The 72,089-nt window shown below is 47.8% G+C and overlaps 1 protein-coding gene across 1 annotated transcript; it reads left to right on the top strand.

Annotated features, from left to right (window-relative positions):
• Nucleotides 1-36,111: 36,111 nt before the first annotated feature.
• On the top strand, nucleotides 36,112-38,569 carry LOC149338396 (uncharacterized). The gene has a single exon (XM_089547636.1). The coding sequence runs from the start codon at nucleotides 36,197-36,199 to the stop codon at nucleotides 38,408-38,410; it is 2,214 nt and encodes a 737-aa protein (XP_089403762.1). The 5' UTR covers nucleotides 36,112-36,196; the 3' UTR covers nucleotides 38,411-38,569.
• Nucleotides 38,570-72,089: the final 33,520 nt, after the last annotated feature.

The raw sequence follows: 72,089 nt of genomic DNA, 5'->3' as shown, positions 1-72,089 counted from the left end.
TGCGCAAATGCTTCGATGTGCCAACTTTGTCGCACCGTCTCGTTCAACCAACGTTCGACAAGTGCCTTGGAACACGTGGATTTCAAGGCTTCGCAATTCACCACCCAACCAACTCCGTGACCAGTTGGGTGCGCTCCTTATCCGACATCGACCGCCTCCGCGAACTGAAGACTTTACCATACTTATCCGCTTCTTCACACAATGCCTTTGGAACCTCCTCCTTGGCAGCATCCCCAGGTCGCCGACAACCGACCCCCTACGTGTCACGCGCACTGCTCATCGTTCAGTGAGAGAAATAGAGCCTCCTCTCCCAGCAGACTCCATAGGCGCCCTTCAAGCTTACGTGGACGCAGGCTCAAAAGATCCCATATTGCACACCAGTATCCTCTGTCCAGCTGTACTAATGCATGCCAGACATGTTCCTACATCACAGAGGCGCCGCTTCCCACTGTGATAGCAGAACTTGTTGCCATTCGTGATGGCGTGTCCGCTTTAAAGGACCTCCTCCCTACCCCGCCGAGCTGTCTTCTCCTATATACCAACTCACCACAAACATTAGGGGCTCTACGGCACGTAGCCTGTCCCCTGGGCATTGTTGTCGATGTGTGCACCATCATGCAATCATATCCATGCCCAGTCCGAGTTGTGTGGGCTCGATGCAATACACACTGTCTTGGGTAAGCGTACAGTACGTCCCGTCCACTGCGAGTGCCTTACGCACTTCCTGTAGAGAAACTATCAGCAGGAGACATGTCCTGCCTAACAACGAATTTCTCCATTGCTCCACGTGCGCTTTAATACCACCGCGTAGATCAAACCTTCCCGGCGATTTAACTTGCTGTGAGGAGGTGGTACTGACGAGAGTCCTGGTGGATGTTGCGCTGACGCCTGCCGTCAGGGCCTGCCGGACATCACAGAGCCCGCTTCAGAACTGCCCTTTCTGCCCCGCTTCTGCTACAGACACAACGTTAGACCAGTTTCTCCTAACTTGCCGCGGACTTCGGTAGGCACACATGCATGTCTCGGAATTGAAGGCTTCCACCTTGGCCAACCACCACACACTCGAATCTGGACCCATGGGCCCCAGTACCGGGCTTTGCTAGCATTTATAGCTGCCACTGGTCTGCACATGTGCATATAACTTCCTTATGCCGCAGGGCACATTTGTGCAATTAAAGAAAGAAGATACAAGCCTGAGACGATGTGCGTGGTGAATTTGGGGCCATAATATGTGCAGCCTTCAATGATTGTAGTCTTCAAGTATTGGAGAATGATGAGTCTGTGTGACGTAAGAGCAAGTCATCCTCTGTGTATTTAATCTCATATAAGGCCAACATGCCTGTAGTCCTTCTGGCTCATCATTTTGTTGGTTGGCCGCTGGTTTTTCTCATACTGTAGCATGGTAGCCATGTCTTCGTCCTCGCATACTGCCTTTCGATGCATTTGCAAGGTCTCGTCTATGATTGCAGATCACTCCACAACGTTGACTTCAAAGCTCTTATTATTCTTCCTCTGATGGGTTCCCCAACGGTGTGTCAGCGATGTACGACTCTTTGCCTGTAACAATCTCATTCCAAGGTCGTATGTCTTAACAGCGAATCTCATTCTCTGCAACCTTACAGGGCAATGGTCAAGGGCTTTGCTGATTATGGTCTCCAGGGGCTATGGTCCCACTGCACTGTGACATTTCTCCCACACATACTAGTGAATGTACTGTATGTAATGACAATGGCTCCTACTTCGTGAAAGACGCTTACCACATCTTGCATAATGCAAGTTATGCTGAGCACAACTGTTTATCGTGTTCATACCACTTATACAGTTCCTCATGGAAGCTACATATGTTATGGACATGCAGAGTGTGGCGATAAATTGAAAGGCATACGGAAATCCTGTGTTTTGCTGATGCCTAAGGGACTAGGACAGATCCAGAGTATGAAGCATGTGCTGTGCAAAATGTCTGCAATTCACAGGTTTCAAGTTTCACTGTCACATAGCTTGATATGCGATGGCTGTAAATTGTAAGAGTGATAACATTACCATGCCACGGGAGGAGGAGGAACAACTTTTATTATAAAGCTATAACCGTGCTTGTCTCCTTGAGTGGAGCCCTCAGCCCAGGGCGCCATGTGCTGATGTGACCCTTAGGGCTGCTAGGGCAGCGGTCTTGTGCGTTCGTGCCAGTCAGAGCGGACTCAAGAAGAAGGGCTCTAATTTCACTGCCCTGTTGGCCACCGCTATCTCCTCGGCACGCTTGAGGAGCGGGTCTGGTCGGTCGGCTCCGTGCTAAACAGGGCATCCTCCCAAGAGGAAGGAGTGGGGAAGGTTATGGGTGGGATGCCACCGGGTGGTGTTGTGTAGGCCCAAATGGAAGGATACAGTGTAGGTCGGTATTCTTGACAGCTCGGGCATTTTTTCAGGCAGAGGGTGGGGAAGAACAAGTGCTTGTGATATGGGTTAGCATAAGTGTGAGTCTGATGTTGGAACCATGCCACAGATTTTGCCTTGGTCAGTGTTGGGTATGGTGGTGGTGTTGTTCTTGTTTGTGTGCGGTAATATTCTGTGATGTGCATGTAAGTGTGCACAGCCACGGAGGCATCCTTTGTGTCTGCTTCCTCGTCTGCTTCCATCGTAGAGTGCTCGCTCTCGTTGCCAGGATGGGAGGCATGACCAGTGGTCGAAACGATGCACACAGTGGGGAATATATCGGCATTGATTGGTGAGAGCGCACATGCAGCCTGCAGAGAGAAAGTAATATTTGCGAAGGCGCGGCGCGCAGTTTTTGAGTTCATAATCATTGTATATATCGGACTGGCGTCCTTTCGTTATGTGTGGCCATGTGGTGTGTGGAAGTGAGTGCTACCGCTATGGAGGTCTCTTCAGCCGTCACGCTCGAGCTCATGCCCCGAATGGAGCCCATAATCTGATTGGAGCCAGTTGCATTTGTCACCGGTAGTTCATTAGTGTGTGTGCTAAAAAGGAATTTCACTGCATCGACATATAGGGCATTTTGGTCAGAGCCGGATTGGCACTGCCTTGACTCTGGCTGTCGTACAGTCAGTGTGGAGCTTGGGGTGTACCTTTTTTGAGACTGGCGCGATTCTGATCTTAGCTGCGAATTTGGACAGGGTGGCGTAGTACTGTTGCTGCAACAGATTGGCCAGGTCCGGATACCCTAGTCGGCACACACGGTCCGGTCTATTTTCGTGTCACGAGGTCATGTGAGCTGGCCGGTTCTTCAGGCTTCCACCAGCTCTTCTGCCATGTTGTGTAGGCCCAGCTGGAGAAGGCAATGTGTTGAGGTGTATGGGGGCAGTCCGAGGGCTGTCTTGACCGCCGATCACTGGACGACATTCAGCCGATTCAGCTTGCTTCGACTGACTCCTTGTTAAGGTGCATGGAATGTCACGTGGCTGATTAGCAACGCCTGCATGATTCATGTGGTGTCACTTTCCTTGAGCCCCCCATGTCTGTTGGAGGTGCAGCGGATCAAGTGTGCCACCTGCACAGATTGCTTCTGGAGAAGCTGTACAGTGTAGGTCACTTGTCCGTTTAATTGTACGAGGGGGTACCCAAAAGAAACCGGACTTATTTTTGTTCGAACTTATTTGTTCACATTTTCAGCACAGACCTTCAATATCCTTCAAAGTACTCTCCACTTACAATGATACGTTTGTCGAATCTTTCATTCCATTTTTCAAAACATTGTTTAAATTCATCTTTTGTGATGCTTGACAGTCCCTCCGTCGTTTTTTTCTTCACCTCGGCAACATCAGCGAAACGCTTTCCATTCACCTGTCTTTTCATTCTACGAAACAAAGTAGCACGTGACAAGGTCGGGCGAGTATGAGGATTGAGGAACAGAGGTCATGCCATTTTTGGTCCGAATTTTTCGTAGAGACAGGGCTGTGTGACCAAGGGCATTGCCATGGTGGAAAAACCAGTCACCCGTCTGCCACAAATCCGGCCGCTTCCACCGAACACTGTTGCCCAATCTTTTCAAAACATCCAAGCAGAAAGCCTGGTTAACTGTGTGACCCTGCGGAACAAATTCTTAATGGACGACTCCTCTCACGTCAAAAAAACAAGTCAACATTGTTTTGAGGTTTGGTTTCACCTGACGAGCTTTCTTGAGGCGAGGTGAATTTGAAGTTTTCCATTGGCATGACTGTTGCTTTGATTCAGGATTTAATTCAGGAACACTTGAGTTGTCCCCATAGCATCGTCCTTGAACGTCTTTCTGAATATTTCAAGAGTTTCCGTTCCACTTTTTCCGAGAAAAAATCAGAATTTCACCGGCGCACGCTGTTCACGAAAATCAGCCATTGCAAAAACGACACTCACACAAAACAGTCGTCACTCTAAAACTCTGCCTAAACTACTCTGACCTCCGTCAGCGACGGCACTCGGCTTACTGACTCTGGAATGTCCGTTCTATGCACTCCTAGCGGCAAAACGCGGTACCGCAGAAGCTGTGCCGATTCAAAAAATTAGTCCGGTTTCTTTTGGGTACCCCCTCGTAGGTACAGGCCCAGCATTCGCAGTCTGTCTACACTAGGGATGGAAGTGCCTTCAAGGTGGAGGTCGATATCGAGGTTGACTACTTGGGTATTCGAATGCGCACGGATAACGAGCAGTTCCAAATTCTGAGGACCGCCCGTAAGTTCCCTCTCAGCCACATAGTTCTACCTTACTTCTATGGCTTTTTAAAGGCTATCCTGGATGTGGGCATCCGAGCCTGCCATCGTCCATAGCCTTAGGACTAGCCATAGCAGCATGGCCCGCCTTACATGATCTCATTGTATCACTGCGACTACCAAGGGACATTTTCTTCTCTGTCTCTCTCAATCTTGAAGGTATTGGTGAGTGCTATCAAAATACAGAAAAGGGACAAACGCACAGCACGAAACGCTTTCTAAGAAATGTTTTATCTCTGAAGAAATGACTATATACACATATTGGCGTCATATCATACACAGAAGAGGAAGGAGAGCTCACCAACACCTTCAAGAATGTATTTCCAACTAGCCCCAGTAGTAGCTCGTCTCACTCAAAATTTGCAGCTGTGTATGAGCCTCACCTCATGGGCCTCCAGCATTCTCGCGGGGCGCCTGGTTGCGGCTCTGCGCTGAAGCAAGCTGTGCCTGCTGTGTCCTCACCAGGGCCTCTGCAGCATCGGCTTGGCGCGCCATATGGCCTTCCATCTGTATTGCAAAGACAACAGAAGCATCCATAAGCAGTCAGTACTTCAAGAGACAGCGGTGAAGAAATTGTTGAATACTTACCCTTTCTATTTGGCCTTCCATCTGTATTGCAAAGACAATAGAACCATCCATAAACAGTCAGTACTTCAAGAGACAGCGGTGTAGAAATTGTTGAATACTTACCCTTTCCATATGGCCTCCCATCTGTATTGCAAAGACAACAGAACCATCCATAAACAGTCAGTACTTCAAGAGACAGCGGTGAAGAAATTGTTACTTACCCTTTCCATATGGCCTCCCATCTGTATTGCAGAGACAACATAATCATCCATAAACAGTCAGTACTTCAAGAGACAGTGGTGAAGAAATTGTTGAATACTTACCCTTTCCATATGTCCTCCCATCTGTATTGCAAAGACAACAGAACCATCCATAAACAGTCAGTACTTCAAGATACAGCGGTGAAGAAATTGTTGAATACTTACCCTTTCCATATGGCCTTCCATCTGTATTGCAAAGACAACAGAACCATCCATAAGCAGTCAGTACTTCAAGAGACAGCGGTGAAGAAATTGTTGAATACTTACCCTTGCCATATGGGCCCTTATGTGCGCTGAGTCGTGACCGGTTTGTGGAAGCTGCTGCTGCGGAGTGGTCACCAGGCGCCCGTGCTGGTCCTGTGAATGGCCTTGTCGCACAGGCCTACGCAGAAGCCTGTGCAGCGGCCTGCGCACCGATGGTAGTGCTTTGGGGGCGCCGGGCGGTGGTGCTGCTGAGCTGCCGGCCTGGGCCTCGATATCTGCATGCGTGTCATTGCAGTGTGTTGTGAGCACCTTTCTGAAATACTGGAGTAATTACTCATTGGTATTCACTCAAGCGCCGCCATATGGTTAGAAAAGAAAGGTACAGAGTTGATTAGAAAATCATCGTGCTCTGGGTATTGAACCTAGGACCGCCCCCTATCTAATGCAGTTACCCTGCCAAGCAAACCGCGGTGGCTAACAGATGGTAGGCTGGCAGCGAATTGACCAGCAACTCGAAGCAGGAATGGTGCAAGTCCAATTAGTTTAGCAGACACTTTGGACTGAGTGCCCGTGCAGATGTTGGCACATTTCGCATTCACAGCATATCTTTTTTAACCTTTCACTTTACTTGATTTTACAGCATCTTTGGTACACATACTTAAAAGTGTTTAGCTCAGCTTGCCCTCACTAAAGTGTACCTACCAACCACGTCGCAACTTGGCCACTAATTCATGTCAGCGCTGTGGTGACAAAAGCGGACTTGTCGTTCCGAATTTAGCGTGTTCCTTCAGAATAAATCTGTGCCTAAAAGGAACAACTGCTGCAGTGATGGTAATTGGTGATTTCCTGTGAAGTGGTGTGTCACAAACCTTGATCTGCGTAATCGTGCTCTGCGGCGGGTGGAGGCAGCGTCACTGGTGGTGGCCTGGCTGCGTGGGAGTGCACATAAATTACATTACCTCTTGCATCATGTTTCGGTTGCAACACGTTGCCTATTGAGGCTTTCAGCAGTGTATTGCCATGTCAGTTTGTGCAGGAATCTTTTGACATTAAGCACCTTCGCCCCAAGGAACACCAAGCAAAGGTTTTGGGGTTTTTTAATATTAACCTGTGCGCAACACTGTTTACACAGCATGCTAACAAACCCTACAAGTCTGAAGCAATCTTTGTGATGCTTGTTTATGTGTATGCACACCTGATTAGTGCATACTATTTGCAGTCGAAAGCTAGAAATTGTTCCATGATTTTCACACAGTAGGACACACTGAAAGTGTTTGGGACATTTCAGAAAGTGCACTACACACCTTGACAGCATAGCTCTGTGCATTTGTGTGTCGTGAAAATGTGCGCTCTCTTGCTGTCAGTTATGTGAATAAAAAAATTATATGTTTCAAACGTGTTCATTTCTGTCGGGCATCGTGTGCTGCACCACGTTGTCACACGACTGTTATGACAGTGGCAGAAAACCTGTGTAACCCTGTGCATGCTTCATGTGCAACCTTGCACTCCTTATCATGTAATCGACATCTAAAACTGCCTCACAGTTTCACAGTTCCTGCCTGCCAGCAAGTGCTGTTTTCTATGTAAAGCTTAAGACATTTGTGATTGCATTCGGACATGGGACACTGCAGCAAGGTTCCTCACCTGCGACCTCGGCCGTGCGCCGAAAACGGCGGGGGCTCTGCAGTCGCCGGACCAATCCTGGCCGACGATGGTTAGAATCCAAGCCTCTATCTCGCTCAGAACTGCTCCAGGGTTCGGCAGCCCTCCGCCCGTTCTCCTGCAGTAATAATATGATAACTGACTTTTACACAGCTGAACTTCAGTGGACGGACGGACGACACTGAACATGTAACCATGTTATGCATTTCATGTATTTTAAGGCGAAAGCCCTTAATGGCTCATGCTCGCGGTGTCCGACAATGCGCACGATGTCCATGCCTCTCCTCCGCGCAGCGGCGCAACCTCCTCCCTTCTTTAGCAACCGGCGCGCCGGTGGGGGGCGCAGCTGTAACGTCACACAGTAGCGGTAGAACGAGCGCGCGCGCGGTGGCAGCTGCACCGCCGCTCCTTCGCCAGACGTCTCGTTGCAGTCGCATGGCTCCGAAGCGGCACAGTGATTCCGCGCCAAGCTGTTCGGGGAAGCGCCAGTGGGTTGACCACAAGGCTTTCGCCAAGCGCACTTTAGAATTTCCGAAGTGTCTTCTGTATTTTTAATAATGCAAGTCAAGCCTCCGTGACGGCTACCACGCTCCGTAAGGACGTCAGCTTACCTTTGGTCGGCAGCGGCTAGCGCTCCTGCTCTTTGGGCCGCTCTCACGCGCTCCTGCCACAGCCGCTTCCACCCTTCCGGCGAGCGATTAGCTGGGCCTAACGCATTGAGTTCTGCTGCCAGCTGCAGCCATAGCGCCCGCCTTTCATCTTGGCTTATGCTATCACTGGCCGCATGGGCGAGTGGGCGGTGGTGGTGCATGAAATTCACCAGCGCCTCGAGCTGGATACTGCTGAAACGCGGTGCTTAAGGCCCCGCGCTGCTGGCTACTGTCGGTACTACCGTCATCGAAATCCATTTTGATTCTGGCGCTACATTGCGTGATTCGTGGTACCGATAAGTCCCTACATCAGCTTTAATTTAGGTAGCGTCTCCCCTATGTTCGTAGCGACGTCCATGAATGGGCAAATGCACAAATTTCTCATTCAACTTCATAGGTTTCTTTATTACAAGACACTATTACTTTCCCTCTTTGCGCCGCTTCATGTAGCAATAATTTGAGGCGACACGTCGCGCGATAGGCTGAGGGACCACCGAAACCTTCCCCCAACGAAGCGACAGTCAGGGTCCGTCGAATCGTTCTCAGTCATAGCTTTGTTCACACTTTGCCGCCAAGTTTCCTCAGTTCTTGTGAGTATAGCAGCGGCAGCGTCGCGAAGAACATCGCTTCAAGCAGTTACCGCTAACTACCTTCACTATTCCTGCGAGTTTTCGTGTCGCGTTGAGAACCAACGCCAGAGCCATATTCCTTTCTGCCCAACGCATATGTATGGACTGATACACTGAGACCGCAACGCATTTCACTGTTTCGCTCAGTGGCTGTAATGCGCGACGCATACGTGCACCTACGCGCCGCAGCTGCTCGGCTTCAGGCACGGCTTCAGAGCACAAGTGCTTTTTGTACTTGGCGCCAAATAGCAGACGACAGCATTCACTTTTTTTTCTCACCTTTTCCTTTTTCCGTTTGTCGTCATCCTATTCTACGTTTACGTAACTTGGCGCCGCCCCGATTCACACGTCACGGGTACGCCCCGCTCATGGCGGATTGGCGAATATCGAGAATCGGACCCTTGGTCTTGGTTCTTCGTCACCCATTCTTCCTGGCTCAGCGGCAACGACGTTACATAGGCTAGATACAGCTTCGTAGCGTCCAATTTAAGATAATACCGAAGAATACGTCGTGCGCACTACGACCACTGCCTGTTCGCAGAACCAAAAAAAAAAAGAAACTTATAGGCCTGCAGGGAGTGACGGCTGCTGAAGGAATAGCAAAAAGAGTGCGGGAAGCTGGCCTGTTACCTCCCTCGCCTCAGCAGAGAATTCTGGGCCATGGCGCTGTTCATGTTCCCGGTCGACGCTCGCACGATAACCTTCAAATCGCGCTCGACTACCTTTATGTTGCAACCCGTCGCCTCGACGAGTTTGTGCTGCGCATTAGGAACTGTCGCGATCAGTAGGTGCACCTTTCGCGAGGAAGTGCGCCGTGCGCGACATTGCGGCGGAGGAAGGCTGTCCGCATGGCAGATTTGGTGGCCGGTATTAAGCCTAATTAGAGTGCATAACAATGGGCAGCCCTTGTCCTCCACCTAGGCTCAACTTTCAGGAGCGTCCACATTGCAGCAGCAGCTACGCAGAGGTAAGTTCGTTTACTGCAGCCCCCGATTACGTTCCGCCAAAGCAGTGTATTCGAAATGTGGTTACTGAACGTAGAGTGGGCAAGGTTCGCAGTAGCTGCGTGCAGTTATCACCGATAGGCTCGCTGCTACTGCATCGCTCGCCTCAGCAAATACGCGTGTGCTTCCTTTACCGCACTTTGTTCTTGGTGGCGCGTTTTACCAGGTGTCCGTTCATTTTGTCGCATCATGTTTTCGAGGATCTGTGCGTTTCAGTGAATGTTGCACGCCGCGGACCTGTCCGGCACTAGTGCATTGCGGCCTTTGTGCGCTTTTTTGTTCGGTTTCAAGTGCAACGCCGATATACCATTGTTTTATTTTGTAAATAAGGTAAAGCATTCAACCAAGGTTCCTTTCGACAGCTGTGTCTCACTGTAGCGGCCCTAATAGCTGTGTGAAGGTTTTTTCCGCAATAAGTAAAAATGCATACCAAAAATAGAAGTCCGGGTAAAACAGACAGCTGAAGCATGTAGAGCCCCCGTCAAAAGCATACAGCCCAAGAGGTTCGTTTCTAAGCTGTTTAGCGGCGTTCCCTAACACATCTAGCAGTCGAACGCCAGGGAGGATTCAGAACGCAAACCTATTCCTCTTTCGATAAATTACGGTCGCTCAGGACGCATAACGAGACATGCTGCAGGCCTCGCAAGGACCCCCCGTGTGCTGAGTACTTTTGACGGGGGCTGTACATTTGATCTTGATGTAGAAGATAATTTTTCCGTATGGAACTTACGTAGCACTCTGGATTAAAAAGCCAGTTCAGTGCATTTTCTTAAGGCCAACTACTGTAAAAAGCTCACCCCACTACATAAGCTGCTGAAAAGTTTGTTCAATTTCCATGAACTTAAATACTGTGGCTTTGCAGCTTTCTGCACCAATGGCTCTAAAACACACGACCGTGTTAGTGCAGCTGTTGTACGGAAGGGTCAAGCTGTCATGACTTTATATTTAATCCAAACGCAAGCGTGTACTCCGCCGAATTATATCGCTTACGAACGGTGCTTGATAAAATAACCGGCCGCCACGGAGGCTCAGTGGTTATGGACTTCTGCTGCTGACCCGAAAGACGAGGGTTCGATCCTGGCCGCGGCGATCGAGTTTCGATATTGGCGAAATTCTAGAGGCCCGTGTACTGTGCGATGTCAGTCCACGTTAAAGAACCCCAGGTGGTCGAAAGTTCCGAAGCCCTTCACTACGGCGTCCCTCACAGCCTGAGTCCATTTGGGACGTTAAATCCCAGCAAACCTAGACGATAAAATAGCCAATGAAAACATTAGAAATGCCGTAATTTGCACAGACCGGAAAGTGCCATCACTGCAATTATATCTAAACAAAAAACGCCTTTTTAATGCATATCCTCCGACAGCTGTATCGTTCGTTGCGTCGATAGATTCACAGCCGGGATCAGTTCTGAGCAACGAAGATGCCCCGGCGTTTATTCGCGCCAGTTTTATACACGTTGCGGGAAAGGGAACAAGTGACGAGCATGCGCCGATGATCAGGCCCGCGTCGCATTCCGCTTATCTACACGATACGTCTTCCTTTTATGGCAGGAAAAACAATAAAAAGCCATAACACTGAAATTTGGCAGAGAACAATCACACTCGATGGTGCTTTACAGTACTGATCGCCGATCCAAAGTTTGTTTCAGTGTTCTTGAGATTTCTTCACGGAACACAATTGTCGCCATATCCCAATCGCTGTGGCTGCCTCCTCTCCCGCTGGGATCTTCTTGGTATTGGTGTCGGTGGGGAGGGCGTAGTGATGGGTACGCTGTCCTCGTTTGGTTGGACCTGGCAGGTGGATCCGTTTTCTTGGCTTTCATCTGGCATGCCATCATTGGACAAAAAGCTGAAAGGCTCAGCCGTCGCCATGAGGTGTTGTCGGTTACGACGCAACACTCTACCATCTACGGTGGCAACCTGGTAGGACTTTGGATTAGCATGTGCATTAAGAACGTTGGCTTTCGGGGACCAAGAGACTCCGCGTACTCTGACCACCTGGCCTTTTTGTAGTGGTGGGAGACTACGTCTTGGGGCCCGGCATTGTCTGTTTCCTTACCGATTTGCTTGGAGCTTCGCTGAATTCTGGGAGAGGTGTCCGAAGAATTCTGCCCTGAAGTAGCTCTGCAGGTGACTGACCGTCTTCCAGCGGACTGCTTCTGTAAGTGCGCAATCCCAGCCAAAAATCCTCTTTCATCTCAGACGTCTTTAAAATTCTCTTTACGATTTGGACGCCTTTCTCCGCGAGCCCGCTCGAGCGGAGAAACCGCGGGATGGACGTATTGTGTTTCAAATCGTACTTCTTCGCAAACAATGCAAACCCATGACTCGCAAACTGGGCACCATTGTCTGCGCAGACTTCAATAGGTTAATCCATACCGCGCGAACTCTGGGCTGAGTTTCATCACAACTGTAGCCGCCGTTGTGTCACGTAACAATTCAACCTCAGGAAAGTTGGATAGTGCACCAAAAACACAAAGGTAAGATTTTCCAGCCCACTGAAAAATATCGACACCCACCCGGTACCAGGCATGTTCAGGAACTGGGCGGTCCAAGAGCGGTTCACTCTGTTGTCCGTGGGTGTACTTCTGACAAACTACGCATCTCTTGATGACTGCTTCAATGTCAGCATTAATACCAGGCCAAAACAGCAGCTTGCGCGCTCGTGATTTGCATTTATTTATTCCCAAGTGGCCTTCGTGAATTCTTCGAAGTAGCTCATGGCGCATGCTTGACGGTATCACAGCTTTGCATCCCTTAAGCAACACACCACTCACGACAACTAGTTCACTTTCGAAGGGCTTTAGTGTTCCCGGGACTGGTCGATTGCTTTCCAAGCAATGAATGGCGTGACTCAAGTAGTCGTCCCTGCTGGTTTCATCTGACATTGCCTCGCTGACGAGTGATTAAAGAACACTTATGGCGTAAACTTCCACATCATCGTCGGTGCTTTCTTTCTCTGGGTGTTCGACGGATGCTGGAGACAGCATGTCGGCGACCCCCAAGCATTTCCCTGGAACAAATTGGAGCTTGTAGTCGTATCTAAGCAAACGAAAAAAAAAATCTCTCTAGTCTGGGCGGCATTTCTCCAATCTGCTTTTCCGAGATTGCTATCATGGGGCGGTGGTCTGTCTCGAGGATAACGTTACGTCCGTACACAAAATGATGAAACTTTTCGACAACAGCCATAGCCTCTTTTTCTACCTGGGAGTATCTCCGTTGCGATTCGGTTAGGACCCGTGAGGCATAAGCAATGGGCTTCCAAAGACCATGGTAACGCTGCCAGAGAGCCGAGCTTATTTCATTTTGCGACGTATCGGATATTACCTTCGTAATCTTCTTAGGATCGAAGATCGCCAGCACAGGATCTTTGGTCAGACTATCACAAATCAGATTCCATTCTGTAGCGTGGTTTTCCATCCACTCAAAGATACGATCCTTATTTATCAAGTCGCGAAGCAGCGTCGTTCGATCTGTAAGTGATGGTAGGAACTTCGACAAGTAGTTTACAACACCGAGCATGCGCTGCACTCCTTGCTTGTCGGCCGGTGGTGGCATATTTAGCAGAGAGCTAACCAAGGTAGGATTTGGGCGTATGCCGTCTTCCGAAATTAAATCACCAAGAAAAAGAATCTTCCGCACGCCAATGCTGCATTTTTCTGCATTGAATGTTAGGCCAGCTTTGACGCTTCCAGTACAGCTTGTAACCTCTCATGATGTTCTTTTCTTGCGGCACCCCACACGATGACGCCATCAACATACACTCGCACTCCTAGCAATCCCTCAAAGATTTCGCTAAGAGCCTTTTGAAACACTTCTGGGGCGGAGGCTACACCGAAGGGCAGCCTCAAGAAGAGGTAACGGCCAAAGGGAGTCGCGAACGTACATATCCTTGACGTTTCATCATGCAGCGTTATATGGTGAAATCCACAGTTCGCGTCAAGGCGCGAAACAATGCGTGCTCCAGGTAGTTTAGATTCAATATCTTCTCGACGCGGCATCTCGTAGTGCTCGCGCTTTAGACTCTTGTTAATTTTCCTCGGATCCATGCACAGTCGTAGTTTGCCGTCCTTTTTTCTGACAATCACCAGAGGACTTACCCAGTCTGTAAGCTGGTCTTGCTTGGTTGAGAGGACATAGTAGTAGCGCTAAAAAAAACAAGGACGACAGGGTAGAGAAAGACAACACAGGCGCTAGACATCAACTGACTTTATTCTCGAGAACAACGAATTTATAGGCGACAATCAGGAGCATAAAAAATCAACATTTGAATCGCATGCGTGATGGCACTTCCCGATACAAGAACCTCCAATCTTTAGTGCACAGATAAACATTTGGTTTACTCACGCACGTTTGCCTTTCCAAGTGAATGAGAAAGGCTTCCAATACTTCCCGCTCTTTCTGATCTGCACTGACATAAATCACACGTGTCTGCTCAAACAAAGGGGTACATTTTTTGTCATCATGCTTACATCGTTTGCAATGTGCAGCCATGTGTCCAGGGCCTGATATAGCAGCTGCCAAATTGTTATGCTCCATGAGGCGAACGTAGGACGGCTTCTAGTAAAGGGTATCCGCGGCTGGAGCTTCTTAAAGATTGAGAATGGCAGGAGGTTGGCTTGCGATCCTGTGTCAACTTTCAAGGCTAGTGCTGTGTCCGTAATGTGCGCCCGGACCACCCAGTCACGGTCACGCGCTCTTCCAACGCTGTTGACAGATACGTCAAGGATGTCAAATTCCGCATCGGTGTCGCCAGTGCTCTTCACTTCCTGCACTTTTCCATTAACCTTGCAACGTGCAGCAAAATGATTCTGCCCTTTTCATTTCTTGCAATGTTTGCCAAATGCAGAACAGCTTCGTGGTCCATGTGTATGCCACCACCTGCGGCACTTGAAGTCGCAGGCTGTTCGTTACGCAGCTGCTGCTGCTCCCGTCGTTTGACAGCGTTAATCTGTCTGTATTCTCGGGACCAGATTTCGTTTTGCGCGGCAGTCATTTCCGCTGCCCTGCAGACTTGTTCAGATTTAACCAAGGTCAGCTTCTTGTCCTGCAGGAGCTTTTGCCTTACATTGTCATCCTTCGTTCCAAAAACTATTTGGTCACGTATGAACGAATCTGCCATCGTGTCAAACTTGCTGGAGCGAGACATCTTCCTGAGATCTCTGACAAACTGTTCTACGGGCTCACTTTGATCTTGGATGCGTTGCTGAAAAAGGCAGCGCTCATGAACTTCATTTAGGTGCTCTTCGCAGTAGGTGTCGAACTTCGCAATCACAGTTGCATAACTTTCCCGGCTCTCTTCTGCACTGAAGGTAAAGTTGTTGTAAATTTCCAGTGCTTCATCTCCTGCCAAAGTTAGCAGTAAAGCAATCTTGGCGGCATCCTTTCGAGGCTGCTTTTTGGGCTCTGAAGTAACCACTAAAACTTCAAACTTTTGTTTCAAGTTTTCACTGCTTACTGACTTCGGCGGTGAAGTGTAGCGGCTCCGGTGGCGTGACGAGTCCTATGCTGCTGTTTTTACCGCGCACGAGCACCGTAGCCGTGGCTTCCGAGCACTTCTGACACCATGTATCGTTCGTTGCGTCGATAGATTCACAGCCGGGACCAGCTCCGACCAACGAAGACGCCCCGGCGTTTAATCGCGCTAGTTTTATACATGTTACGGGAAAGGGAACAAGTGACGAGCATGCGCCGATGATCAGGCCCGCATCGCATTCCGCTTATCCACACGCACCCTTGCGATACACGGGTGCAACGTGCACTTCTGCTGCGTTCCTAGCCGTGTTGGAATTGCAAGGAACGAGCTTGCCAACTGCGTAGCCGGAAATGCGATCGAACGCGATCCGAAAAAAGCGATAATTCCCTACCAAGAATACGAAGCGACAATTAAGCGAGAGCTGATGTCCAAATGGCCTACGGAATGGAACCGTGACCAAAATAATAAATTGCGCCTGATCGATCCAAACATAAAACAACAGAAAGATTGGCAACTAAAAAATCGATTTTGTGGAGTAACACACGCATGGTTACCTATTGAGCACACGCACCTAACACGCAAATACTTGCTTTTAGGAGCAGAGCCACCTGAATATGAGGATTGTAGCGCACCGCTTTCAGTGAGTCATGTCCTCTTTAAGAGTCCACTTTATGAAACTCATCGCCGCACTTACTTTCAAATGTTTTACAAATACCACATACAGTTTCATCCTTCTCTTTTTTAGGAGATGCCCCTATTATACCATTCATTATTTTAACACCTTTGGTATTTTAATGCGTATATACAGTTTGATATTTTTGGTGAGGGTAACTCGTAAAATGGGTACCCTGCCACCGACAACAGGGCCCCGTAGCCAAGCACGGTGGGAGGAAACTCCTCGCCCTCTTGTTTCTGGCAAGACCCAGTTTTTAGCTTCCTTATAGACCCCTTCTTTTGAATTCAAATTTTAGACCGTATTTATCGCGTTGGGAGGCTGATATATTCCAGCCGTTTACCCCGGACTTAATGTATTTTAATGCACAGCAATTTACGATCTCTCCCAGTTCATTTAGTAATATACAGACATTAACAAAACATTGTTCTGGCGCTTTTGACCTTAGCTGCCCTTGCGACATTAAACTCCCAATTAAGCAACTGCTAGAATGAATTTATAACTTCATGCATACGATCCCTGAGCAAGGTGTTTGCTATCCTCGCGTAAAAGTGACTCACATACTGGCCACACTTTAATCACGCTCTCTGTGTAGAGCACAACACTCTCCGTTTCATGTTGAATAAGCGTCTAAGTGCCTGCTTTTGGCTGAGGCGTGAACAATGCTGCCATGCATGGTTACATGCCACCTTATGAATTCCAATCGCAGTCACATAGCGCCTGAATCCGACGGAGGGCGAGCGACCTGAAACTGCGATTGCAGTACACTTGCCCTAGCCAGAGCATGTAGGTGGCGCTCACGAACTGCTTGAGGAAGTACCCGTCATACCTTGCGCTTGCCCGCGCTTTCCGCGTGCGCGTTGTCTGCTTTTCAAGCGTAGCTGCAAGAGGTGAAGATTACTCCCGCTGCCTTTTGCGATGGAAGTGACGCCTGAAGATCATGCTGTGCTGTCAGCCACGTTCGCACATCCGAGCGCGTACACGCACGGTAAGAGTTCCTTGACACCTTTATTGTACAAAACAATCGCGGTTCACCATTTTCAGTCTTCCTGAGCCGAGCTTTAACTGCACGACTTTGAGTTTATGATAAGATCGATGCACATTACATGTTTTAACGTTTAGTTTACACGTCGTCATTCAGTCCACTACATCATTTGTATCAGGAAGTCGTACTACTGATTCATTAAAATCGCTTCGAACATTTCAGCTCGCGCAAGCAGCTGTAGTAAGGGCGACAAAGGAGAAGGGCTTACCAGTCAAGGTAATTTTGGTGCGCTTTTTTAATCAATACAACAATATACGCAATTAAGTTAGCAAGTACTCTTCCTTTGCATGCGCAATATACGTGTATTGAATTCTTTACAGAAGCGGCTGGCGGAAGCCAAAACAAAACAGTAATCGCGGTGAGTATAAACATTATCTCGCATGAAAAGAAAAGGCTACAAAGCTTTTCCTAATTACCCTTGGAATCCGTCCTTCGTAGCCGACCCGACTCTTTTAGTAAAGGCTTAAAACATGTATATCCTGGTGCCGCTGTTCCTTTATTTCTTTCTTTTTTATTGGCTAACTTGCATTGTTTTCTATGTTCTTGCAGTTAAGCCGCGCTATTTCCGTGCAGTGTTCGTTTAAAGGTGATTCGTTCGTGTCGGGTAGATGAAAATATGCGCACAAACTTTACCAACTAATTTAATCAGCGTATTTAGACCTAACAAAACTGTAGAGATTAAACCGTAAAAAAAATAACTGGCAGGTGCAATATCCAGGCCTGAAGCGACACATAGGCTATATAACTGGCAGGTGCAATATCCAGGCCTGAAGCGACACATAGGCTATGACGGACGCGTAGTGAATGGGTCCGGATTAATTTAAACCACTTGGGGTTCTGTAACGCGCGCTGACACCGCACTGCACGCAGGCGTTTTTGCATTTCGCCTCCATCGGAATGCGAGGCTGATATAGAGCTTGCGACCTTGGGATCAGTAGCACACCGTCAAAGGCGCTCGGTCACTGCTAGGGGTGACAGAGCGAAATGGCAAGCAAGACAGCTCGTTAAGCCGCCGTCGAGCAGGCGAGAAGTGGGGATACATCCCCTTCTTTTTTTCTGGTAACTGTTTCTTGGAGGGAGTTTCCTCGCTCCCTTGCAGGGCGATCCGGACGGTTCAGATGGGGAGCCCCGGGCACATTGTCAAAGAAAGCGGAAACTCTTGACCGGGGTGCACCGAGAGCGCTTTTCGGACGAGAGTGCGCTCTTCTCGCGCCCTCTGCATGGCGTGGATGTCCGCATTTTTATTTTGTTTGTTATTCCCCTCTTGGTGACCGTATACTAGATTGCAGAGCCTTCAAGGAACCGTCGCGCAAATGTCCTCTCTTTCCGCTTCTGCCTGTTTCCATGCCTCCTATATTTCGCAGTTTTTCATGCATACATTTCGTATTTTCCCCGCAGGGGGGCGTCTGCAGCATGCAGACGTTGGTGAGTGGCGACACCACGGGGTTAACCCGAGCATCCGCAGGGACATCCCCGCAGGGGGATGATGGTGAACAATGCGTCACCACAGACCCGAGAATCCGCGCTTAGCCGTGCGTGGCATCGCCGTGTCCGGGGAAAAGGGGATCCTGGTGGTTGAGCCAATGCCGAGCGTTTGGACCCTTAAGGCCCCTCGGCGGAGGCAACACACCACTTTGGCCCCAGCTTCCTTCTCTTCTTGTTTTTTTTCTCACTTTTCATAAGCGGCTAGGGTTAACCTTGTGTGGCCAACTACCCGGAGTTTTGTCATATTTGGTTATATTTGAGGTGTACAGCTGGCGTGGGCAGGACTTGCTTTCAAGTTCCTGTCCCGTCCCCTTGTTGGGCTCCATGGTGGGTGGCTGGCATCATGACTGAAAAACTTGAATTTTTTAAGGCTCCCCCACTTTCCAAACCTGATCGGTCTCTCAAGAGAGGGCGGAACGAAGCAGATGTTTTTTTTTCCAAAAAAGAAAAGTGAGTTTTCCTAAATACCATGTCATCCATAGTGAAGTACAAAATAAGCAAGCAAGAATCCTGTCTCCCTTCCTAGTATCAAAGTGTTTGACAGAAGCCTTGTGCATTGGCTACAAGGTATCAAAAATGGCCAGCGGTGACTTACTGCTCGAACTGCGAGACAACATCCAGCACTCAAAACTCGTAAACATTGTGTCTGTTGGAGATATTCCTGTATCCGTGACTTCACACCGATCTTTGAACACCGTCCGGGGCGTGATATCCGAAAATGATTTTGTCCACATCACAGAAAAAGAGATGCTCGAAGGTCTGAGTGACCAAGACGTGATAGACGTTCACAGAATCAAGATCCGGAAGGATAATAAGGAAATAGACACAAAACACATGATCCTGACGTTCAACACTAGCGCACTGCCCGACACAGTCGAAATAGGATATCTGAAAGTTAACGTAAGACCATACATTCCCAACCCTCGCCGATGTTTCAACTGCCAAAGGTTCGGCCAAGGCTCACAAAGTTGCCGCGGTCGGAAAATGTGCGCGAAGTGCGCCTCGAAGGATCATTGTGATCAATGTGACGCAGCCCCGCACTGCGCAAACTGTGAAGGATGCAGCGTACTCCAGGACGTGTCCGTCCTGGAAAAAAGAAAAGGAGATAATCACCATAAAGACAAAGGAAAACATTTCATTTCAAGAAGCGAGAAGGCGTTTTGCACTCACCAACTCATTCTCCTTCCCTGCAAAATCAAACTTCGCCGATGTGGTGCGTGGGCGCGGCGTACCGCACCAAGCTTCGGCACCCGTCCAGGTCACACGCAGTGAGCCTGTGGCGAGGCTGCGCAGACCCCCGGGTCGGCGGGCCTCAAGACCTTGTCCCGCAGGTCGAGGTCAAACTCGAAAGTGAACGTGCCTTCTACACGTTCGCCCAGCGCCTCCGAAGAGGCGATGGACACGACCCCGGACAGCCCCGCGCCGTCCACTTCGGACGGTCGGCGGAGCTCCCTGGATCGGTCAAAAAAAGAGAGGCTCCGAGTCACGGGACCATGAACCACTTCATCTAGTTTTTCACTCGATACAAACGCAAAAATAAGATGGCTTTCATAATACAATGGAATTGTAGAGGAATTTTAGACAATTACAGTGACATAAAAGACATACTAGGAGCACACTCCGGTCGCCTTATGTCTACAAGAAACAAATTTAGGTCCCCAAAAAAATAACTTTCTTAAGAATTACTGTTTTCCGCCACGATCGGGAACAGGCGAGCCGACTATCGGGAGGCGTAGCCATCATAGTGAAAAGCGGCGTCCCTGCTCAAGAGATCAGACTCAAAACAAAACTTGAGGCAGTTGCAGTCAGCATTGTCAGCTACAAAACAATTACAATCTGCTCTGTATATATTCCTCCACATCTCACACTAACAGTCCACGATCTACAAGGCCTCATTGATGAACTTCCAGAACCATATCTAGTAGTCGGGGATTTTAACGCTCACTCCCCTTTTTGGGGAAGTGAGCGCTGTGACTCTAGGGGTCAAATAATCGAAGATTTTATCCTCACAAATAGTGTATGCCTTTTAAATACAGAAAAAGCCACATACTGCTCCCCTGCCTCGGGGAAAATGACCTGTTTAGATTTGTCGTTTAGCTCAACTTCTGTTTTTAACGATTTTAACTGGGACGTCATTGACAATCCATATGGCAGCGATCGCCTCCCTGTACTAATCACTTTAACATCCCCATCGGAAATAATCCCCACAAGGCCACGGCGCTGGAAGCTTCACCTCGCCGACTGGTCACTTTTAGCGCAAAGGCAACTTCAGAAGATATAGTTTTAGAAAAACTCACCATCGACCAGATAAACGAAAAGTTCACTAATTGTATCATAAATGCCGCACTCACAGCTATTCCTCAGTCGTCAGGAGTGGCGCGACAAAACCATAAAGTATGGTGGACAAAAGACTGTAAAGAAGCGAAAAAACAACAAAACAGAGCTTGGGGTAAATTCCGTAGGTATCAGACACATGAAAATCTCCTAAATTTTAAAAAGGCAAAAGCTAAAGCTCGGTATGTCCGTCGCAGTGCCGAAAAAGCTTCATGGCAGAATGATGTTTCTACTATCAACAGTCACATCCCATCTAAAAATGTGTGGGAGCAGGTTCGAAAAATAAACGGCAAGTTTTGACCATTCACAATTCCTTTTTTAACAACACCCGGAACACAAACAAATATAGAGGAACAGGCAGACATATTGGGGGAACATTTCACTGCAGTTTCAAGTTCATCACACTACACGCAGTCCTTTTTAAAATACAAAAATACAGCTGAAAAACAGGCTCCCAACAACTGGAGCTGCAAATGAAAAATACAATGGTCTAATTACCCTCCAAGAAATCAACAGAGTACTGACTGCCGGAAAAAAAACTGCTCCAGGATCCGACCATATACATTACGAAATGCTTGCACATCTTTCTGAGCCTGCCATAGAAGCACTTTTAAGATTCTTCAGCACAGTTTGGATGTCAGGGAAAATACCTGAAGCCTGGAAGAAAGCTATTTTTGTACCGTTTCTTAAACCTAGTAAACCCCCAACCTCTCCTAACAGTTATAGACCCATAGCCTTAAACAGTTGCCTCGCCAAATCCTTCGAAAGTGTCCTGAATATAAGACTAACCTTTGTTCTTCAATCCTGTGAACTGCTTGATATCCATCAGTGTGGATTTAAAAAAGGATGCTCCACTACAGATCACCTAGTCCGTCTCGAAAATACTGTCAGAGAAGCTTTTATACACAAGCAACACTCTCTTAGCGTCTTTTTTGATTTAGAAAAAGCATATGATACAACGTGGAGGTTCGGGATCCTCCAGGACTTAGCTGAGCTCCGCATCCGTGGCAGAATGCTGAACTTCATTAAAGACTTTTTGTCTAACCGCTCATTTAATGTCCGCCTAGGCTCGACCCTTTCGAGGGACTTCATTCAGGAAAATGGAGTTCCTCAAGGGTGCATTTTAAGCACAACTCTCCTCGTTGTAAAAATGATTTCTATTAGAAAAATAATCCCAAGGTCCATTATGTATTCAATGTATGTTGATGATCTTTAGATAGCGTGCACATCTTCCAATATATCCACTTGCGAACGACAAGTACAGCTTACAATCAACAAAATGCAAACATGGGCAGACAAGAATGGTTTCCAGTTCTCACCACAGAAAACAGTGGCCGTACTTTTTTCACTCAAACGAGGCTTGCACACAAATCCAACATTACACCTAAACCAAACCGAGCTGCCTTTAAAAAAGGAAAAAAAATTTCTAGGCATCACCTTCGATAAAAACCTTACTTTCCTGCCTCACATAAACGCACTGAAAAAGAAAGTGTCGCTAGCACTGAACATACTCAAAGTCCTTTCACGCAAACACTGGGGTTCTGATCGGGTTTGCCTTCTACAGATTTATCGCTCTGTACTACGTTCCATCTAGATTATGGTTGCATAGTGTATGGATCAGCAAGGCCATCGTACTTGAAGCGACTGGATCCTGTGCACAATATGGGTTTGCGTCTTTCAACTGGTGCATACAGGACGTCACCCATAAAAAGCCTTTACGTGGAAACCAATGAACCACCACTTGCAGACAGACGAACAACGCTCACATGCTCATACATTTTAAAGATCCGTTCCCAGCCTAAACACATCTGTTACCCACTCGCTACAAAGTGCCCATCCCGAACACTATTTACCAACAGACCCCTCGCAATCAGGCCACTTCTCCGCTTTGAAGAGAAATGCCAAGAACTAGATATAATGGACACATTGCCTAATATTGCCCGCAAACGTGATCCACTCTCGCCTTGGTACTGCCTACCATCTGTGTGCGACTTCACATTAACACAATATCGGAAGAAACATACACCGCATGAAAAGATATTACAAGAGTATTTAACACTAAACGAAAAATACGGAGAATACGAAGCATTTTATACTGATGGATCAAAATCAGCACAATATGTCGGAAGTGTTGTGGTTCAGACTAATTGGGAAAAAATAGTTCGCCTGCCTGTGTGCGCATCTATTTTCACCGCCGAGTGTTACGCACTCTCGGTGGCTGTAGAAAAAATAATAAATGATAACATTCAAAACAGTATCATTTCCACTGATTCTCTGAGCATACTAACCTCACTTCACCATAGAAATGCAGTGACACCACTAATTGGTGACATCATACACAACATAACAAGCGCCACAATACAGGGACAAGACATAAAATTTTGCTGGGCTCCCAGTCACACTGGAATCACTGGCAATGAGGAGGCAGATGAATGTGCTGGAAAAGCTCGGAACAAAGAAATAAAGTGTACATTCCCTACAAAGATGGTATGAAGTTGGTGCAGTGCAAATAAATTGCACTCGCAGTGGAATATCGAAAGAAATAATAAGCTACATTTAGTAAAACCCACTCTAGACGAATGGAAATCATGCTCAGACCAAAAACGATTCATCGAAGTTATCTTATGCCGTCTCCGTATTGGACACACACATCTCACCCACAACTTCCTGCTAACAAACAAAGACAAACCTGTTTGCGAGGAATGCGGACATGAACTTACCGTTAACCGCATACTACTATCATGCACAAAACTTGAATCATTAAGGAAAAAATATTTTGCTACATTTTACAAAGAACATATCCCATTTCATCCAGCGTTGATTTTAGCTGAATATGCACCCGTTAGTATGCTTGATGTTTTTAGCTTTTTAAGGGAAGCCGGTGTTCTTCAAAACCTGTAATGTTCTGACCCTGTGCTTCTCTACTTAGAACGATACACCTCAGCCACTTTCTCAGTCCTGGGAAGCAGGCTGAGGTTTTTATGAGTAGTTGGGGGCCTCGAGATCCTTGGCAAGCCAAGGATGTCCACGGAGGTTAACCAACTTTTAAAAGCTTCTGCAAACAGCCATTTCTGAAAAGTTTGCATTTAATCAGCCAGGTAATAAAAATAACTTTTAGGCCCTTTACACCACTGTTTTCATCAACTTTGTTTTCACACTCTGCTCAAGCCAATTTTTCCATGCCTTGTTCTTGGCGCATGATAGCCTTAGCTGCTTATACGCCAATAAACCCAACACAACACAACGCATTTCGTATTTTCTTTCCATCTCAAGGTCGCGAGTGGACAAGCGGCGAGACAAGACTGATGCTGGACTATTATGAACAGTACTTCCCTCAGATCGGAGCTGTGAAAAAATTCAAAAACAAACAAACGTTTGGTGCCATCAGAAAAAACGATTTCAGAAATATTAGGCACACCTCGGACGGGAGAACAGTGCTGCAGCCGATACAAGACCATCCTGAAAAGAAAAAGTGCGACCAGCCAGCAGAACCGCAAATCCGGAAACTCTCCCTGCGACGTTCCTTTCGAGGATGAACTCGCGAAAATTAGATTGATGGATGACAGCTTAGACAGAAGAAATTAGATACAGGTGCGGAATTATCTACAAAAAATCTAAACCAAGCGACACAGAAAGCATCCAAGGTAGTAGCACCCAAGGTAGTAGCACCCAAGGTAGTAGCACCCAAGGTAGTAGCACCCAAGGTAGTAGCACCCAAGAGGCACTCCCTAACACTGATCAATATGATGCTTGCTCCGCAACAGGCGCAACTACAGCCGAAGGAAGAGAAGAAAAAAACTGCTGCACCAAGTGCAAACAGTGCCAGGATGCGAGAGATGAAAGCACGTTTCGAGCAAATGGAAACTTTAATCGAGAAAAAGGAGCAGAAAAAGAGAACCGGAAAGAAGGCGACAGCAGGAAGAGAAAAAAGCCTTCAAAGAACTAGCGCGCAAGGAGCGAGCGCGGCGCCATGAAGAAAAAGTGGCATTGCTGAAACGCGTGCTTGGTGTTCAGGATCAAGACAAGTAGTGAAGGAAAATAAAGTTTTTATAAAAAGAAACAGTGTTTCGGTACATGATGCTCAGGTCAATTGCAGCCTTTGATCAAATTTAAAATCGAAGACGGCTATGTACGAATCAAAAACTTTGAATGGGCGTCTAAAATGCTGTTACACACAAAAAAAATTGAAAAACTGCAATAGCTGCACTTCTATACAGAGACGTCCACTTCTTCGTAGGACATCTTGTTCTCGGCATGCAGAGCATCACTTTCTGCCTCTCTTCATTTCTTCGGAGACTTTCTCGCGCTCAAGTTCTCCTAACTTTCGTAAGGCAGTTCCTTCAGCAGTTTCCTCTTCGCTGTTAGCATCCTCTGCTCAGCGCATCCACTGCGCATCTGCGGGCAAGTCATCTGGCTCATCTGGCAGTATGTCTCCCGAGTCAATGCACAAGTTATCGAGGATGCAGCATACCGTAATAAATTTGTTCAGCCAGCTGACAGTGCGAAGATGAAGAAAAAATAATTACGGGAACAGTTTTTTGAGAATTCCGATAGCGTTTTCACTTAGAACCCTGGTTGCTGAAAATGTGGCGTTCAAATCCTTGAGCTGTTTCGAAAGTACCCCATAATCCCGGAATGGTGTCAGCAAGTACTGACGTACCGGGTATGCTCCGTCCCCCAAAACATAGATGCCCGCTTGGCATACTGGCGGCAGCTAACTTGAAGAGCGAAGATTTTCTGAACACCCTCGAGTCATGTATCTTGCTTTAACAACCTACGTAAGCGTGAACAAACCGACGCTTGTTGTCGCAGACCGTCTGCAGCGTCAGTGATAAGTGATGGTGCCTGTTCCAGTAGGTTGATGCTTCTTTGTTATTGGGGCACTAGATTGCGACGTGCGACCCAGCCAGGCAGCCGCCGACTACGCCTGGAACTCCAGAAACCTGCGCGAAAGAAAGTAAATGACACAAAATTCGACTGAAACCAAAGGCACACAAAAATGCAAAAAGGGTTGCATGACTATCATGTAGCGCCTTTTATATAATAGCGCACAAGAAAGCACACAAGAAATGCCGTACCAAACAAATAACAGCTGCAGATAACAATGCAGCTGCTATCCATGGTTATTCCCCCATTCCCATTTTATCCTATAAACAGGCCTCCGTGCCAGCCCCATTTTGTGATAATGAATTAATCCAGTTCATGCAGTACAAGTGTGTGTGTGTGTGTGTGTGTGTGTGTGTGTGTGTGTGTGTGTGTGTGTGTGTGTGTGTGTGTGTGTGTGTGTGTGTGTGTGTGTGTGTGTGTGTGTGTGTGTGTGTGTGTGTGTGTGTGTGAGAGAGAGAAAGAGAGATGTAAGATGGGTACTGGGATGGTTAGGGGTACTGAGCGCCGGCGGTCCGTAGACACAGAGGTCAAGCACCGAGAGCACACACACAAAGCGATGACAATGCCGCTCAATACAACGGTCAGAAGTTCGTCGTCGTCTTCGCCTCAATAGGAACTTAGTAGTTACAACTGCCCCCGGGGGAGGAGAGGAGCCATCCTGGCGACTTACGGCGTAATGAGATGGCTGGGTCATAATACAGCTTAAGGCACTGGACGTGAACAGTCTCGCGTCGTCGCCGGCAAAGATCAGGAGACGGCATCAGCGGCTCCACCACGTAATGAACAGGCGAGGTGCGTTCCACAACTCGGTAGGGGCCGTGAAACTTTGCAAGAAGTTTCGAGGAGAGGCCCGGAGTACTGGATGGAATACAGAGCCACACGAGGCTACCAGAGGAAACGTGCGGGGACGTTTGATGGCTGCCGTGGCGGGATTTTCGACGGTATTGGGTTTCAGTTGTGAGAGAACGGGCGATTTGGCGACACTCTTTTGCGCGTCGTGCAGCTTGCGAAATAGGAGTACTCAGATGCGTCAGGCTGGTATGGGAGAATGGTATGGAGTGGAGCAGAAGTATGACGGCCGTAATGAAGATAGAAAGGGGAGAAACCGGTAGTCGACTGCGTTGCGCTGTTGTAGGCGTACGTCACATACGGAAGGACGAGATCCCAATTTGATTGCTCTGATCAATTCGCGCTACAAGGAACATACACACGAAAACACAAACGGACGAAGCGCGTAAATGGTCTGATGAGACGTATATAGAGAGCATGTCGCCGAGGGCACGGTTATATCTTCCTGTAAGGCCGTTAGTTTGCGGATGATAGGCGGAGCTTGTTCGGTGAATGATGTTGCACTTGCAGAGCAAGGCTTTGACAACTTACGATAAGAAAACGCGTCCTCTGTCACTCAGCACTTCGCGAGGTGCGCCGTGGCGAAGAATGAACCGTCGCAAGATGAAAGAGGCTACGTCAGACTCTGAGGCGGATGGAAGGGCAGCGGATTCTGCATACCTCGTCAAGCGGTCACCTGCGACGATAGCCCAACGGTTACCGGCTGTGTAGGGAAGAGGTCCTTATAAATCAATGCCTACGCGGTCGAAGGGGCGCGGTGGGCAAGGTAGCGGGTGCAACTCGCCTGCATGCAGAACGGTGAGCAGGGGGCTTGTGACGTTGGCAGGGCAGGCATGAGCGGATGTACTTGAGTATGTACTTGAGTATATGCCGCGCCAGTAGTAACGCAGCCGGATCCGATTGTACGTTTTGAAGACTCCTGCGTGTCCGCATGGTGGGTCAGCGTGGAAATAATCAGACTTGCGAGCGCAGGTGGCGAGGAACAACTAATAACCACTTGCGACCATCTACGGTGTAGTTGCGGCGGTAAAGGAGATTGTCACGAATGGCGAAGTGAGGAGCTTGGCGACGGAGAGCGCGTGATGGAGAAGCCGCCGTAGGGTTAGACAAGAAATCAAGCAGAGACGCAATCCAAGGGTCCATGCGCTGCGCTGAAGGCATGTCGTTGATGTGAAGGAACGGAGGGGAGTCTTCGAGCGTTGAGAGGCCGGCGAGCTCAACCGGAAGGGGGCAGCGAGAAAGGGCGTCGGCATCTTGGTGCTTGCATCCAGTGCGATAAACTACGCGGGCGTCGTATTCCCGCATACGAAGAGCTCATCTTGCAAGGCGGCCGGAGGGGTCTTTCAGGGAGGATAACCAGCAAAGCCCGTGGTGGTCCGTCACGAAGTCAAAGGGCCGACCATAGAGATAAGGGCGGAATTTGGTAAGAGCCCAAACGACAGCCAGACACTCTTTTTTCGTTACCGAGTAATTGGACTCTGCTTTGGTCAGGGTGCGGCTTGCATAGGCGACAACGTACTCAGCAAAGCCAGGCTTGCGCTGCGCGAGTACAGCTCTGAGACCAACACCACTGGCATCGGTGTGGACCTCGGTAGGGGCCGTCGGGTCGAAATGGCGCAGGATAGGTGGTGCGGTGAGGATGCGGCGTAAGGTATAAAATGCGTTGCCGCATGCGGGTGACCACTGTGAAAAGTCGGAGCTGCTGGATAAGAGTTGTGTTAAAGGGGCAGTAATCGATGCAAAGTTTCGAATAAACTTACGAAAGTAGGAACACAGGCCAAGAAAGCTGCACAGTTCTTTGACAGATGTAGGCTTAGGAAAAGCAGTGACCGCACGAAGTTTGGCTGGGTCTAGAGAAACGCCTTCCTTGGAGACGACGTGCCCTAAGATAGTGAGTTTGCGAGCGGAAAAACGGCATTTCTTTAAGTTTAGCTGCAAACCGGCATCAGAAAGGCAGTTCAAGACGTGCCTCAGGCGGTGGAGGTGGGTGTCAAAATCCGCAGAAAAGACGACGATGTCGTCGAGGTAGCAGAGGCATACATTCCATTTTAATCCCCGCAAAATTGTGGCCATCATCCTCTCAAATGTTGCCGGCGCATTACAAAGGCGAATGGCATAACTGTAAATTCGTATAAGCCGTCTGGGATTACAAAAGCGGTTTTGGAGCGATCGGCTGCTTCCATGGGCACCTGCCAATATCCGGAACGAAGATCGAGGGAAGAAAATAGTTCGGCCCTTGCAAACAGTTCAAAGCGACATCGATGCGTGGAAGAGGGTAGACATCCTTCCGTGTAATCTTATTAAGGCGGCGGTAGTCGACACAAAATCGGATGGAGCCGTCTTTGTTCTTGACCAGCCCAACAGGCGAAGCCCAAGGGCTACTGGAGGGCTTGATCACGCCGTCTTGGAGCATTTTATCAACTTGATCTTTGATAGCATGGCGCTCGGTGGCAGATACACGATAGGCCGCCTACGCCCCCATAAGGCCGTCTACGCCCCCACCGCAAGAACTACCGCTCATTCTAGATCTTTTTTGTCACGTCATCCCGGGACTGGAATGATCTACCACAGAACGCCGTGCATCACATCAACGCCACCCATTTTAAGAACGCCATCAAGACCATTATTGTTTAACTGTCATGCCCATCCCTCATGTAATGCCCCATACCAGGGGCCTTTGAGGTATCAAATAAAAAAAAAGAAGCGCTGCCGCAATGGTGCGTGGTTGCCGCTGTCGACACGATGGGTGACCGCGGAAGTTTGAACCAAGGAACGCCGATGACACTCAGAAGGAGGAGCGGAACTGGAGAAGGAGGTTAAGAGGCTGCGTCCGTTGCGGGGAAGGAAGATCGGTGTCGATGGAGCGAAGGAAGAGGTCTGTAGAGGAGGAATCAGGCGCAGATGATGGAGGGCTAAGCGCAGTTATGGCTAGATGAGGAGAATCGGCGGGGTCTTCACAGGTGAGAATGGACGCAGTAGATTGTATACTGCCGAGACATTCGCCATGGCGCAAAGCAGTAGGGAAGGAAAACGGGTTAGAGACCCATAGCACGGAAAGGACAGCAGCAATAGTGAGCACAGCGTAGGGCAGCGGAAGGGACTTGCGGCGCAGGAAAGTGCCGGCCGGCGTGAAGAGAACAACGTCATCACAGAGTCACAAGAAATGCTTACAAGCGCAGCGGAGCTGGGAGGAAGGAAGATGTCTTCGGTGACGACGGCTTTAGCGCAGGGAACAGAAGGAGCAGCGTCTAGCGAGACATCGGGCAAAGCGGAGAACCCAACTTCTGCGCGAGCGCAGTCGATGACAGCTTCATGACGCGACAGTAAATCCTACCCTAAAATTAAAGAATGTGAGCAAGAAGGCAGCACGACGAACTCGATGGAGTATAGTGTGTCATGGATTCGAACTCGAGCGGTGCATGCTGATAACGGCGTAATCGGCTGCGCGCTGGCCGCGCGCAGTGTGAGTCCAGAAACTGGCGTCTTGACTTTCTTTAAAGAAGTACATAACTTTGAGTCCATTACCGAAATCGCTGCACCGGTGTCTATCAGAGCCATCGCAGACACGTCCTCAACAAAAACACCGATAAGGTTCGCAGGTGATCGATGAGGTCTTCGGAATTTCGACGGGGGCGCAGTTCTTGCCTCCGGAACTGCGACGCCTAGTTTTCCTGCTGAGGAGATTTGTGGCGACGTCGCATGAGGGAGATAGAGCGGCGTCGTGGCGAAGGGGAGCGGCGGCTGGAGAGGGCTGAATGATCAGGGGAGAAAGGACGACTTGGCGTTCGGTCGACAGGCTAAGAATATTGACGGGTTGGAGGCCAGTACCCCGAAGATTGCGCAGGTGGTGCTGGCGCTTGGAGATGGCGACGGCAAAGCGCGACGTGGCCAGGCAGTCCGCAAGTGTAGCATACAAAACCGTTGTCACTCGTGCCCCACGGATTGCTTGCTGTTCGAGCTGGTCGCAGGGAAGGTGCCGACGCTTGCACAGGCACGTACATTGTAGGATATGACGACGGTCGGGGCTGTACTAGAACGTCGGCGTAAGTCTGGGGACCGGCGACAGGTCTTGGGGCGACGTCGGCGCAAGGCACGAGACTGGTGACAGGCCTTGGAGCAGCACCGGCGTAAATCAAGGGTGCGGCGACAGGTGGCGGAGGATGGACGGATGGAAGTGCCTCAGTAACCTGCTCTTGACGAAGACAAGTCCCCTTGTCGAAACGTTGGCTCAAGCAACCTGAGGTTTTCCCCTCCCTTGTTCATTTTTGTGACTGCTCTTGTATAGCCTGTCGAAGAGCCGGTGCCAAATGAGGCGGCGCCTGTTGAGGGCTAGGCAGAAGAGAGAGTTGCCGAGCTACCTCTTCACGGACGAAATCTCTGATTTGCTGCAGCAAAGAGGTGTTTTCAGCGGCAGGCGCCAGACCAGAAAGCGATTCAACGTGGGCTTGGTGTTGCCGAGTCAATAACCGCTGTTTGCGTAGCTCCTCGAAGCTCTGTCAGAGCGTCAACACCCCCGTAACGGTGCGCAAGTCGCAGGCTATTAGCATCTGAAAGGCATCATCGTCGATACCTTTCAAGACGTGTTTTATCTTGTCGGCTTCGGACATGTTTGCACTGACACGTTTGCATAAGTAAGTGACTTCTTCTTTATAGCTGGTGAAGCTCTCGCCGACGTGCTGCGAGCGTTCACGCAACCGTTGTTCAGCCCGAAGTTTCCGGACAGTGGGGCGACCAAAGACTTCGGCAAGCTTTGTTTTGAAGGCTGCCCAAGTTACGATGTCTCCATCATGGTTCCGATACCAGAGGTTAGCGACCCCCGTCAGATAAAAAATTGCGTTGTTCAGCTTCGTATCGTCGTCCCATCTATTGTACAGGCTCACCCGTTCGTATGACGCGAGCCAGTCTTCCACGTAATTCTCATCGGCTCCGCTGAAGATAGCCGGATCTCGCTAGCGAAGGGAGCCGGTGCACCACCTCCACCAACTGTAATATGGGTACTGGGATGGTTAGGGGTACTGAGCGCCGGCGGTCCGTAGACACAGAGGTCGAGCACCGAGAGCACACACACACAAAGCGATGGCAATGCCGCTCAATACAACGGTCAGAAGTTCATCTTCGCCTTCGCCTGAATAGGAACTTCTTCGTCGTTACAATATATATATATGTACATTGCAAATTAAAAAGAAATAAAAATATTCCCCTATGCACCTTGGTTTCGGTGACTGTTGGCTTCATAAGTTTGTCAAACGAGCCTCTTATTTCCCTTACTCTGTTTGCTACCTATATATATATATATACACACGCTTGGAGATTAATATTTCAATGAATCTGTTGTAAAGGAAATTAATTATAACGCAGCTGAAATATACGTAAACATTATATATATATATATATATATATATATATATATATATATATATATATATATATATATATATATATATTGCAACGGATATTCACAGAAGACGATGAGAAGGAAGTGCCTGACTGGTGCGCGCGCTATTGTTCGGTGCTTCCTGTGTTGTTCTTTCTGCGCTCCGGTCGCCCTTGCTTGTGACTAGCCTTTCGGGCAACGTAACATCTTTGGTGGAGGTGCGGGGAATCGTTCCCAGCACCACGGAGCTCCGAAGCGGTCGTCAAACCGGCGCTACTACCATCATGGCCCCACCCAGCGAGTCGCCGACCACTTCTGCTGCTCCTTTCGTGGTCATGGCTTCGTCCCGTGACCCCGGTACATTTTCGGGAAACGACGGCACCGATGTCGACGACTGGTTAAGCCTTTACGAAAGAGTAAGCGCATATAACCGGTGGGACCAAACGTTAATGCTTGCTAACGTAATTTTCTATCTGAATGGAACGGCGAGGGTGTGGTTTGAAACCAACGAAGAAGAACTTACAAGTTGGGATCATCTATTCAAAGAGAAATTGCGAGCACTCTTCGGAAGACCTGACGATAGGCAGATCACTGCGAAAAAACAGCTTGCTTCTCGTGCGCAGTCGTCGACGGAAAGTTACGTGGCCTATATACAGGACGTATTGGCACTTTGCCACAAAGTCGATGCCACCATGAGCGAGTCCGACAAGGTGGGCCACGTGCTGAAAGGCATTGCTGACGATGCCTTTCATCTGCTCGTTTGCAAAGACTGCACAACTGTTGACAGCATTATCAAGGAGTGCCGTCGCTTCGAACAAGTGAAAAGCCGTCGCATTTCTCAGCACTTTTCCCGACTTCCAAACACAGACGCTACATCTTCTTGCCAGGACCAACGACTTCAAGCTCAAGTGCCCTCAGAGTCTCCACCTGTCACCGACACTGTGACAAGAATTGTTCGCCGTGAACTCGAAGCCCTAGCACCTGTGGTAACATCATCGACCACACCTAATGACACACTGCCCTCCGTGTCGCTTATTCAGGCTGTCGTGCGGCAAGAACTCGCCCATCTCAACCTCCCTCCGGCCTTGTGCGCCATCGGAAACTCGTCCCCACAGCCACCACCTCCAGTCCCTTTCCGTCCCACCTATTATTCACCACGGCGTTACCGCGATCCGAATGAGTGGCGCACGCCAGACGACCGCCCAATCTGTTTTCAATGCTCTCGGGTCGGCCACATTGCCCGCCACTGCCGCAGCCCCTGGTCGTCACCCCCGCGAGACATCTCCTAATACCGTCCAAACTACACACGCCGCTTTTCACCCCGCCGCCCATCCGAGACGTCTGAGGCCGCCGATCAACCTCCACGACAGTCCTCCCGTTCGCCTTCGCCGCTAGCCCGCCGCTCACGCTCACCGCAGTCGCCTCGTGTTTCGACTGCTGCGTCCTACCGCCCCTCTCATCGGGAAAACTAAGTGATGCAGCTCCCGGAGGTGACGCTGCATCAACGACCCGGACCTCAAACCCTCTACTGACGACTGGACCCAATCTGCTAGACGTTACAGTTGACGGTGTTCCTGTGCGCGCCCTTAGTGACACCGGTGCCCATATTTCCGTGATGAGTGCTGACCTCCGCCGTCGCCTACGCAAAGTCCTTACGCCTGCAACGTCCTGTGTGCGCGTCGCGGATGGTGCCATGCCTGCTGTCGAGGGACTGTGCACCGCTCGCGTGACAATCGGTGACCACAGTACGCCGGTTCAGTTCACCGTCCTTACCACATGCGCCCATGACCTCATTCTCGGTTTAGACTTTTTGTCGGATCATTCTGCCCTCATTGACTGCTCGGAGGGTGTCCTTCACCTTGAGCTTCCCGAACTCAATCCTGACCCCATCGACTCGTCGCTCCGGTTGACCTGCCCCGACTATGCCCACCTGCCCCCTCAAGCCTTATCTTTCGTTGCCCTCACACCTTCTCGCCCTGTTCCCGATGGTGACTACATCGTTGCGCCAGTCCTTGACCTCGCACTGACCCGCAGTGTTGTCCTGCCCCATACCATCGCCACCGTCACCGCCAACAACCTGTCTCTACCTTTCTTGAACTTCGGCTTCTCCTCACAGCTGCTTCCAGCCGGCATGTGCGTCGCTACGTTGTCCCCACTCGCCCAGTGCCATGTGGCTCCATTAGATGCATCTCCTAATCGCGACCCACCAGACCCACCGCGGTCAACTCCGCTATCCTCGGACGCATTCACGACCATGATGCCCACCGATCTCCGCCCCGCCCAAACTTCTCAGCTTGGTGACCTTCTCCAGTCGTTCTAGGACATTTTTGACGTCTACAACACCTCACTGGGCCAAACTCTCGCTGTGACGCACCGCATTGACACCGGCGATTCCGCTCCCATTCGCCGCAGGCCCTATCGTGTCTCCCACGCCGAGCGCAAGGTCATAAACAACGAGGTCTCAAAAATGCTTTCCAAGAACATAATCGAACCATCCCACAGTCCCTGGGCCTCTCCAGTGGTACTAGTGAAGAAAAAGGACGGCTCATGGCGGTTTTGCATAGATTATCGACACCTCAATAAGATCACTAAAAAGGACGTCTATCCCCTGCCGCGTATTGACGACGCCCTTGACTGCCTACACGGAGCCAAATTCTTCTCCTCCATAGATCTTCGTTCCGGCTACTGGCAAATTGCCGTCGATGAGAAGGACCGTGAGAAAACCGCTTTTGTGACCCCTGATGGGCTATATCAGTTCAAAGTAATGCCTTTTGGCCTATGCAACGCGCCAGCCACATTTGAGCGCATGATGGACGCCCTTTTGCAGGGATTTAAGTGGACCACTTGCCTGTGTTATCTGGACGACGTCGTTGTATTTTCGCCTACATTTTCATCCCACCTCGAAGACCTTTCCCAGATTCTTTCCCTCTTTCGTCGTGCCGGCCTACAGCTTAACTCCTCGAAGTGCCGTTTCGCGAGACGCCAGATCACTATTTTGGGCCACATCGTTGATTTCCAGGGGGTTCACCCTGATCCCGATAAGATCCGGGCCGTGAAAGACTTTCCCCTTCCCCGATCTTGCCACGACGTCCGAAGCTTCCTGGGGCTCTGCTCGTACTTCCGTCGATTCATTCAAGGCTTCGCCGACCTCGCCCGTCCCCTTACCGACTGTCACAAAATTCGGCGCATTTTAGGAACAAACAAAGAAAAACCGCCGCGCGCACGGCGTCTCGCCGGCGCGAGCCCAACGGGAGAGAGAGAAAGCCCCGCCGAGCGCGTGCCTCTCTCTCCACCGCCATGGCGTGCGCCGAAGGAATGAGTCATCCACGCCGAATTCTCTGGAACAGACGAGTCGGTTCAGCGCCTCCTCTATACTACAGCTGACGGGGGGAAAGGGCGTAGCCTTGCGTGCACTAAGACACGTCCCCCTCGCCCGTCGGCGTCGGCGCCACTCAAGAACACGCTCGAAACTTCGAGATGCGACCCGCGACCTCTGACCAATGGGGACGCGCGGCCGGTGAGAAGAGGAGAGAGACAGCACTGCCAATGCTGCGTGTATGTGCGCGCCTACTCGGGCGCGAACAACAAACAGACGGGAGAGCGAGCCTATAAAGAAGGACGTTGACCGCTATCAGTCAGTCCGGACCGCCGTTTAAGCTTCGGAGAAGCGCGCCCGTTCGACTCCCGGGGAAAACACCACTCGGCCAGCCACGGACCAACGAGGCAACGTTCGCCAGTCTGCGGGACGGCATCGTCGTGGAACTCTGGTCGTCGGACAGCCGCAGTGCCCGGTGAACAAAATTGTGTTTTGTTTGTTTATTTCTCTCTCTTGTGTTAGTGCACTTTAGGTGCAATTTTGCCTCTGTATTGTATTCTCTCTCGAGTTTAACTTTGCACGAATTGCATTGTTTGTTAATCACTTGGTATGTGTTTGTACTAGTGATTGTGTAATCCTCTGTATCGTCTCTTTGCTGTATAAACTTTGTTTTGTTTTGTGAACCTTTGGCTCCGACCCATTCTCTGGCTTGCGACCAGCGAAAGCTGGGCACCGAACGCCCAAAAACCTCTTGTCACTTGGTAGCTGGTCTCCGCTGAGCTTGCCACGCTGAGTCGAGGGCATCTCCTTCGAGTCCGAGACCGCTACCCCCACACGCTCTAAGGGTGTCTGGGAGCTTCCCACGTAAAAGTGCGCGAAGTCTGGGTGACAATATATTCTGGCGTCCGCGACAGGACGTTTGGTGTTGCAAGCACAGAGAACGGAGAAAGAGTCAGAAGGAGTTTACGAATCGTAAACGAGTGGCAGCAGCAGAGCGATATTGTGAGGTGCCGCGCCGAAGCGGTTAGTGAGGTTCACCGTGGAGAGGTACTCGTTGCCTTGAGTACAGAGTTCGGCCTCCAACTATGAATTTAAAGGAGCTTGTAGAGGTGGGCACCCAGATGGGGTTGTCTGGAGCTGGACTGCGTAAATGGGTGGACCAGGAAAGAGAGAAGGCCGAAAAAGAGAGAGAGAGGGCTCGGGAAGAAGCCGAAAAAGAGAGAGAGAGGGCTCGGGAAGAAGCCGAAAAAGAGAGAGAGAGAATTGAAAAGGAAAGGCAGAAGGCTCGAGAAGAAGCCGAGAAAGAGAAAGAGAGGGAATTTGAACGCGAAATGAAGCTGCTTGCCGCGAAGCTGGAACTGCAACGTGGTGCGAATCATTCAGCTGTAGTTCAGAGCACTAGAGAGGAAGGTAGCAGCTTGCGTATAGATGCCAGCAGGTTGCTTCCAAAATTTTATGAAAGAAGGGACGATCTCGATGCATTCCTTAAGCGATTCGAAGGGATCGCAGTGAGCCAGAATTGGTCAGACAGTGAGCGCGCCACCGTTCTAAGCACGTGTCTGAGTGGCGAAGCACTAGGTGTATTCGGGCGACTGTCTCCTGAAGACGCAGCAAGTTATAGCAAGGTGAAAGCCGCTTTGCTTAAAAGATTCCGACTCACCACCGAGGGATTTCGGGACAAATTCCGGACAGGAAAGCCCACAGACGGAGAAACGGCAACCCAATATGTGGCGCGATTAAGCCACTATTTTGATCGGTGGACGGAACTGTCGGAAATCGCACAGGAGTACAGTGCACTCCGCGAGCTGCTGATCAAGGAACAATTCCTGAGCAGTTGTCACCCGAACCTGGCGCTATACCTCAAGGAGAGAAGGGCCAAGACCCTCTCTGAAATGCTAGAACTTGCCGACCAATTTCTTGAAGCCCAAGGAGGAACTAACCTGAGTAAAGTTAAGAATGCAAATTCTGAAAGCGCAGAGAAATCCGACAGCCGCGATACTCGATCCAGCCCAAAGCCTCCACCGAAGTGCTACCTGTGTAATAAGACAGGCCACTACGCATCTAACTGCCGCAACAGCGCTGCGAACGGTAGCCCGACAGCTTGTTTTAAGTGCGGCCAGAAGGGACACAAAGCCGCGGCTTGTTCCAGCCCGGGCAAGTCCGCTCCCCAGGTATCGTGCGTGCGGGCCTCCTCAGGTGACCACCTGGAGGAAGAAGACGAAAACGGCTTTGTCGAGCTGAAGAACGGCAAGAAGGTGCCCGTCGTGAACGCCGTAGTGAACGCGCGACCTGAAGCCGGAATGCACAGGATGCCTGTCTCGGAAGGGAAAGTAGGGCCGCGAAGAATTTCAGTGCTGCGAGACACAGGAAGCAGCGCGGTCATCATAAAGCGAGGCTTGGTGCGAGATAAGGATCTCACTGGAACGAAGAGCCTTGTGCGGCTAGTAGACGGATCCTTTAAGCGCTTACCAGAAGCTAGAGTACAGGTGCAGACTCCCTACTACAGCGGTAAACTGACTGCACTTTGCATGGAACGCCCCATATACGACCTCATATTGGGTAACATCAAGGGGGCAAAATTTCCCAAGGACCCAGACGGTAGCCGCGAGGGAGAAAAATGCGAATCCTGCACGTCAGAGCGTCGCAGTGACCGACAGGAAAAAAAGCGGCGAAGGAAGCGCGAGCGAGCTAGCGCAAGAAAGGAAGAAATAAAAGAATCCCCCAAGAAGGAAGAACGGCAAAATGTAGCGCAGGAACGTTCCGCGCAAGAGACACCCTCTTCGCAAGAAACATGCTCGAACAAAGCAAACAGCTACGAGAAGCTGGAGGATAAGCCAGCAAGTGGCCACAGCGGAGCACGAATGCCGAAGGAAGGAAGGAAAAGCCAAAGAAGGACACGTGGAAACAACGTGTCTAGAATTTCTGCTAAGTTCAGCGTAAGGCAGGCCTTAGAAACGATTCTAGTGCTGATCGGCACCTTGCTTCGGCTGTTCTCCTGCCGCACTGTCAAATTCAGGAAGGAGACCAGGAGTGTGTTCACACCGGTTCTTCTCGTGAGCCTCTGCGTTATGATGCAAGTGCCTTGGAACATGTCGATTGTCTTGTTCGCATGTGCATGCCGCCCCGAGACCTTTTTGTATGCGTGGGATTTGAAAGAATTTCTCAGGGCGCAAAGGCTAGAGGCAACCACTGACAGAGCGAAAGAGTCGCGTAGGAAGGAGAGCCCGGAGTGCTCCCCAATTCTAGAACAGGGCCAGCCTGTTCGTCCTGAACCCAGTAAGACGAAATTGGGAGTATAGGCGAAAGTGTGCCACATACTTGTGTGCCTCCTGTATGCAATGTTGTGTTAATGCACTGCCCAAACGCAGCGTGTTTTTATGGGGATTATGAACATTTCATCGAGTTTTGTATGTGAAAACATCGTGGTATTGATGTATGCATTTTCACATGCAGTTTGTGAGCGCATGCATGTGCGTGCGAATTGAACCGCCAAACTGAGGCGTGCTTTGAAGTGCAACCTGTCTATTGCACTGTGTTATGTATGTGAAAGCATCAAGGTATTGATGTGTGTACTTTGGCATTCGCCATTGACTGTGTGAGCGCATGCATGTGCGCGCGAATTTTGTGGTTTGTGAATATTGTTACACAATATTCTTAAAGGAAGGGGCAGTGTCACAAAATTCGGCGCATTTTAGGAACAAACAAAGAAAAACCGCCGCGCGCACGGCGTCTCGCCGGCGCGAGCCCAACGGGAGAGAGAGAAAGCCCCGCCGAGCGCGTGCCTCTCTCTCCACCGCCATGGCGTGCGCCGAAGGAATGAGTCATCCACGCCGAATTCTCTGGAACAGACGAGTCGGTTCAGCGCCTCCTCTATACTACAGCTGACGGGGGGAAAGGGCGTAGCCTTGCGTGCACTAAGACACGTCCCCCTCGCCCGTCGGCGTCGGCGCCACTCAAGAACACGCTCGAAACTTCGAGATGCGACCCGCGACCTCTGACCAATGGGGACGCGCGGCCGGTGAGAAGAGGAGAGAGACAGCACTGCCAATGCTGCGTGTATGTGCGCGCCTACTCGGGCGCGAACAACAAACAGACGGGAGAGCGAGCCTATAAAGAAGGACGTTGACCGCTATCAGTCAGTCCGGACCGCCGTTTAAGCTTCGGAGAAGCGCGCCCGTTCGACTCCCGGGGAAAACACCACTCGGCCAGCCACGGACCAACGAGGCAACGTTCGCCAGTCTGCGGGACGGCATCGTCGTGGAACTCTGGTCGTCGGACAGCCGCAGTGCCCGGTGAACAAAATTGTGTTTTGTTTGTTTATTTCTCTCTCTTGTGTTAGTGCACTTTAGGTGCAATTTTGCCTCTGTATTGTATTCTCTCTCGAGTTTAACTTTGCACGAATTGCATTGTTTGTTAATCACTTGGTATGTGTTTGTACTAGTGATTGTGTAATCCTCTGTATCGTCTCTTTGCTGTATAAACTTTGTTTTGTTTTGTGAACCTTTGGCTCCGACCCATTCTCTGGCTTGCGACCAGCGAAAGCTGGGCACCGAACGCCCAAAAACCTCTTGTCACTTGGTAGCTGGTCTCCGCTGAGCTTGCCACGCTGAGTCGAGGGCATCTCCTTCGAGTCCGAGACCGCTACCCCCACACGCTCTAAGGGTGTCTGGGAGCTTCCCACGTAAAAGTGCGCGAAGTCTGGGTGACACCGACCTATTGAAGAAAGACGCCACCTTCGTCTGGGGACCTGACCAAGAACGAGCCTTCTCCACTTTGATCACCAAGCTGACCACCACACCAGTTTTGGCGCACTTTGATGTTGCGGCCCCCACCGAAGTCCGTACTGACGCCAGTGGCTACGGCATCGGCGCTGTGCTCTCTCAGCGACAATCCGGTCAGGACCGTGTCATCGCCTATGCCAGCCGCCTTCCTTCTGCGCCCGAGCGCAATTACTCCATAACAGAACGTGAGTGCTTAGCCCTTGTCTGGGCAGTTGGCAAATTCCGTCCTTATTTATACGGCCGCCCTTTTACGGTTAAAACCGACCACCATGCGCTATGCTGGCTCTCCTCTCTGAAGGACCCTACAGGGCGGCTTGGGAGATGGGCATTGCGTCTGCAAGAGTATGATTACACCGTGACTTACAAGTCTGGCAGGTTACACCAAGAAGCCGACTGCCTCTCACGTTACCCCATTGGCCAGTGTGACTTGTTTGGCACTGCCACCGACGCCGACCTGTTTTCTATCTCTGTCCTTGCCAACATGGGCGAAGAACAGCGCCGCGATGACGATTTGAGATCAATTATCGACCGCCTCAATTCCACTCCGTCTGATCCCTCGATGCGGCGCTTTGTGCTCTCTGACGGAATCTTGTATCGCCGCAGCCTCAATCCGGATGGCCCTAACCTTCTACTCGTTGTCCCCAAGCACCTTCGTCCTGCTATCCTTCATGAACTCCATGATCTCCCCACTGCTGGCCACTTGGGTGTATCGCGTACATACGACCGTGCGCGACGTCGCTTCTTTTGGCCCGGCCTGTTCCGCAAACGCCCTGCTACTATATATATATATATATATATATATATATATATATATATATATATATATATATATATATATATATATATATATATATATATATATATATATTATGCATACCGGCGAAACATGTAACCAAATAAAACAAGCAGAAAACAACAGTCTCATTAGAAAATATTAGCATCACTGACCTTCTCAAAGTCTTTCAACAGCTTGTTGATGTCGGAGGGGAAAGTTAATACAGTTGGTCCCAACGTTAGTATGTAGTCCGCCACCCTAACCAGCATCTTTCTGCAACGTCAAAAAGTGTTGCGACTTCCCTCATTCATGTTTTCTTTGCTGCATACCTGCGTAATAACAAAAAACGAATGAAAAAAATCAAAATTACAAGGCACATCCGGTCCGTCCCTGCCATTCATTCGCTACAACTTGCAACCATGAACCAGCAACCGCGAATTCCAACGTGAGTGCAGTATGAACGAATTTACGAAATACCCCGTTGCTTTAATTTCTCTCATCGTTGAATGTGCATTGGATGCATGCAAAAAATATTCACAAAGCAAACGGAAACAATTAACTCACCAAATGAAGCACAGAATGTGCACTTCACTTGACTTCGCTGGCACACCGCCCTGGGTGTGTGATGGCCAGAAGGCGGCAGTGGCAAAACCGGCACTTAGCCAGTAAACAGCAGATAGTGGCAATCTGAAGTGCCTCTGGAACTGTAATTTTGCTTAACCGCGAAACAGTGACGCATTATTCTTCTTAAAAGGTCGCATGCAATTCTCGCGATGCATGATAAGAGCAGCGCATGCATGATAAGGCTAACGCCCTCTATACACAACATCTTCCCCCCCTAGAACAACAAATAGAAAAACGCATGCTAAAACTCCAAAATTGCTTCAGGCAGGCGAAAGGAAAACAAAACACTAACTAGCGTATTCAGGTTACATAGTCCCGATACCGTGTCGGCACTGTACGTTGTCGCTGCGGTCTTCGCGGCACTTCTTCAGCCGCATTTTCCGTCTGCAGAGTGGTTCCTTGCTGTTGACACTGCTCTGTGTGTTGTTCGCCAGGCACTCCACAATCTGCACCAGCAATCGGCGTAACTTCTTGATGGCTTGTATCCGCCTCTACTGCATCCTGTACCGGCTCGTGACGATCACCAGCTGTTGTTGCATTGTCTGCTGCTACCGTAGTATTGAGGCCTGCAGAAGTCCTGAAGTAGGGCAAATCAGTCTCGAAATCAACCACTCCACCACGATGCCCCTTCACCTTCTCAACCAACAGCCGCGCATTTTGTTGGCCCCCTCGGGCAACTACTGTCAACTTCGACGCATTCCACTTCTTTCCGTCTTCCAGCAAAAATGAATTCCTGCCTATACGCTTCTTCACCTCCAGTGGCATGGAAAACTTATACTCGCTTTTCGTGCCAATATCTTTCCGCATTTTCACAAAGCCCCCTGTGTTGATGGTGGAATTTCTGGCACCCCGTTTTTCATCCGTGTAACTTTTCACAAGTTGTTGTCGGTTTTTGACACGCTGTCGCAAGTCTGCCATGTGCACCACTGGTTCATCGAAGAATCCGTCTCCTGGAAGGCCAACGACATCTAACCTAGTCCGAGGTCTCCTTCCGTGTAGCAAGAATGATGGAGACACCCCTGTTGTGGCATGTGGTGTAGCCCTGTAGACACTCAAGTACTCCAGGATGACATGTCTGCAGAATAAATAAAGCCGTGAGGCACAACATTGACCGAACAATTCTTGAACTGGCCGCAGTGTTGCCTCTCCTGGTCGTCGCTCCAACACCACGGCAACTAAATAACAGGTAAATAACAGGTGACCTGCGTGCATTGCAGCGCACTGCAAGACAGGGGGAAGCTTGCGCCTTTAACATGAAATTTTCATGTTCACATAATTTCGTTTTAAAAATTTGCTGAAATTGTAGTTACACTGGCGCAAATTTTAAGAAGTTTAAAACCTTTCTTGTTAGAAAACGTAATCACCACGCCTACAGAATAAATAAAGCCGTGAGACACAACATTGACCAAACAATTCTTGAAACGGGCGCAGTGTTGCCTCTCTTGGTTGTCGCTCCAACACCACGGCAACTCCTGTCTCATCGGTTCATACCAATCACTGCAATGGCCAATCAGGGTGGTCGGTCCACAGCTGCCAGGCGCGCCGATGCTTCGAACGAAAGCCCGCGCCGCAAATCCTGCAGATGAGGAGGCCGTGCTCAACGGCCGCCGCTGCAATATGAAAAGGAGACGGTAAAACATGTCTTTGAAGGAGAATATTCTAAGAAATTTTGCGTGCCCTGCCTATTGTCCGGTCTTTACTATAGTTTGGACTAAGTGTTGCAACTCAGGCTATGAGAGCCGGCGCAGTGTAAGGCACCGGACAGCTTTGACCATCTATTGTTCTTAAGGTGCACTGACATCGCACAGTACAATGGTCTCTAGCATTTCGCCTCACACGAATTGCGATCGCTACGGCCGAGATCAAGTCTCGGCCTTTCGGGTCAGCTGCCGAGCAGTGCAGCCACAGAGCAACCGCGGTGCTTGCAATCTACAGTGTGTAGAACAGAGGAGCGACCAAAGTTTTCAGCCCTTCTCAGGGTGCCTTTATCAGAAATCACAGGGAAGTAGAACGCACGAAGCAGCCGTGCGTAAATACCTTACAGTCGCAGTCAAACATGCCAAATCAACAATTTCAATCATAACTACGCATTCATGAGTATGAAAATCAGTGCGAAGCTCCTCCAGGTTAGGGGGCTGCTGTTTCCCGGGAGTTTACTTTCTGTTTGCTGAAAAAAAAATGCAGAGAAATAAATTCAAGTTCTCAATTAGAACTTGTTGGAGGGCTAGTTTGTACGTGGTTTTGGAAATAAGAAAGTACGACTCGGGTCGTCCTTTCCACCTCTGTGGGGTCCGTATTGTGTTGCTCTTTCTTATTACCGAAAAATTATGTTGAGTGGGCAGCCTTAGTTGTTGGCAGAAGGAACAGAAAGAGAACCATGAATCACTTCTAAAAGACTGACCCGAACCGACGAAGTTTAAAGCGGATGATGCACACTCACACCTATTGACGTTTCCGCACTGACAGCTGCCATTTTCGGAAATCCATGTGCTCCTGAGAGTTACCTTTCAGAAATGCACGATTTTTTATACGCCAGTTTGAACGAACGACCAAAGTGCCCAACGTATGCAATGGAGGCAGGTTACGATATTTAGCATCAAGCCCGCAGGGACACCTTGTGTAACGAGGTGTTGGTGCTTGGCGCCACCACGGACCCTTAGCCCCCATACCGAAGCTGTCATCCGTACCGTGGCGATAGGTTGAAAGGTGGAGGGAAGAAACCTTGAACGGTGGCGGTCGAGGAAGTGGTCAATCCTCGGCCGATGGGCTCCTCGTCTGTCTACCAGGCGGGGAGTCCCGGGACCTTCCTGTGTGTATAAGGGTGAATCAGAGGCGACAAAGTGTCAGGAACCCTTAGCCAGTACATGCCGTATGGAAAAATTTGCAAAACAATCTGATCGGCCCCCAAAAAGGGGTCGCACCGATGCGAAAAAATTGTTGCCACAGAAACCAGAAACGTTTCCAAAGTTTTTCATGGTTCACTCAAATACATGTGAACCTGTAGCAAATTTGTCTGCATTTGTGATCGCCAACACCCTAAAAAGGTGTGTAGGCAAAGACTACAAAGCAAAAAAGCAGCGAACCGGAGATCTCCTTGTAGAAATAAACACAAAAGAACAGAGCACCAAACTGATGTCGTTACAGAATCTTGGAGAAATGAGCGTACAGGTTACCCCGCACCGCACCCTGAACCACTCACAGGGCGTCATATCTGAATATGAACCCCTACAGAGTACCGATGCGGAAATGGAAGAACTATCTGAACAAGGAGTAATAGCAGCCCGACGAATAACCATCCGGAGAAACAATGCTGAAATCAAGACAAAACACATTGTCTTAACTTTCAATACCACAACTCTGCCTGACTCCATCCACGCCCCATACCTCCATTGTAAAGTCCGCCCATACATACCGAACCCGAGACGATGTTTCAAGTGCCAGCGCTTTCGACACAGCATGTTGGCTTGTCGCGGTAAACCCACTTGTGTCACATGCGCAGAAGACGCACATACAGAAGAAAGATGCGAACGCACACCAAAATGCATCAACTGCAATGGCGCACATGGCGCGTACTCCAGGTCGTGCCCAGTCTGGAAAACAGAAAAACAAATCATAACTTGGAAGACCACAGAAAACCTGTCCTACCTTGAAGCAAAAAAACGCGTCTCTTTCCAACAGAAAGGGACATACTCTGAAGCGGTGACGCGGGGACCGCCGCCGCCTTCAGTTTCTGTCGGCACGCAGGTCGATCCGAAGGACCTGGGGTCGACAACCAAGTCCCCACCACAGAAGTCGGTGACACAGTCCACGGGGCTGAAAATTTCGCGGGAAGACCATGCGATCCTCGCCGGAGGCCCTCAGGCCCCACTTTCAGCAGCGGCATCCTCGGCGACAGACACCCAGAACAGCTCTGCTGAACTGGACCTGTCGCGCCACTCCTCTAAGAAGGCAACTGCTGGCCCAAGAGACTCTGCCCTTGGAGCAGAGCATGGTTCAGTGGTGTCAACAAAAAAGACGAATGCGAAGGCCACGGGCCATCGCAAACAAGAAGCATCCTCCACGTCCACCGTGGAGGAGATGGATGTCAGCGAAAGTCCGCTGACATCTAAAACACACGCATCCGCGGATTCTCCGCGGAAATCCGGCGCCACGAAAGTGGCGATGGATACAACTCCTGGTTCGCCACCGCTGCAGCGGCGGCGAGACTCCCTAGAGAACAAAGGGAAACCACGAATCACTGCTTCTGAGAATAAGTAACTTTCTCCAATCCCCAACTTATCACAATGGCGTATCTAATACAATGGAACTGTAGAGGTATACACAGAAACTACAGACATAACCGATATGCTCAAAACAATGGCACCTACAGCTGTGTGCCTGTAAGAAACGAACCTTGGGCCACAGCACACAAACATCTTAAAAATATATATTTTCCGGAAAGACCGAGTACAAGCTAGCCGACTCTCAGGAGGCGTCGCTATCATTACGCAAAGCGATGTCCCTGCAAGAGAGGTGTCATTAAAGACGAACTTAGAAGCGGTCGCAGTAAACATCATTAGCCATAAAACAATAACAATATGCTCTGTGTACTATCAGCGTCAAATGAAATGCGAACAAAACACCTGAAACACGAGCACAAAAAATCAATCTTATTAGAGGCTCGAGGTGAAATACAGGCGTGGTCTATTAACATTTAAGAAGAGCGGTCTTTCCGGCTTCGATGGGAAAATCAACTGCTCGTGTATTTTGCCTCCCTAGTATAATATCTGCTAGTCGTGCTGTTCGCGTTTCAATTGGCTTGTTCGCGTTTCAATTGACGCTGATAGTACATACCACCACACAACACAATAGCCATGCATGACCTAGAAGAACTTCTGGAACATTTGCCAGAGCCATATGTAATAATAGGGGATTTTAACGCACACTCCTCATTCTCAGGAAGTGAGCATACTCATTCCAGGGGTCAGCTCATCGAGGATTTTTTATTTCCAATACCATATGTTTAATGAATACGGGAAAATCTACGTACTGCTGCCCCAGCTCTGGAAAAATGACCTGCCTCGATTTAGCATTTGCATCACCATCTGTTTTTAATGATTTTATTTGGGATGTTTTAGATGACCCCCGGGGAAGTGATCACTTACCTACGGTTTTAAAACTAACATCAGCTACATTCATCCTCCCTACGAAGCCACGGCGATGGAAAATTCACCTCTCCGATTGGGCACTTTTCAGAACGAAGGCCACACTAGAAAAAGAATATACCGAAACCCTTACTATAGAAGAACGAAATGAAAAATTTGTCAAATGCTTAATATCAGCAGAAATAGAAGCCATCCCACTAACGTCTGAAATTGCAGGAAAAACAAAGTTTGGTGGTCAAATGAACGCTCATTGGCTAAAAAGCAGCGAAACAAGGCTTGGGGCAACCTTCGCAGATATCCCACTGCAGGAAACTTGCTCATCTTCAAAAGGGCCAGAGCCAAAGCGCGATACATTAGACGCAACGCAGAAAGGGCATCATGGGAACAGTACATATCCTCCATAAACAGCTCAATATCATCAAAGAAAATGTCGGAGCAGGTGCGGAAATTCACAGGTAATTTTACTCCATTCACATTTCCAATACTAACAACACCTGGTACTCAAACATTAGAAGAGCAGGTCAACATATTGGGTGAGCATTTTTCCACAGTTTCAAGCACATCCAACTACACACTCACATTTCAAAAGCACAAAACAATAGTAGAAAAACAAAACCTGCCCTTTGGAACATGCATACATGAAGACTACAATAAGTTTATTACAATGCAAGTGAAGTGTAGCAGCCGCGCTCGCTCACTGTGGTGAACTGTGGTAGTGAAAGAAGACGACGATCCTGAGGTGTGACGCTCGCTCGCAGCCCGAACGCTTGGCCTGCACCTTGGCTGAACGTCGCAAAGCGACCTAGGTTCTACTCGGCCACAACCCCCTCCTACACAAGAACTAAACACAGTACTAACATCCGGTAAAATGACAGCACCAGGCCCAGACAATATACATTATGCCATGCTTGCTCACCTCTCTCAGGCTGCCATAGAGGCTCTCCTAAAATTTTTCAATAAAATATGGATGAGTGGAGAAATCCCCCAAGCATAGAAAGAAGCAATCATAGTACCCCTCCTAAAACCAGGGAAACCACAAACTAGTCCCACCAGTTACAGGCCAATAGCACTCACTAGCTGTATAGCAAACTCATTCGAAAGCATTCTAAACATCAGACTAACTTTCATACTTCAATCCCAGCAACTTTTAGATATACAGCAGTGCGGTTTTAAAAAGACATGTTCCACAACCGATCACCTTGTACGCTTTGAGAACACAGTCCGGGAAGCGTTCATCCACAGCCAACATTGTATCGGGGTCTTCTTCGACCTGGAGAAGGCTTACGATACCACGTGGAGGTTCGGTATCCTCCGTGACCTAGCGGACCTAGGTATCCGCGGCAGGATGCTGAGCTGTTTGAGCGACTTCCTGACCAATCGAACGTTTAGAATCCGCCTAGGCGCAACCTTCTCCAAGACTTTTATCCAAGAAACTGGCGTGCCCCAAGGGTGCATCCTCAGCACAACCTTATTCGTCATCAAAATGAACTCCATAGGAAAAGTAATCCCAAAATCCATAATGTACTCAGTTTACGTAGACGACCTCCAAATAGCATGCACGTCTTCCAGCATACCAACCTGTGAGCGGCAAATACAAATAACAATAAACTGGCTACCTGGGCAGATAGAAACGGATTTAGAATTTCCCCTCAGAAAACAGTAGCGGTTGTGTTCTCTTTGAGACGAGGCCTACAGGCCGACCCCACACTATATTTAAACCAAACCCCACTACCTGTCAAACAAGAGCATAAATTCCTAGGGATAATTTTCGATAAAAAGCTCAATTTCTTGCCACATATAAACAGCTTAAAGAAAAAAGCTTCCCAGGCCCTCAATGTGCTGAAAATACTATCAAGAAAACGCTGGGGGTCTGATAGAGCATGCCTGTTACATATATATCGTTCTCTGGTTCGCTCTAAGTTAGACTATGGGTCCATAGTATATGGCTCAGCAAGACCGTCCTACATAAAACGACTGGATCCTATCCACAATCTTGGTTTAAGGTTGTCTTCCGGTGCTTACAGAACTTCACCAATAGCAAGTCTGTATGTGGAAACGAATGAACCTTCCTTAGAAGATCGAAGAACTGCACTAACTTGTACATACATCCTCAAAATCCCTTCTCAGCCCAAACATCTCTGTTACCCAATTCTGATGAAATGCCCATCCCGAATACTCTTCAACAACAAGCCTCACGCGATTAAGCCGTAGCTCTTGCGCTTCGAAGAAAAATGCCATGCTCTGAACATACTAAACGAAATTAAAAATATTGCCCCAAGACACGAAGCGCTACCACCGTGGTACACTCTCCCCACAGTGTGTGACGTCACACTAACACGCCTCAGGAAAACCTGTACACCACACGACCATATAATACAAGAATATCTAGCACTACAAGAAAAATACAGAAATTACACTGCATTTTATACTGACGGGTCAAAAACTCATGTTCATGTAGGAAGCGCAGTAATACAAGGAAAAAATGAAAATGCAGTACGACTGCCCTCATGTGCTACATCCCCGCACGGGGGCGTCTGCAGCATGTAGACGTTGGTGAGTGACAACACCACGGGGTTAACCCGAGCATCCGCAGGGACATCCCCGCAGGGGGATGATGGTGAACAATGCGTCACCACGGACCCGAGCGTCCAAGCTTAGCCGTGCGTGGCATCGCCGTGTCCGGTGAAAAGGGGATCCTGGTGGTTGAGCCGATGCCGAGCGTTTGGACCCTTAAGTCCCCTCGGCGGAGGCAACACACCACTTTGGCCCCAGCTTCCTGTAGACGGCACCTCCGGCATGACCCGACCGGAGGAAATCGGCAGTCGCCTTTTCCTATCCTCCCCTCTATCTTTCGCTGTCCTATCTCTTTCTTACAACTCTCCTGTCTCCTCCTCTTTTCTTCGTTTTTTCCTCTTTTTCCTGGCGGCGAGGGTTAACCGTGTGTGACCAACTACCCTGAGTTGAGTCATATTAGGTTATAGTATAGGTGTACAGCTGGCGTGGGCAGGTCTTGCTAGCAAGTTCCTGTCCCGTCCCCCTGTTGGGCTCCATGGTGGGTGGCTGGCACCATGACCGAAAAACCTCAATTTTTTATGGCTCCCGCCCTTTCCAAACCTGAGCGCTCTCTCAAGAGAGGGCGGACCGAAGCAGATGACATTTTTCAAGAAAGGACTTTTTTCAAGAGAGAAAAGTATCCTTTCCAAAATTTCACGTCATTCATAGCAAAGGAGAAGAAACGCAAGCAAGGATAATATCCCCATTCCAGGTCTCAAAATGCTTGACGGATGCCTTAGGCCTTGGCTACAAGGTGTCAAAAATGGCCAGTGGCGACTTACTTCTTGAACTGCGCGACAGCATACAACACTCAAAAGTTGCAACAATTGTATCCATTGGGGACATCCCTGTCTCTGTGACTCCACATCGGTCTCTGAATACTGTACGAGGCGTCATCTCTGAAATAGATTTTGTCCACCTTTCTGAAAAGGAAATCCTCGAAGGACTTACTGACCAAGAAGTGATAATGTCCACCGGATCAAGATCCGGAAGGATGGCAAAGAAGTGGACACCAAACACCTGATCTTTACATTCAACATGAGCACATTACCCGAATCCATTGAAGTGGGCTACCTGAAAATAAATGTAAGAGCGTATATTCCCAACCTACGCAGATGTTTCAACTGCCAGAGATTTGGCCACGGCTCACAGAGTTGTCGCGGCCGCAAAACTTGCGCAAAATGCTCTTCGAAGGACCACCAATCCGAAGAATGTGTTGCTAACCCACGGTGTGCAAACTGTGAAGGAGACCATGCTGCCTACTCCAGGGCTTCTCCGTCCTGGAAAAAAGAAAAGGAAATAATTACTCTCAAGACTACGAAAAACATTTCTTTCAAAGAAGCAAGAAGGCAATACGCTGAAACAAATTCTCCTTCACTGCAAAAACAAACCTCGCCGATGTGGTGCGTGGGCGCGGCGCACCACACCAGGCTTCGGCACCTGTCCAGGCCACACGTAGTGAGCCTGTGGCGGGGCCAACCGCGCCGTCTGGTGGACTAGAATCAGAATCAGAATATATTTATTGAACATCATGGCGATGTTGGGTGCACGCCACTCCGCCTACCCCAAAGGAGGGGACGCAGACCCCCGGGTCGGCGGGCCCAAAGACCTCTTCCCACAGGTCGAGGTCAAATTCGAAAATCAATGTGCCTCCTGCACGGTCGTCCAGTGCCTCCGCAGAGGCGATGGACACGACACCGGGCAGCCCCTCGCCGTCCACGTCGGATGGTCAGACAGGCCCAGAGTCACGGGGCCATAAACAACTTGATCTAGTTTTTCAATCAGTACAAACACAAAACTAAGATGGCTTTCATAATACAATGGAACTGTAGAGCACTTCTAAACAACTACAGCGATATAAAAGACATACTAGGATCACACGCTCCTATCGCCTTATGTCTACAAGAGACAAATTTAGGTCCTCGTCACATGAATTTTCTAAAGAGATATACTGTCTTCCGTCGTGACCGAGAGGGCGCGAGCAGACTTTCAGGAGTCGTAGCCATCATTGTGCAACCCGGAGTTGCAGCTCGAGAGCTCACACTAAAAACTAGGTTCGAAGCCGTAGCAGCCACTGTGGTTGCTCGCAAAACCATTACATTATGTTCCATATATCTTCAACCACACCTCTAGAGCAGTTACCGGAGCCATATGTGGTTGTTGGAGATTTTAATGCACACTCTTGTTTTTGGGGCAGTGAGAAAACAGACCGCAGGGGTCATGTCATTGAAGATTTTATACTATTTTATAATATTTGTTTAGTGAACGCCGGTAAACCTACTTATTGCTCTTCTAGCTCTGGAAAAATGAGTGTTTTAGATTTGTCTTTTAGTTCTCCATCTGTTTTTAGCGATTTTAAATTGGATGTTTTAGACAACCCCTATGGAAGTGATCATGTGCCTGTTGAAATCAGTCTGGCATCTCCACCATCAGTCACCCCGTCAAAACCACGGCGTTGGAAGCTTCATTTAGCCGACTGGCAACTTTTTAGAACAGAAGCCACTTTAGAAATAATTGTTTTAGAAAATCTTAATGTCAAAGAAATAAATGAACCGTTCACAACTTGTATCATGGCTGCCGCACACTTGGCTATTCCGCAATCTTCAGGAGTAGTACGACAGAATCATAAAGTATGGTGGACTCGAGATTGCAAAGAAGCAAAAAAACTGCAAAACAAAGCTTGGGGTATATTCCGGAGATACCCTACTCAGGAGAACTTTATTAACTTTAAAAAAGCAAGAGCTAAGGCTCGGTACGTACGTCTAAATGCCGAAAAAGCATCATGGCAGAGCTTCGTTTCATCAATAAACAGCCAAATCACGTCAGAAAAAATGTGGGAGCAGGTACACAAACTAGATGGTCGTTACTTCCCATTCACGGTTCCTCTTCTGACGGCTCCTGGTGTGCAGACAAATATAAAAGAACAAGCAGATATATTAGGTGAACATTTTTCCTATGTATCTAGTTCCTCTCACTACACAGAATCATTTTTAAAATATAAAAACACGGCCGAAAGACAGAGACTGCCGACAACAGGCAATGCTCACGAAGCATATAATAGTCCAATCACACTCCAAGAAATTAAAAGCGTTCTTTCTTCCGGTAAACAGACAGCACCAGGACCAGATCATATCCATTACGAAATGCTCGCCCATCTGTCCGAACCCGCTGTAGACTCACTTCTGAAATTTTTTAATAAAATATGGATATCAGGCGAAATACCGGAGGACTGGAAAAAAGCAGTTATTATACCACTGTTGAAGCCAGAAAAGAAGCCTACCTCCCCAAGCACTTACCGACCCATAACCCTGACAAGAGTACTTTCAAAATCCTTTGAAAGCGTTCTGAACATAAGGTTAATGTTTGTATTAGAATCCCGTGAACATCTTGACATTCATCAGTGTGGGTTCAAAAAAGCGTGCTCTACAACAGACCATCTAGTCCGCCTTGAGAACACAGTCCGAGAAGCATTTATCCACAGACAACACTGCCTAGCGGTCTTTTTTGACTTGGAGAAAGCCTATGACACCACATGGAGGTTTGGCATTCTGCGGGACCTTGGAGACCTCGGTATCCGGGGTATGATGCTGAAATGCTTAAGTGACTTTTTGTCCAATCGCTCATTTCAAGTACGTCTCGGAGCCACCTATTCTAAGAACTTCACTCAAGAAAACGATGTACCTCAAGGATGCATTTTAAGCACTACACTCTTCGTAGTAAAAATAATTCGCAAAAATAATTCCAAAGTCCATCATGTATTCACTCTATGTAGACGATCTCCAGATTGCTTGCACATCCTCTAGCGTTACATCTTGTGAGAGGCAAATACAGCTGACAGTAAACAGACTAACAACATGGGCAGACAAAAATGGTTTCAAGTTTTCTTCACAAAAGTCAGTAGCTGTTCTGTTTTCGCTTAGAAGAGGACTGCACACTGATCCCACCCTTTTAATGATTGAGGTCACATTGCCAGTAAAAGAGGAGCACAAATTTTTAGGAATAACTTTTGACAAAAAACTCACGTTCGGGCCACACATAAACTCCCTTAAAAAAGAAAGCTTCTCGCTCTCTCCGATCCGCTCCGATCCGGAGACTCAAACAAAAGTCGTCCAACTGGCCGAAGACGCCGCCAGGAGCAAAGACCTTCTGGCCGTCGTTTAGGCGGGGGGCCTATATGCCCTTCAGACTGTTGGCAATAAACGTTTTACAATCCAAAATCGCTCTCTGAATATGCTAAAAGTACTGTCACGAAAACATTGGGGTTCCGATTGAACATGTCTTCTACAAATTTACCGCTCAGTAGTGCGCTCTACCTTGGACTATGGATGTAAAATTTATGGATCAGCGAGACCATCTTACCTTAAACAACTGAATCCAGTGCATAATCTAGGTTTACGTCTTTCCACCGGTGCATACAGAACGTCACCCATAACCAGTCTGTATTTAGAGACTAACGAACAATCACTTGCAGACAGGAGAACCATGCTCACATGTACCTACATTCTAAAAATCTGTTCATTGCAGAAGCATATATGTTACCCAATCGCCAAAGTGTCCATCTAGAATACTTTTTAATAACAAACCACAAGCTACCCGGCCATTACTCTTAAGATTTGATCCCCGCAGGGAGGCGTCTGCAGCATGCAGACGTTGGTGAGTGGCGACACCACGGGGTTAACTCGAGCATCCGCAGGGACATCCCCGCAGGGGGATGATGGTGAACAATGTGTCACCACGGACCCGAGCATCCGCGCTTAGCCGTGCGTGGCATCGCCGTGTCCGGGGAAAAGGGGATCCTGGTGGTTGAGCCGATGCCGAGCGTTTGGACCTTTAAGGCCCCTCGGCGGAGGCAACACACCACTTTGGCCCCAGCTTCCTGCAGACGGCACCTCCGGCCTGACCCAACCGGAGGAAATCGGCAGTCGCCTTTTTCTGTCCTCCCCTCTATCTTTCACTTTTCTATTCCCTTTCTTACAACTTTCCTGTATCCTCCTCTCTTCTTCGTTTTTTCCCCTTTTTGCTGGCGGCGAGGGTTAACCGTGTGTGACCAACTACCCTGAGTTGAGTCATATTAGGTTATAGTTAAGGTGTACAGCTGGCGTGGGCAGGACTTTCTTTCAAGTACCTGTCGCGTCCCCTTGTTGGACTCCATGGTGGGTGGCTGGCACCATGACCGAAAAACTAAATTTTTTATGGCTCCCCCCCTTACAAAACTTGATCGCTCTCTCAAGAGAGGGTGGACCGAAGCAGATGACTTTTTCCAGAAAAGAAAAGTATCCTTTCCAAAATTTGATGTCATTCCCAGTAAAGCAGAAGAAACGCAAGCAAGGATAATATCCCCATTCCAGGTCTCAAAACGCTTGATGGATGCCTTAGGCCTTGGCTACAAGGTGTCAAAAATGGCCAGTGGCGACTTACTTCTTGAACTGCGCGACAGCATACAACACTCAAAAGTTGCAACAATTGTATCCATTGGGGACATTCCTTTCTCTGTGACCCCACATCGGTCTCTCAATACTGTACGAGGCGTCATCTCTGAAATAGATTTTGTCCACCTTTCTGAAAAGGAAATGCTCGAAGGACTTACTGACCAAGAAGTGATAGATGTCCACCGGATCAAGATCCGGAAGGATGGCAAAGAAATGGACACCAAACACCTGATCTTGACATTCAACATGAGCACATTGCCTGAATCCATTGAAGTAGACTACCTGAAAATAAATGTAAGACCGTATATTCCCAACCCACGCAGATGTTTTAACTGCCAGAGATTTGGCCACGGCTCACAGAGTTGTCGCGGCCGCAAGACTTGCGCAAAATGCTCTTCGAAGGACCACCAATCCGAAGAATGTGTTGCTAACCCACGGTGTGCAAACTGTGAAGGCGACCATGCTGCCTACTCCAGGGCTTGTCCGTCCTGGAAGAAAGAGAAAGAAATCATTACTCTTAAGACTACAGAAAACATTTCTTTCAAAGAAGCAAGACGATACTCACAGACAAACAAATTCTCCTTCACTGCAAAAACAAACTTCGCCGATGTGGTGCGTGGGCGCGGCGCACCACACCAGGCTTCGGCACCCGTCCAGGTCACACGTAGTGAGCCTGGGGCGGGGCCATCCGCGCCGTCTGGTGGAGTAGCGCAGGCTGCTCCGCCTACCCCAAAAGAGGGGACGCAGACCCCCGGGTCGGCGGGCCCAAAGACCTCTTCCCACAGGTCGAGGTCTAACTCAAAAATCAATGTGCCTCCTGCACGGTCGTCCAGTGCCTCTACAGAGGCGATGGACACGACCCCGGGCAGCCCCTCGCCGTCCACGTCGGATGGTCGGCGGAGCTCCCTGGATCGGTCAAAAAAAGACAGGCCCCGAGTCACGGGGCCATAAACAACTTGATCTAGTTTTTCAATCAATACAAACACAAAACTAAGATGGCTTTCATAATACAATGGAATTGTAGAGGACTTCTAAATAATTACAGTGACATAAAAGATATACTAGCAGCACACGCTCCTATCGCCTTATGTCTACAAGAGACCAATTTAGGTCCTCGTCACACTAATTTGCTAAAGAGATATACTGTCTTCCGTCGTGACCGAGAGGGCGCGAGCAGACTTTCAGGAGGCGTAGCCATTGTGCAACCCGGAGTTCCGGCTCGAGAGCTCACACTGAAAACTAGTTTCGAAGCCGTAGCAGCCACTGTAGTTGCTTACAAAACCATTACATTATGTTCCACATATCTACAACCGCACCTCGCAGTAACACAGCATGAATTAGAGAACCTTTTAGAACAGCTGCCAGAGCCATACGTGGTAGTGGGAGATTTTAACTCACACTCTTGTTTTTGGGGCAGTGATAAAACCGATAGCAGGGGTCATGTCGTTGAGGATTTTATACTATCTAATAATATTTGTCTACTAAACACCGGTAAGCCCACCTATTGCTGTCCTAGCTCAGGAAAAATGAGTGTTTTAGATTTATCTTTTAGTTCTCCATCTGTTTTTAGCGATTTTAAATGGGATGTTTTAGACAACCCCTATGGGAGCGATCATCTGCCTGTTGAAATCAGCCTGTCATCCCCACCATCAATCATCCCGAGCAAACCTCGCCGTTGGAAGTTACACTTGGCTGACTGGGCACTGTTCAGAGAAAATGCCAGTCTAGAAAAACTTTTTTCGGATGATCTGGGCGTTGACGAACTGAATAATATGTTTACAACATGTATAATTACTGCAGCGCGGTTATCTATTCCTCAGTCCTCGGCCGTAGTGAGACAGAATCATAAGACATGGTACTCACAAGAATGTAAAACAGTAAAAAAAGAACAAAATAAAGCCTGGGGAATTTTCCGTAGATACCCAACATACGAAAACCTTGTAAATTTCAAAAAGGCAAGAGCCAAAGCAAGGCATATCCGTAGAAACGCTGAAAAAGCATCATGGAAAGACGACGTATCATCTATAAATAGTTCTATCACATCAAAGAAAATGTGGGAGCAAGTGCATAAAATAAATGGCAGCTATTCCCCCTTCACAATACCTTTTCTCACTTCCCCAGGTACACAAACAAGTATTGAAGAGCAGGCAGACGTTCTAGCAGAACATTTTTCTACAATTTCTAGTTCAGCGCATTACACGGAGTCATTTCTGAAGTACAGAAACATGGCTGAAAAACAAAGACTTCCAACTAGTGGCACTTCGAATGAGCCGTATAATAACTTAATCACACTCGAAGAAATCCATGCAGTACTGTCAGCCGGAAAAAAGACAGCACCCGGCCCTGATGAAATACATTATGAGATGCTGTCACACCTTTCCGAAGCCTCGGTAGAAGCACTTTTACAATTCTTCAACAAAATATGGAAACTGGGAAAAATACCAGATGCTTGGAAAGAAGCAGTTATTGTGCCATTCCTCAAACCCGGCAAGCCCCCAACCACTGCTGGTAGCTACAGACCCATAGCCCTCACAAGTTGCCTCGCCAAATCTTTCGAAAGTGTATTGAATATTAGGTTAATGTTTATTCTCAAATCCCGTGAACTTCTTGACGTCCATCAATGTGGCTTTAAAAAAGGATGTTCAACAACTGACCATCTCGTCCGTCTTGAAAATACAGTACGCGAAGCATTCATACACAAACAACATTGTCTGGCAGTCTTATTTGACATGGAAAAGGCTTACGACACTACCTGGAGGTTCGGGATTCTCCGCGACCTAGCAGACCTCGGTATTCGTGGAAGGATGCTTAACTGCTTGAAAGATTTCCTATCTAACCGTTCATTTCAAGTACGTCTGGGTTCAACACTTTCCAAAAAATTTGTTCAAGAGAATGGTGTACCACAGGGCTGTATATTAAGTACTACGCTTTTTGTAGCAAAAATGAATTCTATAGCAAAAATATTTCCTACAACCGTGATGTACTCGGTATATGTTGACGACCTTCAAATTGCATGTGTTTCATCCAGCTTAGCAACCTGTGAGAGACAGATACAACTCGCATTAAACAGAATAGCTACTTGGGCAGACAGAAACGGGTTTAAGTTCTCCCCACAAAAAACAGTAGCAGTGCTTTTCTCACTCAGAAGAGGCTTGCAGAATGACCCCATCCTACACCTAAATGAAACAATGATACCAATAAAGCACGAGCATAAATTTTTAGGCGTAACATTTGATAAAAGACTGACATTCCTGCCGCACATTAACACACTGAAAAAGAAAGCCTCCAAATCTCTAAACATACTCATGGTGCTCTCTAGGAAACATTGGGGCTCTAATAGAACATGTCTTCTGCACATATATCGCTCGTTGGTACGTTCTTCCTTAGATTATGGGTGCATCGTATACGGCTCAGCAAGACCATCATACTTAAAAAAATTAGATCCAGTACATAACTCAGGCCTACGCCTCTCATGTGGCGCATACAGGACATCTCCCATAGCAAGCCTATATGCAGAAACAAATGAACCCTCACTAGAAATCAGAAGAACTTCTTTAATGTGTGCATATGTCTTTAAAGTAAGATCTGAACCAAAACATATCTGCTATCCAGTGGTAACGAGATGTCCTTCTAGAACAATATTCACCAACATACCTCATGCAATCCGGCCACTGGTCCTGCGTTTCGAAGATATATGCCAGAACCTCAATATACAGGATACGTTGCCTGACATTGCCCAAAGACGGGATGCACTACCTCCATGGTACAATTTTCCTGAAGTTTGCGACTTCACACTGACACAGTTCCGTAAAAAGAAAACTCCACAACAACATATCATACAAGAATTTCTTGCACTAAAAGAAAAATACAATAGCTTTTCAGAATTTTATACTGATGGTTCGAAAACAGATGTTTATGTAGGAAGCGCAGTAGTACAAGAGAATTGGGAGGAAACAGTAAGACTTCCACAGTGTGCATCTGTTTTCACTGCCGAATGTTACGCCGTATGTGTTGCCATAGAAAAAATAGTAAACGAGAACCTCAAGAACAGTATCATTTATACAGACTCCCTAAGCGTACTTATAGCTCTCCACTCTAAAAATGCAATCACTCCTCTACTTGGGGACATTATACACAACATAGTGATATCCACAGCTAAAGGACAAAACATAAAACTATGTTGGATCCCGAGTCATGTCGGGATAAAAGGTAACGAGATGGCAGATTTATGCGCAGCCCAAGCTCGTGACAAGCAAATTAAAAATGTCAGTGTGCCGTATCGAGACTGCATAAACTTAGTCAATCTTAAAGCAAGGCAAAAATGGCAATCTGCTTGGAACAGCGAAAAAAACAATAAACTACATTTGGTAAAACCAGTTTTAGGAGAATGGAAGTCGTGTGTACACCAGGAACGTTTTAAAGAAGTCATTATCTGCCGTCTCCGTATTGGTCACACGCACCTTACACACAACTTTCTGCTCACGAAACAAGATAAACCAGTTTGTGCATGTGGAGGTGAACTTACAGTTAACCACATTTTATTTTCATGTTCCAAACTCGAAAAACTGAGGAAAAAGTGCTTTTCACTGTTTTATAATCAATCCATCCCCTTTCATCCCGCGTTACTCATAGGCGAAAATGCAATTGTGGACATATCTTGTGTTTTTAAGTTTTTAACTGAGGCAGATTTTCTCGACAAAATATAAATCATGACCTATAGCTTCACATGATGTCCCTCAGCCACTTCCTCATTCGTGAGGAAAAGGCTGAGGCTTTTATTTGACTGGTCAGGATCCTCGGCATCCTTGCCCAGCCAAGGATGGCCGCTGAGGCTACTGACCTTTTTAAAGCTTTTACCATTAGCCATTCCTAGATCTCGTCTTCTCCGTTATTACTAGGTAGTTATTACTTATTGTTACTTTTTAGGCCCTTTACACCACTGATCACGTTCCTCATTTTTATTAAATCCCACAGAAAACATTTTCCATACCTTGTGCTTGGCGCATGATGGCCTTAGCTGCCTATGTGCCATAAAACCCAACACAACACAACACTCTTAAGATTTGAAGAGATGTGCCAGAACCTGGGCATACTAGACACTTTACCACACATTGCTCAAAGACGACATCCACTGCCACCCTGGTATAATTTCCCTGCAGTCTGCGATTTCAGCCTTACGCAATTCCTTAAAACAAAAATCCCACAACAACATATAATACAAGAATTTCTTACACTCGAAGAAAAGTACAGTACTTTTACAGCTTTTTACACAGATGGTTCAAAAACAGACACCTACACTGGAAGCGCGGAGGTACAAGCAAATTGGAATGAAATAGACTTCCACACTGTGCATCCATCTTCACTGCCGAATGTTACGCGATTTGTTTAGCCTTAGATAAAATAGTAAACAACAACCTCGCAAACAGTATTATTTACACTGACTCGCTAAGTGTCCTTACAGCCCTTAACTATAAAAATGCAACCACCCCGCTGGTTGGTGACATCATACACAATATAACAACAGCCATCGCGCAAGGACAAAACATAAGGCTATGCTGCGTACGAAGTCATGTTGGCATAAAAGGCAACGAAAGAGCAGATTTCTGCGCTGCCCAAGCTCGTGGCAAGCAAATTAAAAATGTAAATATGCCGTATGAAGATTGCGTAAACTTAGTACACCTTAAAGCACGACAAAAATGGCAGTCCGTCTGGAACAACGAAATAAATAATAAACTACACTCAGTAAAGCCAGTCTTAGGAGAATGGAAGTCATGTGTGCACCAGGAACGTTTTAAAGAAGTCGTTATACGTCGTCTCCGTATAGGCCATACACACCTCACACACAACTTTTTGCTGACTAAACAAGAGAAACCAGTTTGTACGTGTGGAGATGAACTGACAGTAAACCATATTTTATTTCAATGCTCTAGACTCGAGAAGCTACGGAAAAAGTACTTTTCGCTGTTTTATAATCAATCCATTCCCTTTCATCCCGCGTTACTCATAAGTGAAAATTCCATCGTTGACATGTCCCGTGTTTTTAGATTTTTAACAGAACCAGGTTGTCTCAGCCAGCTGTAAATTATGACCCAGTGATTCACGTGATGTCCCTCAGCCACTTTCTCATTCTTGAGAAAAAAGACTGAGGTTTTTATCTGATTAGTTGGGATCCTCGACATCCTTGCACAGCCAAGGATGGACGCTGAGGCTACCTGACCTTTTAATGTTTTTACCTTTAGCCATTCCTAAATCTTTTTCTCTGTTATTAGTAGGTAGGTAAACTTTTAGGCCCTTTACACCACTGATCAATTTTCATAATTTTATTGAATCATGCTGAAATTATTTCCTATACCTTGTTCTTGGCACATGATGGCCTTAGTTGCCTATGTGCCATTAAACCCAACACAACACAACTCATGTGCTACAGTTTTCACCGCGGAGTGTTATGCTATTAGTGTTGCGGTACAGAAAATAACAAATGAAAACATCAAAAACAGCATCATTTATACAGATTCACTGAGCGTTCTTACAGCATTAAACTCCAAAAATGCCACGGAGCTACTGATTGGAAGCATCATACACAATATAGTAAAGGTCACAACACAAAAACATGTTATAAAATTCTGCTGGGTTCCCAGTCACATTGGCATTAGGGACAATGAGAGAGCCGACATGTGTGCTGCGCAAACCAGAACCATGGAAATAAAACTAAGAGCCAAGTTCTTGGCAAAATGAAGGACACAACAAGCTGCATGCCATAAAGCCCATTTTAAAACAATGGAAATCATGCCGCCATAAAGAGCGTTTTATAGAAGTAATTTTATGTCGTTTACGCATAGGTCACACACACACATCACCCATAACTTCTTATTAACAAAAAAAGACAAACCTGTGTGTGAAATGTGTGGTGAGGAGCTCACAGTAAATCACATTTTAATTTCCTGTTCGCATCTCGAAGTACTTAGAAAAAAAATTTTTACGGTATTTTACAATGAACACATTCCATTTCATCCCGCATTGCTTTTAGGCGAGCAAACACTTGTCGAGTTTTCACTTGTTTGTAAGTTTCTAAAGAAATCCAATGTTTTAAATCTATTATAATGTAACCTCTGTACACTTGACATAACATCATCTAACCTTGTATTTGGCGCATGATAGCCCTAGTTGCTTATGCGCCATAAAACCCCATATAACTGTAACTGAAAGGATCACTGGAAGTTTCTCACTAGTTTCATTTTTATGAGGGCGCACAACCACCGAATGTTTTTGCGTGCGCTCGCATGCACACTTCGCTTGCGCCATGGACATACGCACCGGTTACTTTCCTGCGATTCCTCAGTTTGTGAAACGCAATTGTACATTTTTTTCATATTTATTTTATTCAAGCCAATCGGTATTCATTAATAAACCATGCATGTTAACCTGCTCAAAAAAGGGTGGATTTTAGTCATTAAAAAACTGCAGTAATACTGAAAATTTTAAACTCGAAATCGAGTTAATCGACATTGAAAACTAACGCTTTCGACCACAGTGGGTTCTGTTAAAAAAAAAACGAGCGTTTTAACTTTGGCTATCCGTGTATTTCCTATTCTGTCTACAAAATTGTGTGCTGATGGGTTAGGCTGTTCGAAAAATAGCTCCTACCTAAAAGTTTATCTTTATTACTGATGAAGACCAATATGTAACATAGCTTTGCAGCCTACCCTCTTACAGATGGCACAGAGAACAAAGCAAAAGACAATGCAAATTATTCATTTAATGCCAACTAATTGCAGGTTATTAAAAGACACGAACTACAATATAAGTAAGCAAGACATTGGGACAGAAAAGTGGGGCATGTATCGTGGGGTGCAACCTTAAAGGAAAACATAAAAGTAAGGCATGAAAAAAGGTTCAAGCCACGAAATAAGTCAACAAGACTTAGGGGGAAAATGTTGTTGTGCACAGTGTGGTGTAACCTTCGCCGCAAACATGAACATAAAGTATAAAAAAAAGATACAAACCACGAAATAGTAGAACGAGACAGAGTGGTAAAAAAACACAGTGGGGCGTAACATTTAAAACAATGTACTCTAGCGCTGATCCCGCTTTACTTGAGCTTCACATTTTTTCCTTCGCTCGGAGTCTCGGGGGAAGCGAAAACAGCGTAGGCCTCTACGCGTTGACCCGGCGCACATTGGCACACAACAACCCGTCATGCTGCCTCGGCAGAGCACTGTCAAACAAATAAAGCCACCAGCGATCGTCCGCAGCCACTGGGCCTCGAAAAACGGAAGCTCAGCTGCTTGCACCAAGCAACTGAGACCAGCCCGACCGACCGCTGTGATTCAAAATGGCGCCGCAGAGACAGGCGGCGTTGTGTTGTGTGGGGTTTTATGGCGCATAAGCGACTGAGGCTATCATGCGCCAAGCTCAGGGTATCAAAAATTGTTTTATGTAGGATGTTATACAAAAGTCTAAATGAACGGCGGTGTAAAGGGCCTAAAAAGTTAATTCATGCAACCTAGTAAAAATATAAGACAAAATTTTAAAACTGACTTATGGTAAAAGCTTTAAAGGGGTTCGGTAACCTCAGTAGCCATCCTTGGCTGAGCAAGGATATCGAGGCCCCGAACCGATGGGATAGGGACCTCAGCCATCTTCTCAGGAGTGAGAAAGTGGCTGGGGTGTTTCAAAAACAAATAAGGCAATAGTTTAAAATTTATAGTTTATCGAGAAAACCAGCTTCTCTTAAAAAGCTAAAAACGAAACTTATATCTACAAATGCATTGTCACCCAAGATTAGCATTGGATGGAGAGAAATGTGTTCATTATAAAATTGAGTGAAGTGCTTTTTTCTTAGTGTTTCGAGTTCTGAACATGATATTAAAATATGGATTAGTGTGAGTTCGTCTCCACATGTTTCGCAAAGAGGTTTGTCTTGTTTTGTCATTAGGAAGTTATGTGTCAGGTGTGTGTGTCCTATGCGGAGCCGACATAAAATTACCTCCTTAAAACGCTCCTGGTGCGTACAGGTCTTCCATTCCCCTAGAATAGGTTTTACATAATGCAGCTTGTTGTTTATTTCATTGTCCCAAGTTGTCTGCCATTTAGCTTTCAAGTTAGAATGTATTAATTTCATGCAGTCTCTATACGGTGTACTGACTTTTCTGATTTCGTGACTGTGAGCTTCTGCAGCGTACAAGTCGGCTCTTTCATTTCCGACTATTCCAATATGGCTCGGCACCCAGCAGAATTTGATTGTGTGCCCCTGTGTCGTGATTTTTTCTATGTTGTGTATTATGCTCCCTATTAATGGTTCAACTGCATTTTGCGGATGTAAAGCGGTGAGCAGGCTGAGTGAATCTGTGTAGATGATGCTCTTTTCGATACTGTTACTTAATATTCTATCAACAGCTACAGAAACAGCATAACATTCGGCGGTAAAAATGGACGTATAGTTTGGCAGTCTTACAATATTTTTCCAGTCTTCTTGTACTACCGCACTTCCTACATAATCCGCTGTTTTTGAGCCGTCTGTGTAAAATTCTGTGTGGTAAGCATATTTTTCTTGCAATGTCAAGTATTCCTGTAGTATGTGTTCGCGCGGCGTTTGTTTTTTCTGAAAACGCGTTAATGTAAGCTCACATACAGTGGGCAGGCTGTACCATGGGGGCAGTGGGTCGTGCATTGAGGTGATGTCAGGAAGGGTATCCAGTAATCCTAGACTCTGGCAACTATCCTCGAAGCGTAGTAGTAGAGGTCTGATTGACTGGGGTCTGTTGTTGAACAGTGTTCTGGAGGTGCACTTTGTAACTATGGAATAACAGAGGTGTTTCGGTAGGGAACGGATTTTCAGGACGTATGCGCAAGTGAGCATTGTTCTTCTATCTGTAAGGGAGGGTTCATTGGTTTCTACATAGAGACTACTTATGGGGGATGTTCTATATGCACCTGTTGAGAGACGTAAACCAAGGTTATGCACTAGGTCCAGTCTCTTCAGATATGATGGCCTCGCAGAGCCATACACAACGCATCCATAATCTAGGTTTGGTTTGGTTTATGGGGTTTAACGTCCCAAAGCGACTAAGGCTATGAGAGACGCCGTAGTAGAGGGCTCCGGAAATTTCGACCACCTGGGGTTCTTTAACGTGCACTGACATCGCACAGTACACGGGCCTCTAGAATTTCTCCTCCAAAGAAATTCCAGCCGCCGCGGCCGGGATCGAACCCGCGTCTTTTGGGTCAGCAGCCGAGCACCATAGCCACTGAGCCACCGCGGCGGCCATAATCTAGGGTGGAGCGTACTACAGACCGGTATATTTGCTAAAGACATTTTCTATCAGATCCCCACCGCTTTCGTGACAGTATTTTGAGTATATTCAGGGATTGGGAGGCTTTCTTTTTGATCATACTTATGTGTGGCAGAAATGAGAGTTTCTTGTCAAATGTTACGCCTGAAAATTTATGTTCATGTTTTACTGGAAGTACGGTGTCATTTAAATGCAAGGTGGGATCAGTCTGCAAACCTCTTTTGAGCGAGAAAAGGACAGCAACTGTTTTATGTGGGGAGAACTTAAACCCATTTTTGTCTGCCCAAACCGAAAGTCGGTTTAATGTCAGTTGTACCTGTCGTTCACAGGTTGGTAGGCTGGACGATGTACATGCTATTTGAAGGTCATCGACATATAAGGAATGCATAATGGACTTTGGAAATATCTTGGCTATGGAATTTATTTTCACGAGAAAGAGGGTAGTACTTAAAATACACCCCTGCGGAACCCCATTCTCCTGAACGAATTTTTTGGAAAGGGTGGAACCTAGGCGTACATGAAAGGAACGCTCAGGAAGGAAGTCTTTTAAGCAGTTCAACATCCTTCCGCGGATACCCAGGTCCGCTAGGTCACGGAGTATGCCAAACCTCCAGGTGGTGTCATAAGCTTTCTCCATATCAAAAAATATTGCTAGGCAGTGTTGTTTATGTATGAATGCTTCTCTAACTGTATTTTCCAGGCGGACGAGATGGTCAGTTGTTGAACAAGATTTTTTGAAACTGCATTGGTGGATGTCGAGAAGTTCACGGCTTCTAAGGACAAACATTAGCCTAATGTTAACGACGCTTTCGAACGATTTTGCGAGACAGCTTGTGAGGGCTATGGGCCTAACTGTTGGGGGAGGTTGGTGGTTTTCCGGGTTTCAAGAATGGTACAATAATGGCCTTTTTCCATGCTTCAGGTATTTTTCCTGACACCCATATTTTGTTGAAAAAACTCAAAAGTGCTTCTACAGACGGCTGAGAAAGATGTGCAAGCATTTGATAATGAATTTGATCAGGGCCGGGCGCGGTCTGTTTCCCAGCAGATAAAACTCTGTTTATTTCATGAATTGTAATGAGACTATTGTACGAGGGGGTACCCAAAAGAAACCGGACTAAATTTTTTGGTCGGCAAAGCTTCTGTGGTACCGCGTTTTGACACTAGGAGCGCATAGAACGAACATTCCAGAGTCAGTAAGCCGAGTGCCGTCGTTGAAGGAGGTCAGACTAGTTTAGGCAGAGTTTTAGAGTGACGACTGTTTTGTGTGAACGTCGTTTTTGCAATGGCTGATTTTCGTGCACAGCGTGCGCCGGTGAAATTCTGATTTTTGCTCGGAAAAAGTTGAATGGAAACTCTTGAAATATTAAGAAAGACGTACAAGGACGATCCTGTGGGGACAACTTAAGTGTTCCTGAATCGAATCCTGAATCAAAGCAACAACCATGCCAATGGAAAACTTCAAATTCACCTCGCCTCAAGAAAGCTCGTCAGGTGAAACCAAACCTCAAAACAATGCTGATTTGTTTTTTCGACGTGAGTTGAGTCGTTCATTGAGAATTTGTTCCGCAGGGTCAGACAGTTAGCTAGGCTTTCTACTTGGATGTTTTGAAAAGATTGGGCAGCAGTGTGCGGTGGAAGCGGCCAGATTTGTGGCGGTCGGGTGACTGGTTTTTCCATCATGGCAATGCCCCTGCTCACACAGCCCTGTCTCTACGACAATTTTGGACCAAAAATGGCGTGACCCCTATTCCTCAACCCTCATACTCTCCCGACCTTGCCCCGTGCTACTTTCTTTGTTTCCTAGAATGAAAAAATAGGTGAATGGAAAGCGTTTCGCTGATGTTCCTGAGGTGAAGAAAAAAACGACGGGAGGCAATGTCAAGCATCACAAAAAATGAATTTAAACAATGTTTTGAAAAACAGAATAAAAGATTCGACAAGCGTATCATTGCAAGTGGGGAATACTTCGAAGGAGAGTAAAGGTCTGTGCTTAAAATGTGAACAAATAAGTTCAAACAAAAATAAGTCCGGTTTCTTTTGGGTACCCCCTCGTATGCTGCATTTGTGCAGGCGCTTTTAGGGAGTCTTTGTTTTTCAGATGTGTTTTTGTATTGTAGAAATTCTTGTGTGTAGTGTGAAGAGCTCGAAACGTTAGAGAAATGTTCGCCTAAGATGTCTGCTTGTTCTGCTATACTTGTTTGTGCACCAGGGTCTGTAAGAAAGGGAATTGTGAAAGGGGAGAAGCTGACATTCAGTTTGCGAACTTGCTCCCACATTTTTTTTTATGTGACGGAACTGTTTATGGATGATACGTAGCTTTGCCATGAGTTTTTTTCCGCATTACGACGGATATGTCGTGCTTTTGCGCGGGCTTTTTTAAATCTTATGAGGTTCTCAGCTGTTGGATACCTGCGAATAATTCCCCAGGCTTTGTTCTGCTTCTTTTTTGCATCTCTGCAGTCTTGGTTATACCAAACCTTGTGGTTTTGGCGTACCGCTCCCGAAGACTGAGGAATGGCTACGCGCGCAGCAGTTATAATACAAGTTGTAATTATTTTGTTGAGATCGTCTACACTAAGATCATCCAAAAAAATTTTATCCAGTGCGGCCTTTTCCTGAAATAGTGCCCAGTCAGCTACGTGTGGTTTGCTAGGAATGATTGATGGTGGTGATGACAAGCTAATTACTATAGGAAGGTGATCACTTCCTTACGGATTTTGAAGAACATCCCAATTAAAATCAGTAAAAACAGAGGGTGAACTAAAAGACAAGTCTATGCAACTCATTTTTCCTGAGGCAGGGTAACAATACGTAGGTTTACCTGTGTTTAGCAGGCAAACGTCGTTGCACAAAATAAAATCTTCTAAATCACGACCTCTAGTGTCAGTCTGTTCACTTCCCCAAAAAACAGAGTGGGCATTAAAATCCCCAACTACCAGATATGGCTCTGGCAGCTGTTCTAAAAGTGTTTCCAAGTCATTAAGTGTAACTGTTTGGTGTGGCCCGAGATATACAGAACATATTGTAATTGTTTTGAAATGTAGGACGGTGACTGCAACAGCTTCATAGTTAGTTTGAAGTTTGATTTCGCGAGTTGCAACCCCGCCTTGGATGACAATAGCAACACCTCCAGAGAGCCTGCTAGTTTGCTCTCTGTCAGAACGAAAGACTTTGTATTTCTTCAAAAAATTCTTGTGTTTAGGACCTAGGTTCGTTTCCTGTAGGCATAACGCCACAGGGGAGAAAGCGTCCAAAAGATCTTTTATGTCACTGTAGTTATGGAAAAGTTCACGGCAGTACCACTGTATAAGGAACGCCATTTTCTGTGGATTTTTTAAGGAAAAGTGGGAACCCAGGTTTCTGGTTTAGGGGGACCCGTGATTCGGGTCCTTCCTTCATTTTGGCGGTCAAGTGAGCTTTGCCGCCCGTGCAGGACGAGCGTCCCGGGTGATACATCCATCGCCTCGGAGGAGGCGCTGGAGGCCCGCGGGGATGCCGCGCGTGTACGAACTTCAGACCTCCTCCTAGAGGGGGTGGTCTGATCGTCTGCCGACTCAGGGGACGGCGAGACCTTTTTGGGGGGTGGCAAGGCAGCGTTTGCTGACCCTGCCGGGGGCGCAGATGGCCCTGCCTGAGGCTTTGCCTGGGCAGTGGCCGAAACGCGGTGCGGTGCAGCGCCCCCGCGCACCACATCAGCGAAGTTTGTTCTTGCTGTGAAGTTGAACGTGTTCTTTGCATGAAAAAGTTGTCGTGCTTCCTTGAAAGTTATGTTTTGCTTTGTCTTCATTGTTATTATTTCTTTTTCACTTTTCCATGACGGACATGATCTGGAATAGGAGGGGTGATCACCATCACAGTTTGCGCACCGAAGTGCTGATGCTTCACAGTTTTCAGAAACGTGTTCGTTTGATGCGCATTTTGCACATGTTTTTCGGCCACGGCAGCTCTGTGAGCCATGACCGTATCGCTGGCAGTTGAAACACCGTCGCGGGTTTGGGATATAGTGTCGGACATTTATCTTGAGGTAACCAACTTCTATTGATTCAGGTAGTATGCTTGAGCTGAACGTGAGGACAGGATGTTTTGTTGCTATTTCTTTGTTTTCCTTTCTAATCTTAATGCGGTGAACATTGATGACATTCTGGTCTTTCAGACCTTCGAGCATTTCTTCTTCTGTGAGTTCAAGGAAATCGATTTCGGAGATCACTCCCCGGACGGTGTTCAAAGATCGATGTGCAATAATTGAGACAGGTATATCCCCAATGGACATCAAGTTGGACAGTTTAGAATATTGGTCGTCGTCTTTCAGTTCTAGTAGGAGGTCACCGCTAGGCATTTTTTTTAGCTTGTAACCTGTGCCTAAGGCACTGGTTAGGGTTCTTGTTACTATGAATGGGGATATTGTTCGGGCAGTCTTTTCTGTTGCTTCACTGTGCACAACATGAAACTTTGGGAACGTTTCTTTCGATTTCTGAAAGTATTGGGTAGTCACTTCGGTCCGCACTCTTTTTTGAGGGCGATCATTTTGTGCAAGGTCCCCGCAGGGAGGCGTCTGCAGCATGCAGACGTTGGTGAGTGGCGACACCACGGGGTTAACCCGAGCATCCGCAGGGATATCCCCGCAGGGGGATGATGGTGAACAATGCGTCACCACGGACCCGAGCATCCGCGCTTAGCCGTGCGTGGCATCGCCGTGTCCGGGGAAAAGGGGATCCTGGTGGTTGAGCCGATGCCGAGCGTTTGGACCCTTAAGGCCCCTCGGCGGAGGCAACACACCACTTTGGCCCCAGCTTCCTGTAGACGGCACCTCCGGCCTGACCCGACCGGGGGAAATCGGCAGTCGCCTTTTCCTGTCCTCCCCTCTACCTTTCACTTTCCTATTTCCTTTCTTACAACTTTCCTGTATCCTCCTCTCTTCTTTGTTTCTTCCTTTTTCCTGGCGGCGAGGGTTAACCGTGTGTGACCAACTACCCTGAGTTGAGTCATATTAGGTTATAGTTGAGGTGTACAGCTGGCGTGGGCAGGACTTTCTTTCAAGTACCTGTCGCGTTCCCTTGTTGGACTCCATGATGGATGGCTGGCACCATGACCGAAAAACTAAATTTTTTTATGGCTCCCCCCCTTTCAAAACTTGATCGCTCTCTCAAGAGAGGGCGGACCGAAGCAGATGACTTTTTCCAGAAAAGAAAAGTATCCTTTCCAAAATTTCATGTCATTCACAGTAAAGCAGAAGAAACACAAGCAAGGATAATATCTCCATTCCAAGTCTCAAAACGCTTGACGGATGCCTTAGGCCTTGGCTACAAGGTGTCAAAAATGGCCAGTGGCGACTTACTTCTTGAACTGCGCGACAGCATACAACACTCAAAAGTTGCAACAATTGTATCCATTGGGGACATCCCTGTCTCTGTGACCCCACATCGGTCTCTGAATACTGTACGAGGCGTCATCTCTGAAATAGATTTTGTCCACCTTTCTGAAAAGGAAATGCTCGAAGGACTTACTGACCAAGAAGTTATAGATGTCCACCGGATCAAGATCCGGAAGGATGGCAAAGAAGTGGACACCAAACACCTGATCTTGACATTCAACATGAGCACATTACCCGAATCCATTGAAGTAGGCTACCTGAAAATAAATGTAAGACCGTATATTCCCAACCCACGCAGATGTTTCAACTGCCAGAGATTTGGCCACGGCTCCCAGAGTTGTCGCGGCCGCAAAACTTGCGCAAAATGCTCTTCGAAGGACCACCAATCCGAAGAATGTGTTGCTAACCTACGGTGTGCAAACTGTGATGGCGACCATGCTGCCTACTCCAGGGCTTGTCCGTCCTGGAAAAAAGAGAAAGAAATCATTACTCTCAAGACTACGCAAAACATTTCTTTTAAAGAAGCAAGAAGGCAATACTCTCAAACAAACAAATTCTCCTTCACTGCAAAAACAAACTTCGCCGATGTGGTGCGTGGGCGCGGCGCACCACACCAGGCTTCGGCACCTGTCCAGGCCACACGTAGTGAGCCTGTGGCGGGGTCATCCGCGCCGTCTGGTGGAGTAGCTCACGCTACTCCGCCTACCCCAAAGGAGGGGACGCAGACCCCCGGGTCGGCGGGCCCAAAGACCTCTTCCCACAGGTCGAGGTCAAATTCCAAAATCAATGTGCCTCCTGGACGGTCGTCCAGTGCCTCCGCAGAGGCGATGGACACGACCCCGGGCAGCCCCTCGCCGTCCACGTCGGATGGTCGGCGGAGCTCCCTGGATCGGTCAAAAAGAGACAGGCCCCGAGTCACGGGGCCATAAACAACTTGATCTAGTTTTTTCAATCAGTACAAACACAAAACTAAGATGGCTTTCATAATACAATGGAACTGTAGAGGAATGTTGAGGAACTACAGTGATATAACTCATATTCTAGGGTCAGTGATGCCTCTAGCCCTATGTCTCCAGGAGACCAATCTTGGTCCACAACATTCAAATATCTTAAAACATTATACAACTTTTAGGCGTGATCGCGAACATGCAAATAGACTCTCTGGAGGCGTCGCAATCATCATCCAAAGCGGCGTCCCGGCTCAAGAAATCAAACTGAAAACAAAACTTGAGGCGGTTGCGGTTAGCGTCATCAGCTACAAAACCATTACATTATGTTCTGTATATCTTCCCCCACACATCACATTAACATGCCAAGATCTAGAAAGCCTGATCGATGAACTGCCGGAGCCATTTCTGGTAGTTGGCGATTTTAACGCTCACTCTCCGTTTTGGGGAAGCGAACGCTGTGACTCTAGAGGCCAAACAATCGAAGATTTTATACTTTCGAATAATGTCTGTCTTTTAAATACGGGAAAAGCCACATACTGCTGTCCAAGCACAGCAAAAATGAGGTCTCTCGATTTAGCTTTCGCATCACCATTACTTTTTAACGATTTTAAATGGGATGTTTTAAATGACCCCATGGGCAGCGATCACTTACCTACCGTCATCAGGCTCTCATCGTCCACTGCAATCATCCCCACAAGGCCACGGCGCTGGAAAATTCAGCTCGCCGACTGGTCACTTTTTACAAAAAGTGCCACTCTGGAAAAGAAATTTTGTGACCACCTCAGCACAGATGAAATTAATAATAAGTTTACTGAATGCATCATATCGGCCGCAACACTCGCTATACCACAAACAACAGGACCACAAAAGAAACACAAAGAAACACCACAAAAGAAACACAAAGTGTGGTGGACAAAAGAATGCACATTAGCAAAAAAACAACAAAACAAAGCCTGGAGCGCTCTGCGTCGATATCCCACTGCAGAGAACCTACTCACATTTAAGAAGGCAAAAGCCAGAGCGCGGTATGTGCGAAGAAATGCAAAGAAAACCTCT

The sequence above is a fragment of the Amblyomma mixtum genome, chromosome 6, assembly GCF_055824585.1.
Source record: "Amblyomma mixtum isolate Tamu chromosome 6, ASM5582458v1, whole genome shotgun sequence".
NCBI lineage: Eukaryota > Metazoa > Arthropoda > Arachnida > Ixodida > Ixodidae > Amblyomma > Amblyomma mixtum.
Note: the sequence above shows the minus strand (reverse complement) of the source record. Positions and strands in the feature narration are given on the sequence as shown.

Bases quoted from the DNA above. Each gene is read 5' to 3' on its own strand.
- LOC149338396 (XM_089547636.1), top strand. From the start codon at position 36,197: ATGAATTTAAAGGAGCTTGTAGAGGTGGGCACCCAGATGGGGTTGTCT.